Source organism: Bombina bombina, chromosome 7 (assembly GCF_027579735.1).
Source record: "Bombina bombina isolate aBomBom1 chromosome 7, aBomBom1.pri, whole genome shotgun sequence".
Lineage (NCBI taxonomy): Eukaryota > Metazoa > Chordata > Amphibia > Anura > Bombinatoridae > Bombina > Bombina bombina.
The window spans coordinates 345,434,994-345,507,082 of NC_069505.1; the positions used below are offsets into that span (position 1 = coordinate 345,434,994).

The 72,089-nt window shown below is 42.9% G+C and overlaps 10 non-coding genes across 10 annotated transcripts; all 10 read left to right on the top strand.

Moving 5' to 3' along the window:
• Nucleotides 1–26,330: 26,330 nt before the first annotated feature.
• TRNAG-UCC (transfer RNA glycine (anticodon UCC)) lies at nucleotides 26,331–26,403 on the top strand. The gene has a single exon. It is a non-coding gene; the product is annotated as a tRNA-Gly (tRNA).
• A 120-nt stretch (nucleotides 26,404–26,523) lies between these two features.
• Nucleotides 26,524–26,595, top strand: TRNAG-UCC (transfer RNA glycine (anticodon UCC)). The gene has a single exon. It is a non-coding gene; the product is annotated as a tRNA-Gly (tRNA).
• A 120-nt stretch (nucleotides 26,596–26,715) lies between these two features.
• TRNAG-UCC (transfer RNA glycine (anticodon UCC)) lies at nucleotides 26,716–26,787 on the top strand. Its single transcript has one exon. It is a non-coding gene; the product is annotated as a tRNA-Gly (tRNA).
• A 120-nt stretch (nucleotides 26,788–26,907) lies between these two features.
• TRNAG-UCC (transfer RNA glycine (anticodon UCC)) lies at nucleotides 26,908–26,979 on the top strand. Its single transcript has one exon. It is a non-coding gene; the product is annotated as a tRNA-Gly (tRNA).
• Nucleotides 26,980–27,099: 120 nt separating this feature from the next.
• TRNAG-UCC (transfer RNA glycine (anticodon UCC)) lies at nucleotides 27,100–27,171 on the top strand. Its single transcript has one exon. It is a non-coding gene; the product is annotated as a tRNA-Gly (tRNA).
• Nucleotides 27,172–27,291: 120 nt separating this feature from the next.
• Nucleotides 27,292–27,363, top strand: TRNAG-UCC (transfer RNA glycine (anticodon UCC)). The gene has a single exon. It is a non-coding gene; the product is annotated as a tRNA-Gly (tRNA).
• Nucleotides 27,364–27,483: 120 nt separating this feature from the next.
• On the top strand, nucleotides 27,484–27,555 carry TRNAG-UCC (transfer RNA glycine (anticodon UCC)). The gene has a single exon. It is a non-coding gene; the product is annotated as a tRNA-Gly (tRNA).
• Nucleotides 27,556–27,675: 120 nt separating this feature from the next.
• Nucleotides 27,676–27,747, top strand: TRNAG-UCC (transfer RNA glycine (anticodon UCC)). Its single transcript has one exon. It is a non-coding gene; the product is annotated as a tRNA-Gly (tRNA).
• A 120-nt stretch (nucleotides 27,748–27,867) lies between these two features.
• On the top strand, nucleotides 27,868–27,939 carry TRNAG-UCC (transfer RNA glycine (anticodon UCC)). The gene has a single exon. It is a non-coding gene; the product is annotated as a tRNA-Gly (tRNA).
• Nucleotides 27,940–28,059: 120 nt separating this feature from the next.
• On the top strand, nucleotides 28,060–28,131 carry TRNAG-UCC (transfer RNA glycine (anticodon UCC)). The gene has a single exon. It is a non-coding gene; the product is annotated as a tRNA-Gly (tRNA).
• The last annotated feature ends 43,958 nt before the right edge of the window (nucleotides 28,132–72,089 follow it).

Here is a 72,089-nt window from a genome sequence, read left to right on the forward strand (position 1 = left end):
AAGCCACATTCCTCCTCTGACTCCTCTTTCCTCACAATCCTCTTCCTGCGAAAACAAATGGTATGATGTCACTGATGGTGCCTTCGGTGCGACTGACAAGGTTTGTCACCTCCTCAAAAGGACGCATGAGCCTACAGGCATTGCGCATGAGCGTCCAGTAATTTGGCAAAAATATCCCCAGCTCCCCAGAGGCTGTCCTAGCACCCAGGTCATACAAATACTCATTAACAGCTTTTTCTTGTTGGAGCAGGCGGTCAAACATTAGGAGTGTTGAATTCCACCATGTCGGGCTGTCGCAAATCAAGCGCCTCACTGGCAGGTTGTTTCGCCGCAAAATATCGGACAAGTGTGCCATGGCCGTGTAGGAACGCCTGAAATGGCATCACACCTTCCTGGCCTGCTTCAGGACGTCCTGTAAGCCTGGGTACTTATGGACAAATCATTGTACAATTAGATTACACACATGTGCCATGCACGGCACATGTGTCAACTTGCCCAATTTCAATGCCGCCACCAAATTACTTCCATTGTCAGAAACAACCTTGCTTATCTCCAGTTGGTGCGGAGTCAGCCACTGATCCACCTGTGCGTTCAGGGCGGTCAGGAGTGCTGGTGCGTTGTGACTCTCCGCTTTCAGGCAAGTCAACCCCAAGACGGCGTGACACTGCCGTACCCGGGATGTAGAATAGTACCTGGGGAGCTGGGGGGGGTGCCATAGATGTGGAGCAAGACGCAGAAGTTGAAGAGGACTCAGCCGAGGAAGAGGTTATGGAAGAGGATGGAGTAGGAGGAGTAGAGGAGGTAGCAGCAGGCCTGCCTGCAAGTCGTGGCGGTGTCACCAACTCTTCTGCAGAGCCACGCATTCCATGCTTGTCAGACGTCAGCAGGTTTACCCAATGCGCAGTGTAGGTGATATACCTGCTCTGACCATGCTTTGCAGACCAGCTATCCATGGTCATATGGACCCTTGCCCCAACGCTGTGTGCCAGACATGCCATAACTTCCTTTCTCACAACAGAGTACAGGTTTGGGATTGCCTTTTGTGAAAAGAAATTTCTGCCAGGTACCTTCCACTGCGGTGTCCCAATAGATACACATTTTTTGAAAGCATCAGACTCCACCAGCTTGTATGTTAAAAGCTGGCGGGCTAAGAGTTCAGACAAGCCAGCTGTCAGACGCCGGGCAAGGGGGTGACTTTGAGAAATTGGCTTCTTACGCTCAAACATGTCCTTGACAGACAGCTGACTGTGGGCAGATGACCAGGAACTGCTACGTAAGAGAGACTCAGTGGAGGATGTTTGAGAGGGGGCAAGGAGGACAGCAGTGGTTGACGTGGCTGAAGATGCTGGAGCAGGAGGAGAAGGCCGGCTTTCAGTTTGTGTGCTGCTTCTACTCATGTGTTCTTCCCATCGGCGTTTGTGATGGGAGACCATGTGCCTTCACAAAGCAGTTGTACCTAGGTGGGTGTTGGACTTCCCATGACTCAGTTTCTTTTGGCACAGGTTGCAAATGGCATCGCTGTTGTCAGAGGCAGACACACAAAAAAAATGCCACACTGCTGAGCTCTGCGATGACGGCATTCTGGTGGTGGCAACAGCATGCGTTGATGGGCGTCGGCGTGCTGTCTGGCTGACCCCGGGTGCCAATGCATGCTGTCTGACTGTGCCACTAGCTCCTTGAGACGACCTCCCCATGCTTCCATCTCGTCTCCTCCGCCTCCTCCTCTCTGTCTCCCCATCTGAACTTTCCCCCTCTTCTACTCTTCTAGCAGGCACCCACGTGACATCCACTGACACATCATCATCAACCGCTTCACTTGTATCTGACACATCAAGAAAGGAAGCAGCAGCGGGTACAACATCATCATCATCACACCGTACCTCCATGTTGGTAATGCTGCCTGACTGAGACATATCACTGTTATCTACATCCTCTGTCAATGATGGTTGCGCATCACTCATTTCTTCCAACTGATGTGTCAATAACTCCTGTGACAGATCAAGTGAAGCGGCTGTGGTGCTAGTGTTGGTGGATGGCGACAGGAGGGGCGAGTGGCACTGGTCACTTGAGACCTGCCCCAAAGCACAGCTGGATGTAGATGATGCGTCAAGGTTAGGAGGACTAGGAGCGGAAGCTGTAGAAGATTGGGTGTCCTGTGTTAGCCATTCAACTAGGTCCTCCTCAGAACTTTTCGCGTCCCCCTTGCACCCGGCGTCTGAACAATGTGCATATTTGTAGGGTCTAAAGGAATCACAGCACCACAACCACGACCACGGCACCTGCGGGGTGGCCTGCCTCTGCCTGTCATTTTTTTTTAAATGGACACTAACAATACTATTACACAACTTATGAGTGGTGGCACTGTGCAAGTGGGCACAGTATACGCTGTGAGACTGACAACAACAAAAAAGACAGATGTTTTAAAAATCACAAATTGTAATTTTTTTTAAATATTAGAAGTACTGTGACAACAAATATGATTGTTGGCAATAGTTGGCAAATGGGCCTGTCTGGCACACACGCTGGGAGAAAGGAAACTGCAATTCAATGGCACTAGGAGACTGAAGATTCACAGTCAAAACAGTTATGATTAACAAAAATTTCAATACTGTTACAAGAAATATGATTGGTGGCACTAATTGGCTAGTTGGACCTGGCACGCAGGCAGGCAGGAGGAGAATGCAATTCAAGGGCACTAGTAGACTGCAGATTGACAGTCAAAACGGTGATGATTGACAATTTTTTCAATACTGTTAAAAGAAATATGATTGCTGGCACTAATTGGCTAGTTGGGCCTGGCACACAGGCTGGCAGGCAGGAGGAAAGTGCAATTCAATGGCATGAGCAAACTGAGGATTCAGAATAACAATCCAACATTTTTTAATTTTAATTATTAACAATACTGTGACAACTAATAAGATTGGTGTAACTAGTTGTCAAGTCGGCCTGGCACACAGGCTGGCAGGCAGGAGGAAAATGCAATTCAAGGACACTAGTAGAATGCAGATTGACAGTCAAAACAGTGATGATTGACAATTTTTGCAATACTGTTAAAAGAAATATGATTGCTGGCACTAATTGGCTAGTTGGGCCTGGCACACAGGCTGGCATGCAGGAGGAAAGTGCAATTCAATGGCACGAGCAAACTGAGGATTGAGAACAACAATCAAATTTTTTTTTTATTTTAATTATTAACAATACTGTGACAACAAATATGATTGGTGTAAATAGTTGGCAAGTCGGCCCGGCACACAGGCTGGCAGGCAGGAGGAAAGTGCAATTCAATGGCACGAGCAAACTGAGGATTGAGAACAACAATCAAAAAATGTTTGATTTTAATTATTAACAATACTGTGACAACAATATGATTGGTGTAAATAGTTGGCATGTCGGCCCGGCACACAGGCTGGCAGGCAGGAGGAAAGTGCAATTCAATGGCACAAGCAAACTGAGGATTCAGAATAACAATCAAAAATTGTTTAATTTTAATTAATAACAATACTGTGACAACAAATATGATTGCTGGCACTAATTGGCTAGTTGGGCCTGGCACACAGGCTGGCAGGCAGGAGGAAAGTGCAATTCAATGGCACAAGAAAACTGAGGATTCAGAACAACAATCAAATTTTTTTTAATTTTAATTAGTAACAATACTGTGACAACAATTTATGATTGGTGTAAATAGTTGGCAAGACGGCCTGGCACACAGGCTGGCAGGCAGGAGGAAAGTGCAATTCAATGGCACGAGCAAACTGAGGAGTCAGAACAACAATCAATTTTTTTTTAATTTTAATTAATAACAATACTGTGACAACAAATATGATTGCTGGCACTAATTGGCTAGTTGGGCCTGGCACACAGGCTGGCAAGGCAGGAGGAAAGTGCAATTCAATGTCACGAGAAAACTGAGGATTCAGAACAACAATCAAAATTTTTTTAATTTTAATTTGTAACAATACTGTGACAACAATTATGATTGGTGTAAATAGTTGGCAAGACGGCCTGGCACACAGGCTGGCAGGCAGGAGGAAAGTCCAATTCAATGGCACGAGCAAACTGAGGATTCAGAATAACAATCCAAAATTTTTGAATTATTAACAATATTGTGACAACAAATAAGATTGGTGTAACTAGTTGGCAAGTGGGCCTGGCACACAGGCTGGCAGGCAGGAGGAAAATGCAATTCAAGGACACTAGTAGACTGAATATTGACAGTCAAAACAGTGATGATTGACAATTTTTGTAATACTGTTAAAATAAATATGATTGCTGGGAATAATTGGCTAGGTGGGCCTGGCACACAGGCTGGCAGGCAGGAGGAAAGTGCAATACAATGGCACGAGCAAACTGAGGATTCAGAACAACAATTAAAAAATTTTTTAATTTTAATTATTAAGAATACTGTGACAACAAATATGATTGGTGTAAATATTTTGAAAGTCGGCCTGGCACACAGGCTGTCAGGCAGGAGGAAAGTGCAATTCAATGGCACGAGCAAACTGAGGATTCAGAACAACAATCAAAAATTTTTTGATTTTAATTATTAACAATACTGTGACAACAAATATGATTGGTGTAAATAGTTGGCAAGTCGGCCTGGCACACAGGCTGGCAGGCAGGAGGAAAGTGCAATTCAATGGCACGAGAAAACTGAGGATTCAGAACAACAATCACATTTTTTTTAATTTTAATTAGTAACAATACTGTGACAACAATTATGATTGGTGTAAATAGTTGGCAAGACGGCCTGGCACACAGGCTGGCAGGCAGGAGGAAAGTGCAATTCAATGGCACGAGCAAACTGAGGATTCAGAATAACAATCCAACATTTTTTAATTTTAATTATTAACAATACTGTGACAACTAATAAGATTGGTGTAACTAGTTGTCAAGTCGGCTGGCACACAGGCTGGCAGGCAGGAGGAAAGTGCAATTCAATGTCACGAGGAAAACTGAGGATTCAGAACAACAATCAAAATGTTTTAATTTTAATTAGTAACAATACTGTGACAACAATTATGATTGGTGTAAATAGTTGGCAAGACGGCCTGGCACACAGGCTGGCAGGCAGGAGGAAAGTCCAAGTTCAATGGCACGAGCACAACTGAGTATTCAGAATACAATCCAAAATTTTTGAATTATTAACAATATTGTGACAACAAACTAAGATTGGTTGTAACTAGTTGGCAAGTCGGCCTGGCACACAGGCTGGCAGGCAGGAGGAAAATGCAATTCAAAGGACACTAGTAGACTGAATATTGACAGTCAAAACAGTGATGATTGACAATTTTTGTAATACTGTTAAAACTAAATATGATTGCTGGGAATAATTGGCTAGGTGGGCCTGGCAACAGGCTGGCAGGCAGGAGGAAAGTGCAATACAATGGCACGAGCAAACTGAGGATTCAGAACAACAATTAAAACATTTTTTAATTTTAATTATTAAGAGATACTGTGACAACAAATATGATTGGTGTAAATATTTTGAAAGTCGGCCTGGCACACAGGCTGCAGGCAGGAGGAAAGTGCAATTCAATGGCACGAGCAAACTGAGGATTCAGAACAACAATCAAATTTTTTTGATTTTAATTATTAACAATACTGTGACAACAAATATGATTGGTGTAAATAGTTGGCAAGTCGGCCCGGCCACACAGGCTGGCAGGCAGGAGGAAAATGCAATTCGAGGACACTAGTAGACTGCAGATTGACAGTCAAAACAGTGATGATTTGACAATTTTTGCAATACTGTTAAAATAAATATGATTGCTGGCACTAATTGGCTAGTTGGGCCCTGGCACACAGGACTGGGAGGCAGGCGGAAAGTACAATTCAATGGCTACGAGCAAACTGAGGATTCAGAACAACAATCAAAATTTTTTTAATTTTAATTAATAACAATACTGTGACAACAAATATGATTGCTGGCACTAATTGGCTAGTTGGGCCTGGCACACAGGCTTGCAGGCAGGAGGAAAGTGCAATTCAATAGCACGGAGAAAACTGAGGATTCAGAACAACAATCAAAATTTTTTAATTTTAATTAGTAACAATACTGTGTCAAACATTTTGATTGGTGTAATAGTTGGCAAGACGGCCTGGCACACAGGCTGGCAGGCAGGAGGAAAGTGCAATTCAATGGCATGAGCAAACTGAGGATTCAGAATAACAATCAAAAATGTATTTATTATAAATATTAACAATACTGTGACAACAAATAAGATTGGTGTAACTAGTTGGCAAGTCGGCCTGGCACACAGGCTGGCAGGCAGGAGGAAAATGCAATTCAAGGACACTAAGTCAGGACTGCAGATTCACAGTCAAAACAGTGATTGATTGACAATTTTTGCAATAGTGTTAAAAAAAATATGATTGCTGGCACTAATTGGCTAGTTGGGCAGGCACACAGGCTGGCAGGCAGGAGGAAAGTGCAATTCAATGGACAAAGCAAACTGAGGATCAGAACAACAATCACATTTTTTTAATTTTAATTAATAACAATACTGTGACAACAAATATGATTGCTGGCACTAATTGGCTAGTTGGGCCTGGCACAACAGGCTGGCAGGCAGGAGGAAAGTGCAATTCAATGCAACAAGCCAAATGGTGAATCACAATCGAACAATGTTTAATTTTAAATATTAACAATACTGTTACAACAAAACTATGATTGGTGGCACTAATTGGCTAGTTTGGGCCTGGCACACACAGGCTGGCAGGCAGGAGGAAACTGCCATTCAATGGCCACTAGGAGACTGAATATTTGCAGTCAAAAAATTATAATTTTAAATTTTTTATATAATGTTACAAGAATTATGATTGGTGGCACTAATTGGCTAGTTGGGCCTGGAAAACACACTGGCAGGCAGGAGGAAAGTGCAATTCAATGGCACGAGCAAACTGATGAACTCACAAGCGAACCAATTTGTAATTTTAAAGATTAACATACTGTTACAACAACTATGATTGGTGGCACTAATGGCTAGTTGGGCCTGGCACACAGGCTGGCAGGCAGGAGGGAACTGCAATTCAATGGCACTACTAGACTGCAGATTCACAGTCAAAAAAGTGATGATTCACAATGTTTTCAATACTGTTACAACAACTATGATTGGTGGCACTAATTGGCTAGTTGGGCCTGGCACACAGGCTGGCAGATATATGAGTCGTGGCTGGTAGGTAGGACAAGCAATTTAACACAGTATGCTGTGTAAGTGACAAAAACACAGGCCTGATAGAAATTAAGTTAGATTACACTAGCAAATTAATTTAAAATTTTATATTTTAATATTAAAATAATGTAAGAAGTGCACTGCACATATGAGTGGTCGCACTGGCTGGCTGCTACGTTAGGGCAGCAATTAACAACAGTATGCTGTGTAAGTCAGATAGACAGTTAGACACTGGCCTGATAGAAAATAAAATTAGATTTACACTAGCATAATGATTTAAGATTTTTTTTGGGGAATTTAAAGAAAAAGGTTAAGCACATATGAAACGTGGCTGATAGCCTTGGAAGGGCAGCTATCTAAAAACAGTAGGCTCTGTAAGTCAGATACACACACGCTCCTGATAGAAAATACTATTAGATTACACTAGAAAATGATTAATTTTTTTTGGGGGGGGGGAAATTAAAAAAAGCTTAAACACATATGAGTCGTGGCTCATAGACTAGGAGAGGGCAGCAAGTAACACAGTAGGCTCTGTATGTCAGCAAAACACACAGGCCTGATAGAAAATAATAATTAGAATTACACTAACAAAAAAATGTAAACGTTTTTTTTTTTTTAAATTTAAAATAAGCTGAAGAAGATATGAGTGGTGGCTGCCTGGCACAGAGCAATTAACCAAAAGACTGAAAAAAAATGAAGTATATTAATGCTGTGTGAGCCTGACAGACACAGGCCTGATAGAAAAATGTAAATTAGATTACACTAGCAAAATGATTTAATTTTTTTTTTTTTTAAATTTAAAATAATGTTATAAACGTATATTAACACTGGTGGCTGGCACAGAGCAATGAACCAGAGATATGCTGTGTGACACAGGCCTGATAGAAAATGAAAATAAATTACACTAGCAAAATAATTAAAATTTTGGTTGGTTAATTTAAACTAATGTTGTTAGGCAGATATCAGTGGTGGCATTAATTACAGCATATGCTGGTGAGCCTACACAACAGGCTGAAAGCACAGCAAATGCTAATAAAAATACGAAAAAAACCCCCCAAAAAAACGGCTCGAATTATAGCCCTAAAAAGGCTTTTTGGGGTGCTGTCCTTGCAGCAGGAGATGAGATGAGTCCTTCTGGACTGTAGTGGACACTAAATACACTAGCTAGCTATCTATTTCCGTATAATGTCAGCAGCACAAATACAAGTCCTCTCACTAAGAAAGCAAGGTCGTTTATGAGTCCTAAAATGGCGGCTTCCAAGGAGCTAGGAGGGTCTGTGGGGGAGTGTCTGATGTTGATTGGCTCTAATGTGTCGAAGGCTGTGACATACAGGGTCAAAGTTTCCTCAATGATGACACATAGGGGGGGATCGAACATCGCATGTGTTCGCCCACAGCCCGCGAACGCGAACATACTATGTTCGCCGTGAACCGTTCGCGGGCGAACAGTTCGGGACATCACTAACTTATCACATGCCTTTTTATTTGCTTTTCACAACAGGGGAGAGCTAGTTCATGTAAAACCCAAATAGATAAGATTGTGATCACGCCCCCGTGGAATGTGGCAGACACTGCACTAATTGGCTAAAATGAAATCAATAGAGAATAAGTAAATGTAATGAGATCAGGGGGCTGTCAGAAGTGCTTAGATACAAGTAGTCACAGAGGTAAAAGTACATTAAAATGGCCATAATACCCAAATGTTTAAACACTGGAAAGTGATGCAGCTTAGCTATAAAAGCTGACTAGAAAATATCACCTGAACATCTCTATGTAAAAAAGAAAGATAGTTTACTTCAAAAAGTTTCTCGTAGCCACATCCCATTGTAATGGACTTCTAAGCAGCAAATCAGTATGTCTGTCCCGGGTAGGGTTGCCACCTGTCCCTTAAAATACAGAACACTTATAAGTTACACATGCTGCAGGGTGTGCAGGGAGGAATATGAATAGTGCTGTACAGAAACACAATACATGTTCCTCCCTGCACACCCTGCAGCATGTGTAACTCATAAGTGTCCAGGAAAACATGGGCTGAGGTGGCAACCCGACTCCCGGGACAGCGGAAGGAGCGAGCTTTCGTGCACACTCATCTTATTTCCCTATTCAGTGTAAGAAAGTTTACAAATGAAATCTCATGAGATCACAGTAAAAGAGTTCATGACCTCACGACTGTTGATGCTGATTGGCTGCTGTTCATGAATCATTTCTTCATTATTTTTTTTTTACCTGCAGCTGGGCAGCAGCTGAGTATAACTTTTTACACAGAACTTACTCTGCCTGAGCTGAGGAAATTTTGAGGTAAAATATCTTCCTTTTTTACATAGAGATGCTCAGGTGATATTTTACTGTCAGTTTTTAACAGTTATACTGCATCAGTTTCAAGTGATTTAGCATATGAGTATTATGTCCCTTTTATCTAACAGTGTTGGTTATTCAAACAGGGGAATGGTGTAATAAAGGGAATATCTATCTTTTTAAACAAACAAAATTCTGGAGTACACTGTCCCTTTAATGGGATATAAGTAAAAAAAACAAACTATATTAACACTGGTGAGTCTGATGTAAACAAATTAATAAGTCTCTGAATATAATGAAGGAAATCCAGAGAACTATAAATAGTAAATGTGTGTGTGGGTACTGGTTAGTCAGGAAGAAAACTAAGTGTAAACACTGTGGCCAGCGCTAAATAAACTAAATCAGGCCATGTAATGACTAATGGGAGGACTTTTTGACCATCATAAAGCTAAGTACAGTATAGGCATCTGGATAAAGAACTGTATAAAGTTGCACAAACTATATGTACACCTGCCCCATATTATCAATTTTAGAGCTGTAGAGTAGGGGATTGTAGGACATTATGTCTAAATATTGGCCATACTGTAACCCTCTGTACAGACAATAGTAAATTATGAAATATTGCTTCTACTAAAAACTGCTATGATATCATAAAGATGTAAGCTAAAAATTCTAATACAAAATTATAAGTTCTATGCCCACTTCATCTGACACAGCTAATTTTGGCATTTTTGCTCACTAATGGTTTCACTTTAATTATCCACCTTTTTTTTAAATGCACCAATACATATTAACACATTTTAATAGAGAAAAGGGTGTTTCTTGTGATACCCTATTAATACATAAAATAACAATAAAAAAGAATTTAATGGGACATAAAACTAATATTTTTTTCTTTCATGATTCAGATAGAGTATGCAGTTTAAAACAACTTTTTAAATTTACTTTTATTATCAAATTTGCTTTGTTCCTTTGGTAAACCTTTAGTTGAAGGAGCACCAATTCACTACAGGAAGCTATCTGAACACTTCAGGTGAGCCAATGACAAGAGGTATATAAGTGCAGCCGCAAATCAGAAGCTGGCTCCCAGTAGTGCTCTTCTACTTTTAAACTCTACGTTGGTATTCGTGTTGAAAGCATATTCAGGTAGGCTCAAGAGCAGTAATGCACTATTGCTAATTGATGGCTGCACAAATATGCCTCTTGTCATTGGCTCAACAGTGTTCAGCTAGCTCCCATTAGTGCATTGCTGCTCCTTCAACAACTGATACCAACAAAATGAAGCAAATTGGACAAATAGTAGTAATTTGAAAATAATTTACAATGATATGCTTTATTATGAATGAAAAAATGTGGGTTGTATTTCCTTTTAACATCATGCAGCTTATATGTAAAGATAATACTCAATATAATAAAAAAATGTAGCCACCAATCAGCAAACGCTTCCTGGGGTGCTGAACCAATAATGGGCTGGCTCCTAAGCTTACAAACAAAGATACCAAGGAGAACAAAGAACAGAATGATAATAGGAGCAAATTAGAAAGTTGTTTTTAAAATTGCATTCTGTATCTGAACCATGAAGGAAAAAAATTGGCTTTCATATCCCTTTAAGGACTCAAAAAATTAACAGGACACAGTCACTGCAAAAATACAAATTGGTAACAATTAAATCTATAAACTTAAAGTGAAAGTCAAATCCCTAGCATTTTTGGAAACGCTAGGATTGACTATTGAAAACAATAAATGGGACTTTCATTCATTAAGAATACATTCATTTGTTTGTTTCACGATCGCCGTTCTTAGCTGCTAACAAAGCCCACTAGCAAAAACATTTTTTTCTAAGAGGTGACGTTTTCACCTCTTAGCCAATAGCCGTGCGATAAATCGTCTCCCATGGGCGCCAAGCCAGATTTACTGCATGGCTATTGGCTAAGAGGTGAAACGTTTACCGCTCTAACAAAACAGCGATCTGCCGTGGGCTTCCTTAGCAGCTCAGAACGACGATCGCTCTTGAAACAAATAAATGAGCCTTTCTACATGAAGTATGTTTATACTTCATGAATGAAAAATCCTCTTTATTTGTTTCAAAATGTCAATCCTAGCGTTTCAAACTTCTAGAACTTCAAATAGCAGAACCTATTAAGAAATGTACTTTCAATTATACTATAGCTCCCCTGCCTGTATTTTCTTAAAATTGATGATCTTATGTTTGGATTATGTTTGTCCAAAACAAGTATTATTTGTGTAATCAGGCATTACCAAATATAATTTGGTTATTGTATTTTAATATAAGTGATGTATGAAGTAGTTTCACTTACAGAATCCTTTTGATGCCAGTAGTATATGTATGTAATGTTCTGCTAAAGAACAACCATTGCATTTTTGACATTGCATTTAATACGTTTTCTATTTCTCTTTGCAATACTATTAAAAGTGAAAGGTTCTCAAGCATAATTAACTATTTATTCTAAATTTAGCTACATTATACAATTTAAACAACAATCCAATTTTACTTCTATTATTTATTTCTCTTGTTAAGTGTATCCAGTCCACGGATCATCCCATTACCTTGTGGGATATTCTCCTTCCCAACAGGAATTTGCAAGAGGATCACCCACAGCAGAGCTGCTATATAGCTCCTCCCCTCACTGCCAATATCCAGTCATTCTCTTGCAACTCTCAACTAAGATGGAGGTCGTAAGAGGACTGTGTGTTTTATACTTAGTTTATTTCTTCAATCAAAAGTTTGTTATTTTTTAAATGGTAACCGGAGTGTACTGTTTATCTCAGGCAGTATTTAGAAGAAGAATCTGCCTGCGTTTTCTATGATCTTAGCAGAAGTAACTAAGATCCTTTGCTGTTCTCACATATTCTGAGGATTGAGGTAACTTCAGAGGGGGAATAGGTGCAGGTTTTCCTGTAATAAGGTATGTGCAGTTAAAATATTTTTTCTAGGGATGGAATTTGCTAGAAATGCTGCTGATACCGAAGTAATGTAAGTAAAGCCTTAAATGCAGTGATAGCGACTGGTATCAGGCTTATTAATAGAGATACCTACTCTTATAAAAGTGTATTTTAAAACGTTTGCTGGCATGTTTAATCGTTTTTTACATATGTATGGTGATAAAACTTATTGGGGCCTAGTTTTTTCCACATGGCTGGCTTGAATTTTGCATGGAAACAGTTCCCTGAGGCTTCCCCACTGTTGTAATATGAGTGGGAGGGGCCTATTTTAGCGTTTTTTTGCACAGCAAAAATTACAGACACAGACATCCAGCTTCTTCCTGCTGATCCTGGACTCTTCTGAAGGGCTCAAAAGGCATTTCAAATAGTCGTATTAGGGAGGTAAAAAGCCACAGTAGAGCCTGTGGCAGTTGTGTGTGACTGTTTAAAAACGTTTTTGTCATTTGTTATTCCGTTTCTTGGTATTAAAGGGTTAATCATCCATTTGCATGTGGGTGCAATGCCTCTGCTAACTTATTACATACACTGTAAAATTGTAGTTAGTGTAACTGCATTTTTTCACTGTTATTTCAAAAATTTGGGAAAATTTTTGTTTCTTAAAGGGCATTAACGTTTTTTTTATATTGCTTGTAAAATTTGTTTTAAAGTGTTTTCCAAGCTTGCTAGTCTCATTGCTAGTCTGTTTAAACATTGTCTGACACAGAGGAACCTACTTGTTCATTATGTTTGAAAGCCATGGTGGAAGCCCCCTTAAGAGAATGTGTACTAAATGTATTGATTTCACCTTAAACAGTAAGATCAGTCTTTATCTATAAAAGAATTATCACCAGAGGGTTCCTGTTGAGGGGGAAGTTATGCCGACTAACTCTCCCCACGTGTCAGACCCTTCGCCTCCCGCTCAGGGGATGACCGCTAATATGGCGCCAATTACATCAGGGACGCCCAAGCGATTACCTTGCAGGACATGGCTGCAATCATGAATAATACCCTGTCAGAGGTATATCTAGATTGCCTGAATTAAGAGGCAAGCTCGATAGCTCTTGGGTTAGGAGAGATACAGAGCGTGCAAATGCTGTTAGAGCCATGTCTGATACTGCGTCACAGTATGCAGAACATGAGGACGGAGAGCTTCAGTCTGTGGGTGACATCTCTGACTAGGGAACCTGATTCAGAGATTTCTAATTTTAAATTAAGCTTGAGAACCTCCGTGTATTGCTTGGGGAGGTATTAGCTGCTCTGAATGACTGTAACACAGTTGCAATTCCAGAGAAATTGTGTAGGCTGGAAGATACTATGTGGGTGCGTGTGTACTGACGTTTTTCCTATACCCTAAAAGGCTTACAGAAATTATTAGCAAGGAGTGGGATAGACCCGGTGTGCCCTTTTCCCCACCTCCCTATATTTAGAAAAATGTTTCCAAAGACGCACTACACGGGACCTTATGGCAGACGGTCCACTAGGTGGAGGAGAGCTGTTTCTACTTTAGCAAAGCGTACCACTATCCCGGTTGAGGACAGTTGTGCCTTTTTCAGATCCAATGGATAAAAAATTGGAGGGTTACCTTAAGAAAATGTTTATTCAACAAGGTTTTTTTTTACAGCCCCTTGCATGCATTGCGCCTGTCACTGCTGCAGCAGCATTCTGGTTTGAGGCCCTGGAAGAGGCCATCCAGACAGCTCCATTGAATGAAATTATTGACAAGCTTAGAAGCTTAAGCTAGCTAAACTCATTTGTTTCTGATGCCATTGTTCATTTGACTAAACTAACGGCTAAGAATTCCGGATTCGCCAATCAGGCGCGTAGGGCGCTCATGGCTTTAAATCCTGGTTCAGCTGACGTGACTTCAAAGTCTAAATTACTCAACATTCCTTTCAAGGGGCAGACCTTATTTGGGCCTGGCTTGAAGGAAATTATTGCTGACAATTACTGGAGGCAAGGGTCATACCCTTCCTCAGGACAGGGCCAAATCAAAGGGCCAAACAGTCTAATTTTCGTGCCTTTCGAAATTTTCAAGGCAGGAGCAGCATCAACTTCCTCCGCTTCAAAACAAAAGGGAACTGCTGCTCCATTCCAGACTAGGCCTGGAAAACTAACCAGTCCTGGAACAAGGGCAAAACAGGCCAGATAGCCTGCTGCTGCCCCCAAGACAGCATGAAGGGAACGGCCCCCTATCCGGAAACGGATCTAGTGGGGGGCAGACTTTCTCTCTTCGCCCAGGCGGTGGGCAAGAGAAGTTCAGGATCCCTGGGCGTTGGAGATCATATCTCAGGGATATCTTCTGGACTTCAAAGCTTCTCCTCCACAAGGGAGATTTCATCTTTCAAGGTTATCAGCAAACCAGATAAAGAAAGGCATTCCTAAGCTGTGTGCAAGACCTCCTAGTAATGGGATGTGATCCATCCAGTTCCGCATACGGAACAAGGACAGGGATTTTATTCAAATCTGTTTGTGGGTTCCCAAGAAAGAAGGGAACATTCAAGCCCAATCTTGGATCTAAAGATCTTAAACAAATTCCTCAGAGTTCCAACTCATTCAAAATGGAAACCTATTCGGACCATTCTACCATGATCAAAGAGGGTCAGTACATGACCACTGTGGACTTAAAGGATGCCTACCTTCACATACGATTTTACAAAGATCATCATCGGTTTCTAAGGTTGGCCTTTCTAGACAGGCATTACCAATTTGTAGCTCTTCCCCTTCGTGTTGGCCACTGCCCCGAGAATTTTTACAAGGTTCTGGGCTCACTTCTGGCGGTTCTAAGACCGCGAGGCATAGCGGTGGCTCCGTATCTAGACGACATCCTGATACAGGCTGTCAAGCTTTTCAAATTGCCATGTCTCATACAGAGATAGTTCTGGCATTTCTGAGGTCGCATGGGTGGAAAGTGAACGTGGAAAAGAGTTCTCTATCACCACTCACAAGAATCTCCTTCCTAGGGACTCTTATAGATTCTGTAGAGATGAAAATTACCTGACGGAGTCCAGGTTATCAAAACTTCTAAATGCTTGCCAATGTTCTTCTAGCTTGGCCTCAGTTAGCAACACTGAGGTTCAATCAGATTTCAGTCGGACAACATCACGACTGTGGCTTACATCAATCATCAAGGGGGGAACCAGGATGTTCCCTAGCGATGTTAGAAGTCTCAAAGATAATTCGCTGGGCAGAGTCTCACTCTTGCCCACCTGTCAGCGATCCACATCCCAGGCGTAGAGAACTGGGAGGCGGATTTTCTAAGTCGTCAGACTTTTCATCCGGGGGAGTGGGAACTCCATCCGGAGGTGTTTGCTCAACTGGTCCCATCGTTGGGGCAAACCAGAACTGGATCTCATGGTGTCTTGCCAGAACGCCAAGCTTCCTTGTTACGGATCCAGGTCCAGGGACCCGGGAGCAACGCTGATAGATGCTCTAGCAGCTCCTTGGTTCTTCAACCTGGGCCTATGTGTTTCCACCGTTTCTCCTCTGCTCCCTCGACCTGATTGCAAAATCAAGCAGGAGAGAGCATTGGTGATTCTGATAGCGCCTGCGTGGCCACACAGGACCTGGTATGCAGACCTAGTGGACATGTCATCTCTTCCACCATGGACCTCTGCCTCTGAGGCAGGACCTTCTAATACAAGGTCCTTTCAATCATCCAAATCTAATTTCTCTGAGACTGACTGCATGGAGATTGAACGCTTGATTCTATCAAGGCGTGGTTTCTCTGAGTCAGTCATTGATACCCTTAATAAAGGCTCGGAAGCTGTCACCAGGAAAATCTACCATAAGAATATGGCGTAAATATCTTTATTGGTGTGAATCCAAGAGTTACTCATGGAGTAAGGTTAGGATTCCTAGGATATTGTCCTCTTCTCCAAGAGGGTTTGGACAAAAGCTTATCAGCTAGTTCTTTAAAAGGACAGATCTCTGCTCTGTCTATTCTTTTGCACAAGCGTCTGCAGAAGTTCCAGACATCCAGGCATTTTGTCAGGCTTTGGTTAGGATTTAAACCTGTGTTTAAAACTGTTGCTCCCCCGTGGAGCTTAAACTTGGTTCTTAAAGTTCTTCAGGGAGTCCGTTTGAACCCCTTCATTCCATGATATTACACTTTTATCTTGGAAAGTTCTGTTTTTGATGGCTATTTCCTCGGCCTCGAAGAGTCTCTGAGTTATCTGCCTTACATTGTGATTCTCCTTATCTGATTTTTCATTCAGACAAGGTAGTTCTGCGTACCAAACCTGGGTTTTTTACCTAAGGTGGTTTCTAACAGGAATATCAATCAAGAGATTGTTGTTCCATCATTGTCTCCCTAATCCTTCTTCAAAGAAGGAACGTCTTTTGACATAATCTGGACGTAGTCCGTGCCTTGAAGTTTTACTTACAGGATACTAAAGATTTTCGTCAAACATCTGCCTGTTTGTCGTTTACTCTGGACAGAGGAGAGGTCAAAAAGCTTTGGCAACCTCTCATTTTGGCTTCGGAGCATAATACGCTTAGCCTTGAGACTGCTGGACAGCAGCCCCCTGAAAGGATTACAGCTCATTCTACTAGAGCTGTGGCTTCCCCTGGGCCTTTAAAAATGAGGCCTCTGTTGAACATATTTGCAAGGCTGTGACTTGGTCTTCGCTTCACACCCTTTTCAAAATTTTACAAATTTGACACTTTTGCTTCTTCGGAGGCTGTTTTTGGGAGAAAGGTTCTACAGGCAGTGGTTCCTTCGTTTAAGTTCCTGCCTTGTCCCTCCCATCATCGTGTACTTTAGCTTTGGTATCTGGTATCCCACAAGTAATGGATGATCCGTGGACTGAATACACTTAACAAGAGAAAACATAATTTATGCTTACCTGATAAATTTATTTCTCTTGTAGTGTATCCCAGTCCACGGCCCGCCCTGTCCTTTTAAGGCAGGTCTAAATTTTAATTAAACTACAGTCACCACTGCATCCTTTGGTTTCTCCTTTCTCGTCTTGTTTCGGGTCGAATGACTGGATATGGCAGTGAGGGGAGGAGCTATATAGCAGCTGTGCTGTGGGTGATCCTCTTGCAACTTCCTGTTGGAAGGAGAATATCCCACAAGTAATGGATGATCCGTGGACTGGATACACTACAAGAGAAATAAATTTTATCAGGTAAGCATAAATTATGTTTTTTCTTCATTTTTTAGATATCCTTAGTTGAAGAAAAAGCAATGCACATGGGTGAGCCAATCACATGATGCTTCTAAGTGCAGCAACCAATCAGCAACTACTAAGCCTATCTAGATATGCTTTTCAGCAAGGAATTGCAAGAGAATAAAAAAAAAATTAGATAAGAGAAGTAAATTAGAAAGTTTTTTAAAATTGCATTCTCTTTCTATATCATGAAAGAAAAAAAAATGTGTTTCATGTCCCTTTAAAGGGACATGAAACCAACAACTTTTCTTTCATGATTCAGACAAAGCATGTGATTTTAAATGACTTTCCTAATTACTTCTATTGTCTAATTTTGCTTCATTCTATTGATATCCTTAGTTGAAAAGCATATCTTGATAGGCTCAGGAGCAGCAATGCATTACTGGGAGCTAGCTGCTAATTGGTGCTGCATGTAAATGTCTCTTGTAATTGGTTTCTCAGATGTGTTCAGTTAGCTCCCAAAACTGCATTACTGCTCTTTCAACAAAGTATACGTGAAAATTAAGCAAATTTAAAAAAAAAAAAGTACATTGAAAAGTTAGTTAAAATTATATAATCTTTCTGAAATGTTACAGGAATTTTGTGGGTTTCATGTCCCTTTAAAGGAATAGTGTAGTGAAAATTAAACTTTCAGTGATTCCGATAGAGCATGCAATTTTAAGCAACTTTCTAATTTACTCTATTATCAATTTCTCCAACATTGGTGTGTCCGGTCCACGGCGTCATCCTTACTTGTGGGATATTCTCTTCCCCAACAGGAAATGGCAAAGAGTCCCAGCAAAGCTGGTCACATGATCCCTCCTAGGCTCCGCCCACCCCAGTCATTCTCTTTGCCGTTGCACAGGCAACATCTCCACGGAGATGGTTAAGAGTTTTTTGGTGTTTAAATGTAGTTTTTATTCTTCTATCAAGTGTTTGTTATTTTAAAATAGTGCTGGTATGTACTATTACTCTGAAACAGAAAAGGATGAAGATTTCTGTTTGTAAGAGGAAGATGATTTTAGCAGACAGTAACTAAAAATCGGTTGCTGTTTCCACATAGGGACTGTTGAGATGAAGTAACCTTCAGTTGGGGGAAAACAGTTAGCAGACTTTTCTGCTTAAGGTATGACTAGCCATATTTTCTAACAAGACTGTGTAATGCTGGAAGGCTGTCATTTCCCCTCATGGGGACGGTAACCCATTTTCTTAGTCCAAAAACAAACAGAATAAAGGGCATATTATGGCTAAAAAACTGGTAGACATTTTTATGGGCTAAATCGATTGCTTTATTTGTGCATATTATTCAGATTTAGACTAATAATTGGCATTTATAATCTTGGGAACGTTTATAAAACGGCAGGCACTGTATTGGACACCTTTTTCAGTCAGGGGGCCTTTCTAGTCCATAGACTGAGCCTCATTTTCACGCCATTAATGCCACAGTTGTTTTTTGAGAGCAGGGCATGCAGATGCATGTGTGTGAGGATCTAAGAATCTCTGAAAAAGCTTTTAGAAGGCGTCATTTGGTATCGTATTCCCCTCAGGGCTTGGTTGGGTCTTAGCAAAGACTATATCTGGGACTGTATAGGGGTTAAATTGAAAAACGGCTCCTGTTCCGTTATTTTAAGGGTTAAAGCTCTGAAATTTGGTGTGCAATACTTTTAAGGCTTTAAGACCCTGTGGTGAAATTTTGGTAATTTTTGAACAATTCCTTCATACTATTTCACATATTCAGTAATAAAGTGTTTTCTGTTTGAATTAAAGTGACAGTAACGGTTTTATTTTAAAACGTTTTTTTGTGCTTTGTTGACAAGTTTAAGCCTGTTTAACATGTCTGTACCTTCAGATAAGCTATGTTCTATATGTATGAAAGCCAATGTGTCTCCCCATTTAAATTTATGTGATAATTGTGCCATAGCGTCAGTACTGCCACAAATAATGATATTGCCCAAGATGATTCCTCAAATGAGGGGAGGTAAACATGATAGTACTTATCTCCTACTGTGTCTACACTGTGTCTACACCAGTTTTGGCCCATGCAGGATGCCCCCTAGTACATCTAGTGCGCCAATACTTATTACCATGCAACAATTAACGGCTGTAATGGATAACTCCATAGCAAATCTTTTATCCAAAATGCCTACTTATCAGAGAAAGCACGATTGCTCTGTTTTAAACACTGAAGAGCAAGAGGACGCTGATGATAATTGTTCTGTCATACCCTCACACCCAATCTGAAGGGGCCATGAGGGAGGTTTTGTCTGAGGGAGAAATTTCAGATTCAGGAAACATTTCTCATCAAGCTGAACTGCTGTTGTGACATTTAAATTTAAATTAGAACATCTCCGCCGTACTGCTTAAGGAGGTGTTATCTACTCTGGATGATTGTGACAATTTGCTCAATTCCAGAGAAATTATGCAAGATGGACAGGTTCCTAGAGGTTCCGGTGCCCCCCGACGCTTTTCCTATACCCAAGCGGGTGGCGGACATAGTAAATAAAGAGTGGGAAAAGCCCGGGCATACCTTTTGTTCCTCCCCCTATATTTAAGAAATTATTTCCTATGGTCGACCCCAGAAAGGACTTATGGCAGACAGTCCCCAAGGTCGAGGGGGCAGTTTCTACTCTAAACAAACGCACTACTATTCCTATCGAAGATAGTTGTGCTTTCAAAGATCCTATGGATAAAAAATTGGAAGGTTTGCTTAAAAGATTTTTTGTACAGCAAGGCTACCTTCTCTACAACCAATTTCTGCATTGTTCCTGTCACTACGGCAGCGTGGTTCTGGTTCGAGGAACTAGAAAAGTCGACGCTCAAGTAGAGAAACTCCATATGAGGAGGTTATGGACAGAGTTCACGCACTTAATTGGCTAACTCTTTTATTTTAGATGCCGCTTTGCAATTAGCAAAATTAGCGGGCGAAAAATTCAGGGTTTGCTATCGTGGCGCGCAGAGCGCTTTGGCTAAAGTCTTGGTCAGCGGATGTGTCATCCAAGACAAAATTGCTTACATTCCTTTCAAAGGTAAAACTTTATTTGGACCTGATTTGAAAGAGATTATTTCAGACATCAATGGGGGAAAGGGCCACGCCCTTCCACAGGAAAGGTCTTTTAAGGCTAAAAATAAACCTAATTTTCGTCCCCTTTCGCAGAAATGGACCAGCCTCTAATTCTGCATCTCTAAGCAAGAGGGTAATGCCTCACAACCCAAAACCAGCCTGGAAACCAATGCAAGGCTGAACAAGGGTAAGCGGCCAAGAAGCCTGCCACTGCTAACAAAACAGCATGAAGGAGTAGCCCCCGATCCGGGACCGGATCTGGTGGGGGGCAGACTTTCTCTCTTTGCTCAGGCTTGGGCAAGAGATGTTCAGGATCCTTGGGCGCTAGAAATAGTTTCTCAAGGTTATCTCTGGAATTCAAGGAACTACCCCCAAGGGGAAGGTTCCACAAGTCTCACTTATCCTCAAACCAAATAAGAGACAGGCATTCTTACATTGTGTAGAAGACCTGTTAAAGATGGGAGTGATACACCCAGTTCAATAAAGGAACAAGGAATGGAGATTTTATTCCAATCTGTTCGTAGTTCCCAAAAAAGAGGGAACGTTCAGACCAATTTTGGATTTGAGATCCTAACAATTTTCTCAGGGTACCAGTCGTTCAAATGGAAACCATTCGAACGCATTCTACCCACCATCCAGGAAAGTCAATTTATGACTACCGTGGGATCTAAAGGATGCGTACCTACATATCCCTATCCACAAGGAACATCATCAGTTCCTAAGGTTCGCTTTTCTGGACAAACATTACCAGTTTGTGGCTCTTCATTCGGATTAGCCACTGCTCCAAGGATTTTCACAAAGGGTCCCTTCTAGCGGTTCTAAGACCAAGGGGCATTGCAGTAGTACCTTACTTGGACGACATTCTAATACAAGCGTCGTCCCCTGTCAAAGGCAAAGGCTCATACGGACATCGTTCTAGCCTTTCTCACATCTCACGGATGGAAGGTGAACAAAGAAAAGAGTTCTCTGTCCCTGTCAACAAGAGTTCCCTTCTGGGAACAATAATAGATTCCTTAGAAATGAGGATTTTTCTGACAGAGGTCAGAAAATCAAACTTCTAAGCTCTTGTCAAAGTGCTCTCATTCTGTTCCTCGTCATTCCATAGCGCCTGTGCATGGAAGTAATAGGATTGATGGTTGCAACAATGGACATAGTTCCTTTTGCACGAATTCATCTAAGACCATTACAACTGTGCATGCTCAAACAGTGGAATGGGGATTATACAGACTTGTCTCCATAATTCAAGTAGATCAAAAAGACCAGAGATTCACTCCGTTGGTGGCTGGACCCTGGACCATCTGTCTCAGGGAATGAGCTTCCGCAGGCCAGAGTGGGTCATTGTCACGGGGACCCGACGCCAGTTTAGTGGGCTGGGGTGCGGTCTGGGAATCCCTGAAAGCTCAGGGTCTATGGTCTACGGGAGGAGTCTGTTCTCCCGATAAACATTCTGGAACTGAGAGCGATATTCAATGCTCTCAGAGCTTGGCCTCAACTAGCAAAGGCCAAATTCATAAGGTTCCAATCAGACAACATGACGGACTGTTGCTTATACATCATCATCAAGGGGGAACAAGGTTCCCTGGCGATGAAAGAAGTGACCAAAATATTCAATGGGCGGAGGATCACTCCTGCCACTTGTCTGCGATCCACATCCCAGGAGTGGAAAATTGGGAAAGCGGATTTTCTGAGTCGTTCAGACATTTCCAATCCGGGGGAGTGGAAACTCCATCGGGAAATCTTTGCCCAAATAACTCAATTATGGGGCATTCCAGACATGGATCTGATGGGGTCTCGTCAGAACTTCAAGGTTCCTTGCTATGGTCCAGATCAGGGAACCCAAGGCGACTCTAGTAGATAGCACTAGTAGCACCTTGGAACTTTCAACCTAGCTTACGTATTCCCACCGTTTCCTCTCATTCCCAGGCTGATAGCCAGGATCAATCAGGAGAGGGCCTCGGTGATCTTGATAGCTCCTGCGTGGCCACGCAGGACTTGGTATGCAGACCTGGTGAATATGTCATCGGCTCCACCATGGAAGCTACCTTTGAGACAGGACTTCTTGTTCAAGGTCCATTCGAACACCCCAAATCTGGTCTCCCTCCAACTGACGGCTTGGAGATTGAACGCTTGATTCTATCAAAGCGTGGGTTTTCAGATTCGGTGATAGATAATCTGGTTCAGGCCAGAAACCTGTAACTAAGAAAAATTTACCCATAAAATATGGAAAAAATATTATCTGTTGGTATGAATTCAAAGGATTCCCATGGAATAAGATAAAAAATTCTAAGATTCCTCTCCTTTCTTCAAGAAGGTTTGGTGAAAGGATTATCTGCAAGTTCTCTAAAGGGACGATCTCTGCTTTATCGGTCTTACTACACAAAAGACTGGCAGCTGTGCCAGATGTTCAAGCTCTTTGTTCAGGCTCTGGTTAGGATCAAGCCTGTTTACAGACTTTGACTCCTCCCTGGAGTCTAAATCTAGTTCTTTCGTTCTTCAAGGGGTTCGTTTGTACCCTTACATTCCATAGATATTAAGTTTACTATCTTGGAAAGTTTTGTTTTGGTTGCAATTTCTTCTGCTAGAAGAGTTTCAGAGTTATCTGCTCTGCAGTGTTCTCCTCCCTTATCTGGTGTTCCATGCAGATAAGGTGGTTTTGCGTACTAAGCCTGGTTTTCTTCCTAAAGTTGTTTCTAACAAAAATATTAACCAGGAGATAGTTGTACCTTCTTTGTGTCCGATAATCCAGATTTCAAAGAAGGACGTTTGTTACAACAATTTGGACGTTGGTCCGATGCTCTAAAGTTCTATTTAGAGGCTACTAAAGATTTCAGACAAACATCTTCCTTGTTTTGTTGTTTATTCTGGTAAAAGAGAGGGTCTAAAAGCGACTTCTACCTCTCTTTTCTTTTGGCCTTAAAAGCATTATCCGATTGGCTTATGAGACTGCGGACGGCAGCCTCCTGAAAGAATCCACAGCTCACTCCACTAGGGCTGTGGCTTCCACATGGGCCTTCAAGAACGAGGCTTCTGATTGACCAGATATGTAAGGCAGCGAACTTGGTCTTCACTGCCACACTTTTGCAAATTTTACTAATTTGATACTTTTGCTTCTTCGGAGGCTATTTTTGAGGAGAAAGGTTTTTGCAAGCTGTGGTGCCTTCCGTTTAGGTGACCTGAATTTGCTCCCTCCCTTCATCCGTGTCTAAAGCTTTGGTATTGGTTCCCACAAGTAAGGATGACGCCGTGGACCGGACACACCAATGTTGGAGAAAACAGAATTTATGCTTACCTGATAAATTACTTTCTCCAACGGTGTGTCCGGTCCACGGCCCCTCCCTGGTTTTTTAATCAGGTCTGATGAATTATTTTCTCTAACTACAGTCACCACGGTACATATGGATTTCTCACTATATATATTTCCTCATGTCCGTCGGTCGAATGGACTGGGGTGGGCGGAGCCTAGGAGGGATCATGTGACCCAGCTTTGCTGGGACTCTTTGCCATTTCCTGTTGGGGAGGAAGAATATCCCACAAGTAAGGATGACGCCGTGGACCGGACCACCCGTTGGAGAAAGTAATTTATCAGGTAAGCATAATTCTGTTTTTTCTTCATTGTCTTTATTTGAGAACGAATAAAAATTGATAATAAAAGTAAATTAGAAAAGTTGACTAAAATTGCTTGCTCTATCTGAAATCATGAAAGTAGTATCCCTTTAAAAGGATATGAAACTCAACATTTTTCTTTCATGATTCAAATAAGAGCATTGCAATTTTAAACAACTTTCTAATTTACTTCTACTATTATTTTTTCCTTGTTCTCTTGGTATCTTTTGTTAAAAAATCAGGGGACATAAGATCAGGGTCCTGCTTACTTTCTGGAGCACTATAGGACAGCAGTTTTGCCCAAGAATGTTATCCATTTGCAAGAGCACTAGAGGGCAGCACTATTTCCTGGTCATGTAGTGCTCCAATATACCCTACCTAGGTATCACTTCAACTAAGAATATCATAGGAATGAAGCAAATTTAATAATAGTAATTTGGAAACTTTTTAAAATGGTATGCTCGGTCTGAATCAACTAAAGAAAATGTTTGGGTTTCATATCCCTTTAAAGGGACATACAAGTCAAAATTAAAGTTCCATTATTCATATATAACTCACAATTTTAATAAACAATTTTATTTTAAGGGACATGATACCCAAATGTTGAAGCACTCGAAAGTGATGCAGCATAGCTTTAAAAAATTGACTAGAAAATATCACCTGAACATCTCATAGTAAAAATGAAAAGATATTTTACCTCAAAATGTCCTAAGTATTCACACCCCATTGTAAAGGACTATTAAGCAGCTAATCAGTATCCCTGTCCCGGGACCTGCAAGAAGCGTGCCTCATGCACACTCATGTTATTTCCATATTCAGTTTAAGGAAGTTTACTATGGAAAATCTATGAGATCACAGTAAAATAGATTATGATCTCATACTGCTGATGCTGATTGGCTACTGTTCATTTCTTCTCTTTTTGTTTACCTGCAGTTGGACACCAGCTGAAGTATAACTGTTTATACAGCACTTTGTGAGATGAGGAAATTGTGACATAAAAATATCTTCCTTTTTTTTACATAGAAATGTTCAGGTGATATTTTCCTGGCAGCTTTTTTACAGTTATACTGCATCACTTAGCATATGAGTATTATGTCCCTTTAAGTTTGTTTTCATATTGCTCATTTATTAACACATTGCTATAGGTATCAATATGCCTGACGAAATGGCATGTTATGCCGAGAAATGCGTTTGCAGTGTTAAGGGATACTAGAATGCCCCTATTCCACTTTTTTATATTTTTGTTTTTTAATTGGTTTTTAATAAATCACTACATTTTTATGAAAAACTATTTCGAGTGGATATATCTTACCTACTATTTACCTGCATTCACTGTTAGCATCATTCTAATACCTCTGCATTTGAACATTGCTTATTGGGAGATCCCTCTTTGGGGTGAGCTGACACACCCTATCCTCAAATCTGCCAGCCTGCTTCTACTAGCACATGAGTGTGCGTTGGTTAACATGGTGAGTACCCATTTGGCTTTTTACAAAGTTGATGCAACTGTACTCTGAGTGACCTGCACATATAGTGCCTTCTTTGTCTATACTTTATCCCTTTACTGCACAAGCATAGGGAAATCCTAGTTGTGGGTGAGCTGTTACACCTACAGCCTGCACCTACCAGACATTGGTGTGCTCCACGAATATGTACCCACTTGGCTCTTATCATATTGTGTTTTTACACACACCTGATGATATTACACATGAGGCGCCCCTCTATTTTCTCTCAATCTTGACTATAGGTATCAGTGCTTTATCCCTTTGACAACCGACTTGGCCCTTTTACAGTGACCAGAGCAATTAAACCTTATGAATGCAGATTTCATCATACTAGAAACCCATGACTAGAGGGAGGTGGGAAATACCTAAATTCTATGATTATGAAATGTATTTAGTATTTAAAATAAAAGAAAACCAATTTTTTTCTTCCTGATTCTACGCATTAATATTTTAAACAACTTTATATTATCTAATTTATTATGTTCTCTTTGTATCTTTTGTTGAAAAGTATAACTAAATAGACTCAGAAGCAACAGGTTGGGTTGGATACCCCCTGATCATTGAAAGGTGGAATGCATAAGCAAGCCGCATCGCTTGCATTGCGTTGGTGGTATAGTGGTGAGCATAGCTGCCTTCCAAGCAGTTGACCCGGGTTTCGATTCCCGGCCAACGCATCTCAGTCTGTTTTTATATAATAGTTTAAACTGTTAGTTCAAAAAGCGTTGTCTCTCCCTCCAGATACCACCCGGTCATTTGAACGGTGCAACACATAAGCAAGCCGCATCGCTTGCATTGCGTTGGTGGTATAGTGGTGAGCATAGCTGCCTTCCAAGCAGTTGACCCGGGTTCGATTCCCGGCCAACGCATCTCAGTCTGTTTTTATATAATAGTTTAAACTGTTAGTTCAAAAAGCGTTGTCTCTCCCTCCAGATACCACCCGGTCATTTGAACGGTGCAACACATAAGCAAGCCGCATCGCTTGCATTGCGTTGGTGGTATAGTGGTGAGCATAGCTGCCTTCCAAGCAGTTGACCCGGGTTCGATTCCCGGCCAACGCATCTCAGTCTGTTTTTATATAATAGTTTAAACTGTTAGTTCAAAAAGCGTTGTCTCTCCCTCCAGATACCACCCGGTCATTTGAACGGTGCAACACATAAGCAAGCCGCATCGTTTGCATTGCGTTGGTGGTATAGTGGTGAGCATAGCTGCCTTCCAAGCAGTTGACCCGGGTTCGATTCCCGGCCAACGCATCTCAGTCTGTTTTTATATAATAGTTTAAACTGTTAGTTCAAAAAGCGTTGTCTCTCCCTCCAGATACCACCCGGTCATTTGAACGGTGCAACACATAAGCAAGCCGCATCGTTTGCATTGCGTTGGTGGTATAGTGGTGAGCATAGCTGCCTTCCAAGCAGTTGACCCGGGTTCGATTCCCGGCCAACGCATCTCAGTCTGTTTTTATATAATAGTTTAAACTGTTAGTTCAAAAAGCGTTGTCTCTCCCTCCAGATACCACCCGGTCATTTGAACGGTGCAACACATAAGCAAGCCGCATCGTTTGCATTGCGTTGGTGGTATAGTGGTGAGCATAGCTGCCTTCCAAGCAGTTGACCCGGGTTCGATTCCCGGCCAACGCATCTCAGTCTGTTTTTATATAATAGTTTAAACTGTTAGTTCAAAAAGCGTTGTCTCTCCCTCCAGATACCACCCGGTCATTTGAACGGTGCAACACATAAGCAAGCCGCATCGTTTGCATTGCGTTGGTGGTATAGTGGTGAGCATAGCTGCCTTCCAAGCAGTTGACCCGGGTTCGATTCCCGGCCAACGCATCTCAGTCTGTTTTTATATAATAGTTTAAACTGTTAGTTCAAAAAGCGTTGTCTCTCCCTCCAAATACCACCCGGTCATTTGAACGGTGCAACACATAAGCAAGCCGCATCGTTTGCATTGCGTTGGTGGTATAGTGGTGAGCATAGCTGCCTTCCAAGCAGTTGACCCGGGTTCGATTCCCGGCCAACGCATCTCAGTCTGTTTTTATATAATAGTTTAAACTGTTAGTTCAAAAAGCGTTGTCTCTCCCTCCAGATACCACCCGGTCATTTGAACGGTGCAACACATAAGCAAGCCGCATCGTTTGCATTGCGTTGGTGGTATAGTGGTGAGCATAGCTGCCTTCCAAGCAGTTGACCCGGGTTCGATTCCCGGCCAACGCATCTCAGTCTGTTTTTATATAATAGTTTAAACTGTTAGTTCAAAAAGCGTTGTCTCTCCCTCCAAATACCACCCGGTCATTTGAACGGTGCAACACATAAGCAAGCCGCATCGTTTGCATTGCGTTGGTGGTATAGTGGTGAGCATAGCTGCCTTCCAAGCAGTTGACCCGGGTTCGATTCCCGGCCAACGCATCTCAGTCTGTTTTTATATAATAGTTTAAACTGTTAGTTCAAAAAGCGTTGTCTCTAGTGATGTCCTCGAACATTAGCTTGTTCACGTCTCGCAACAACGGGGTGAACAATATGCGATGTTCGATCCGCCCCCTATTCGTCATATTGAGTAAAATTTGACCCTGTATCTCACAGTCTGCAGACACATTCCAGCCAATCAGCAGCAGACCCTCCCTCCCAAGACCCTCCCAGCTCCTGGACAGCAGCCATTTTAGATTCATTTGGAAGCTGCTTTCTTAGGGAGAGGAGGGGACAGCGTAGCTGCTGCTTATTTATTAAGGAAATTGATAGCTAGGCTAGTGTATTCAGTGTGCACTACAGACCCTGAAGGACTCATCTGATCTCTGCTGTAAGGGACCAGCACCCCAAAAAGCCCTTTTCTTCTGTTAAGTGTGATCAGTCCACGGGTCATCATTACTTCTGGGATATTACTCCTCCCCAAACAGGAAGTGCAAGAGGATTCACCCAGCAGAGCTTGCATATAGCTCCTCCCCCTCTACGTCACTCCAGTCATTCTCTTGCACCCAACGACTAGATAGGATGTGTGAGAGGACTATGGTGATTATACTTAGTTTTAATCTTCAATCAAAAGTTTGTTATTTTAAAAATAGCACCGGAGTGTGTTATTATCTCTCTGGCAGGAGTTTGAAGAAGAATCTACCAGAGTTTTTGTTATGATTTTAGCCGGGAGTAGTTAAGAATCATAATGCTGTTTCTCGGGCCATCTGAGGAGAGGTAAACTTCAGACAGGGACAGCGGGCAGATGAATCTGCATAGAGGTATGTAGCAGTTTTTTATTTTCTGACCAATGGAATTGATGAGAAAATCCTGCCATACCGATATAATGTCAATGTATGTATACTTTACACTTCAGTATTCTGGGGAATGGTAACTTCACTAGAATTACACTGTAAGAAATACATAAAGCTGTTTAATAACTAGAGATTATGTTTAACGTTTTTGCTGGAATGTAAAATCGTTTTCATTTACTGAGGTACTGATGTGAATAAATGTTTGGCACTATTTTTCCACCTTGGCAGTTGCTTAAATCTGTTTTCTGACAGTTTCTGTTCTCCCTCACTGCTGTGTGTGAGGGGGAGGGGCCGTTTTTTGCGGCTTTTACTACGCATCAAATATTTCAGTCAGCAACTCATTGTCTTTCCTGCATGATCCGGTTCATCTCTACAGAGCTCAGGGGTCTTCAAAAACTTATTTTGAGGGAGGTAATTTCTCTCAGCAGAGCTGTGAGAATTATAGTTTGACTGAGATAAAAAACGTTTATTCTGTAATTTGTTTCCTGCTTTCAGAATTTGTTATCCTTTGCTAATGGGATTAAACCCTTTTGCTAAAGTTGTGTTATTTACAAGGATTGAGGCTATAACTGTTTCATTTTATTAATTTTCAACTGTCATAGATCTTCTGTGCTTCTTAAAGCCAACAGTACGTTTTAATATTATTCTAATTGAATTGTATTTCCAAGTTACAAGTTTATTTGCTAGTGTGTTAAACATGTCTGACTTCAGAGGATGATACCTGTGTTCATTTGTTGCAATGCCAAAGTGGAGCCAATAGAAATTTATGTACTAACTGTATTGATGCCTACTTTAAATAAAAGTCATCTGTACAAATTGAAACAATTTCACCAAACAACGAGGGTGAGAGTTATGCCGACTAACTCGCCTCACGTATCAGTACCTACATCTCCCGCTCAGAGGGAGGTGCGTGATATTGTAGCGCCGAGTACATCTGGGCGGCCATTACAAATCACATTACAGGATATGGCTACTGTTATGGTCTGAGGTTTTGGCCTAAATTACCAGAACTAAGAGGTAAGCGTGATCACTCTGGGGTAGAGAACAGAGTGCGCTGATAATATTAGGGCCATGTTCAGACACTGGTCACAGGTGGCAGAACATGAGGACGGAGAACTTCATTCTGTGTGGTGAGGTTCTGATCCAAACAGACTGGAATTCAGATATTTCAAATTTTAAATTTAAACTGGAAAACCTCCGTGTATTACTAGGAGAGGGTGTTAGCGGCTCTGAATGATTGTAACACAGTTGCAATACCAGAGAAAATGTGTAGGTTGATAAAATATTTTGCGGTGGGGGGTCGGGGGGGGTACCGACGAGTACTGAGGTTTTTCCTATACCCTAAGAGACTTACTGAAAATGTTACTAAGGAGTGGGATAGGACCCGGTGTGCCGTTCTCACCCCCTCCGATATTTAGAAAAATGTTTCCAATAGACGCCACCCACAAGGGACTTATGGCAAACGGTCCCTAAGGTGGAGGGAGCAGTTTCTTCCTTAGCTAAGCGTACACTATCCCGGTGGAGGATAGCTGTGCTTTTTCAGATCCAAATGGATAAAAAATTAGAGGGTTACCTTAGAAAATGTTTGTTCAACAAGGTTTTATATTGCAACCCCTTGCATGCATTGCGCCGATCACGGCTTGCAGCGGCCATTCTGGATTGTGTCTCTGGAAGAGAACATTGGTTCAGCTACTCTGGACGACATTTACGGACAGGCTTAGAGTCCTTAAACTAGCTACATCATTCATTTCGGAGGCCGTAGTACATCTTACTAAACTTACGGCGAAGAATTCAGGATTCGCCATTCAGGCACGCAGGGCGCTGTGGCTAAAATCCTGGTCAGCTGATGTTACTTCTAAGTCTAAAATTGCTTAATATACCTTTCAAAGGCAGACCTTATTCGGGCCCGGGTTGAAAGAGATTATCGCTGACACTACAGGAGGTAAAGGCCATGCCCTGCCTCAGGACCTAAAGCCAAAGCCAAGACTAGACAGTCTAATTTTCGTTCCTTTCGTAATTTCAAAGCAGGAGCAGCAATCTAACTTCTCTGCACCAAAACAGGAAGGAGCTGTTGCTCGCTACAGACAAGGCTGGAAACCTAACCAGTCCTGGAACAAGGGCAAGCAGACTAGGAAACCTGCTGCTGCCCCTAAAACAGCATGAATTGAGGGGCCCCCCCGATCCGGGATCGGATCTAGTGGGGGCAGACTTTCTCTCTTCGCCCAGGCTTGGGCAAGAGATGTTCTGGATCCCTGGGCGCTAGAGATAATATCTCAGGGATACCTTCTGGACTTCAAATACTCTCCTCCAAGAGAGGAATTTCATCTGTCAAGGTTGTCAACAATCCAGACAAAGAAAGAGGCGTTTCTACGCTGCGTACAAGAGCTCTTGTTAATGGGAGTAATCCATCCAGTACCAACGATGCGGAACAGGGACAGGGTTTTTTCTCAAATCTGTTTGTGGTTCCCAAAAAAGAGGGAACTTTCAGACCCAATCCTGGACTTAAGATCCTAAACAAATTCCTAAGAGTTCCATCGTTCAGATGGAGGACTATTCGGACAATTTTACCTATGATCCAAGAGGGTCAGTACATGACCAATGTAGATTTTAAAAGATGCTTACCTTCACATACCGATTCACAAAGATCATTATCGGTACCTAAGGTTTTGCCTTCCTAGACAGGCACTTACCAGTTTGTGGCTCTTCCATTCGGATTGGCTACAGCTCCAAGAATCTTCACAAAGGTTCTGGGTGCTCTTCTGGCGGTACTAAGGACCGCGGGGAATCTCGGTAGCTCCATACCTAGACGACATTCTGATACAAGCTTCAAGCTTTCAAACTGCCAAGTCTCATACAGAGTTAGTGCTGGCATTTCTAAGGTACATGGATGGAAGGTGAACGAAAAGAAAAGTTCACTCGTTCCACTCACAAGAGTTCCCTTCCTGGGGACTCTTATAGATTCTGTAGAAATGAAGATTTACCTGACAGAGGACAGGCTAACAAGACTTCAAAGTGCTTGCCGCACCCTTCATTCCATTCAACACCCGTCAGTGGCTCAATGCATGGAGGTAATCGGCTTAATGGTAGCGGCAATGGACATAGTACCCTTTGCACGCTTACACCTCAGACCACTGCAACTGTGCATGCTAAGTCAGTGGAATGGGGATTACTCAGACTTATCCCCTTCTCTGAATCTGGATCAAGAGACCAGAAATTCTCTTCTATGGTGGCTTTCTCGGCCACATCTGTCCAGGGGGATGCCATTCAGCAGACCAGACTGGACAATTGTAACAACAGACGCCAGCCTTCTAGGTTGGGGTGCCGTCTGGAATTCTCTGAAGGCTCAGGGACAATGGAGTCAGGAGGAGAGTCTCCTGCCAATAAACATTCTGGAATTGAGAGCAGTTCTCAATGCCCTCCTGGCTTGGCCCCAGTTGACAACTCGGGGGTTCATCAGGTTTCAGTCGGACAACATCACGACTGTAGCTTACATCAACCATCAGGGAGGGACAAGAAGCTCCCTAGCTATGATGGAAGTATCAAAGATAATTTGCTGGGCAGAGTCTCACTCTTGCCACCTGTCAGCAATCCACATCCCGGGAGTGGAGAACTGGGAGGCGGATTTCTTAAGTCGTCAGACTTTTCATCCGGGGGAGTGGGAACTTCATCCGGAGGTCTTTGCCCAAATACTTCGACGTTGGGGCAAACCAGAGATAGATCTCATGGCGTCTCGACAGAACGCCAAGCTTCCTCGTTACGGGTCCAGATCCAGGGATCCAGGAGCAGTCCTGATAGATGCTCTGACAGCACCTTGGGACTTCAGGATGGCTTACGTGTTTCCACCCTTCCCGTTGCTTCCTCGATTGATTGCCAGAATCAAACAAGAGAGAGCATCAGTGATTCTAATAGCACCTGCGTGGCCACGCAGGACTTGGTATGCAGACCTGGTGGACATGTCATCCTGTCCACCTTGGTCTCTACCTCTGAAACAGGACCTTCTGATACAGGGTCCCTTCAAACATCAAAATCTAACTTCTCTGAAGCTGACTGCTTGGAAATTGAACGCTTGATTTTATCAAGACGTGGGTTTTCTGAGTCAGTTATTGATACCTTAATACAGGCTAGGAAACCTGTTACCAGAAAGATTTACCATAAGATATGGCGTAAATACCTATATTGGTGTGAATCCAAAGGTTACTCTTGGAGTAAGGTTAGGATTCCTAGGATATTGTCTTTTCTACAAGAAGGTTTAGAAAAGGGTTTATCTGCTAGTTCATTAAAGGGACAGATCTCAGCTCTGTCCATTCTGTTACACAAACGTCTGTCAGAAGTTCCTGACGTCCAGGCTTTTTGTCAGGCTTTGGCCAGGATTAAGCCTGTGTTTAAAACTGTTGCTCCACCATGGAGTTTAAACCTTGTTCTTAATGTTTTACAGGGCGTTCCGTTTGAACCCCTTCATTCCATTGATATAAAGTTGTTATCTTGGAAAGTTCTATTTTTAATGGCTATTTCCTCGGCTCGAAGAGTCTCTGAATTATCAGCCTTACATTGTGATTCTCCTTATTTGATTTTTCATTCGGATAAGGTAGTCCTGCGTACTAAACCTGGGTTCTTACCTAAGGTAGTTACTAACAGGAATATCAATCAAGAGATTGTTGTTCCTTCTTTATGCCCAAATCCTTCTTCAAAGAAGGAACGTCTACTGCACAACCTGGATGTAGTCCGTGCTCTAAAATTTTACTTACAGGCAACTAAGGAATTTCGACAAACGTCTTCTCTGTTTGTCATTTACTCTGGGCAGAGGAGAGGTCAAAAAGCTTCCGCTACCTCTTTTTCTTTTTGGCTTCGTAGCATAATTCGTTTAGCTTATGAGACTGCTGGACAGCAGCCTCCTGAAAGAATTACAGCTCATTCTACTAGAGCTGTGGCTTCCACTTGGGCCTTCAAGAATGAGGCCTCTGTTGAACAGATTTGCAAGGCTGCAACTTGGTCTTCGCTTCATACTTTTTCCAAATTTTACAAATTTGACACTTTTGCTTCATTGGAGGCTATTTTTGGGAGAAAGGTTCTTCAGGCAGTGGTTCCTTCTGTATAAAGAGCCTGCCTATCCCTCCCGTCATCCGTGTACTTTTGCTTTGGTATTGGTATCCCAGAAGTAATGATGACCCGTGGACTGATCACACTTAACAGAAGAAAACATAATTTATGCTTACCTTATAAATTCCTTTCTTCTGTAGTGTGATCAGTCCACGGCCCGCCCTGTTTTTAAGGCAGGTAAATATTTTTTAATTTATACTCCAGTCACCACTTCACCCTTGGCTTTTCCTTTCTCGTTGGTCCTTGGTCGAATGACTGGGAGTGACGTAGAGGGGAGGAGCTATATGCAGCTCTGCTGGGTGAATCCTCTTGCACTTCCTGTTGGGGAGGAGTAATATCCCAGAAGTAATGATGACCCGTGGACTGATCACACTACAGAAGAAAGGAATTTATCAGGTAAGCATAAATTATGTTTTTAGGGCTAGAATATCAGTCTGTTTTTTTTTTCCCTGTGTAATCTAATTGCAGTTGCCTGCCTGCCAGCATGTGTGTCAGGCTCACAGCGTATACTGTGCCCACTTGCCCAGTGCCACCACTCATATCTGTTGTAACAGTAGTGTAAATTAAAAAAAAAAAAACATTTTTGACTGTGAAACATCAGTCTGCTAGTGTAATCTAATTGCAGTTGCCTGCCTGCCAGCGTGTGTGTCAGGCCCACTTGCCCAGTGCCACCACTCATATCTGTTGTAACAGTAGTGTAAATTAAAAAAAAAAACTTTTTTGATTGTGAAACATCAGTCTGCTAGTGTAATCTAATTGCAGTTGCCTGCCTGCCAGCGTGTGTGCCAGGCTCACAGCGTATACTGTGCCCACTTGCCCAGTGCCACCACTCATATCTGTTGTAACAGTAGTGTAAATTTAAAAAAAAAACTTTTTTGATTGTGAAACATCAGTCTGCTAGTGAAATCTAATTGCAGTTGCCTGCCTGCCAGCATGTGTGCCAGGCCCACTTGCCCAGTACCACCACTCATATCTGGTGTAACAGTAGTGTAAATTAAAAAAAAAAACTTTTTTGACTGTGAAACATCAGTCTGCTTGTGTAATCTAATTGCAGTTGCCTGCCTGCCAGCGTGTGTTCCAGCCCCACTTGCCCAGTGCCACCACTCATATCTGTTGTAACAGTAGTGTAAATTTAAAAAAAAACAACTTTTTTGAATGTGAAACATCAGTCTGCTAGTGTAATCTAATTGCAGTTGCCTGCCTGCCAGCGTGTGTGCCAGGCCCACTTGCCCAGTGCCACCACTCATATCTGGTGTAACAGTAGTGTAAATTTAAAAAAAAAACTTTTTTGACTGTGAAACATCAGTCTGCTTGTGTAATCTAATTGCAGTTGCCTGTCTGCCAGCGTGTGTGCCAGGCTCACAGCGTATACTGTGCCCACTTGCCCAGTGCCACCACTCATATCTGTTGTAACAGTAGTGTAAATTTAAATAAAAAAACTTTTTTGACTGTGAAACATAAGTCTGCTAGTGTAATCTAATTGCAGTTGCCTGCCTGCCAGCGCGTGTGCCAGGCTCACAGCGTATACTGTGCCCACTTGCCCAGTGCCACCACTCATATCTGGTGTAACAGTAGTGTACATTTAAAAAAACAAAACTTTTTTGACTGTGAAACATCAGTCTGCTAGTGTAATCTAATTGCAGTTGCCTGCCTGCCAGCGTGTGTGCCAGGCTCACAGCGTATACTGTGCCCACTTGCCCAGTGCCACCACTCATATCTGTTGTAACAGTAGTGTAAATTTAAAAAAAAAAAACTTTTTTGACTGTGAAACATCAGTCTGCTAGTGTAATCTAATTGCAGTTGCCTGTCTAACAGCATGTGTGCCAGGCCCACTTGCCCAGTGCCACCACTCATATCTGTGGTAACAGTAGTGTAAATTTAAAAAAAAAACTTTTTTTTTTTTTAAATATTTTTTTTTATTGAGGTATTAAATAATAACAATAATACAATAATACAAAGAATATGTCCAGGCACGGATCAGTCATAATAAAGACACATACATTTAAGCATTGGTATACTGGTATATCAAAAGTTTTTGTGATCTCCGACCAGTAGAGGTGTCACACACACATATATATATATATATATATATATATATATATATATATATATACATAAGAGCCAATGCTATGGAATATAATTCAATAATAATAAAATAACAGTTGACATGCACTATAGCACCATCTCTGGTACCATAAACATTGCGTGTAAAGCAATATATAGGGATCATGAATGACTGGAACATATAACTATAAAACCTCAGTTTTTATATCGTATGACTAATGAACTCTACCCCGAGATAAAAGGTATTCAATAAGCTAAAAATGGTGAGAGGTAGGGAGTTGGCTTTTTGTCTGGCCTCCCGTAGGCCAGAATATATGGGGGGGGGGATGCAGCGGGCAAGAGCCGCTCGAAGTGGGGAGGGGCAAGGGAGAGGGGGGCAGAGCTGGTTAGAATACTGAAAAGGTAAAAACTACTACAAGGTCATTAGACTTAATAGATGAAAAAGGTCTAATATGTAAATAAAATATCAACAGTGCTGTGGTCAGTTACAACAAGAGGCACTTTGTTATCCTGGTTACTATACTCAAGCTGTATCTCTGTGTTGGAAGGTACTGTAATAAACCTAATATCATACACATGCTATATCCTAGAACTAGAGGCTCTTTATTAGACTTGTTACTATACACACTTTGTGGTCATGTACTAGTGGCACTGCATTATATTTGTTACTATGTCCTAACTGTGCCTATATACTAAATACACCGTATTAGACCAGGTATACTACACAAACCATTTCTATACGCCAGAGGGCACTATATTAGACCTTTTACTATACATAAGCTGTATCTGCAAACGAAAGGTACTATATTGGATTTGTAACTACACACAAGCTATATCTGCAAACTAGAGGCTCTGAAGGGTACCCGCTACCATATATAAGCTGTATCTATATACTAATAGTATTGTATTATACTAGTTACTACTCTATCTGAAACATTTCTTATTAATTACAGACACTATATTAGACTTGTTACTAGACACACCGTTATTGTCCCTCATAGGTTCTCAGGGAGTGCAAAGAGTAAGAGTGGGCAAGGGATCTCATAACAGAGAACAAAACTAACGAAGCCCATGTAATAATAAAAGACCTAGGTGAAAGGGTATAACTTTGTGGCGAAGAAAGAAAACTTTGCCCGCTATTCTACGCTGTGCATCAGGGGAAATCAGGGCTTGGGACTGATATTATATTGCTATATCTCTTATTGGCAAATCCAATCAAGCTGGTATGGCTAAGGAGATGTCTATATTATCACAACCTCAGCTGGGGTCTAATGAAGCTGTAAACTTATACTTGTACTGTCCTTTTATCTTTGTTACCTATGAACAGCGCTGCGGAATCTGTTGGCGCTTTATAAATAAAGAATAATAATAATAATACTATGTGTGAGTATGACATGGCGGGCTTTTGAGTGTAGTATATTTCTTAATAGGATAAATAATCAAGCAAGTAGAGGCCAAGCAATACACATTTCTGGGTTGAGCATGACCAAGGCTTAAAAAAAAAACAAAAAAAACTTTTCTCCAACATTGGTGTGTCCGGTCCACGGCGTCATCCATTACTTGTGGGAAATGTTCTCCCCCACAGGGAAAGGCAAGGAGAGCACACAGCAAGAGCTGTCCATATAGCTCCCCCTCTGGCTCCGCCCCCCAGTCATTCTCCTTGCCGCTCTGAACAAGTAGCATCTACCACGGGGATGGCGAGGAGTTTGTGGTGTTAGTTGTAGTTTTTTATTCTTCTATCAAGAGTTTGTTATATTAAAATAGTGCTGGCTTGTACTATTTACTCTATAACAGAAAAGTGATGAAGATTTCTGTTTAAGAGGGCTATGATTTTAACACAAGTAACTAAAATCCATTACTGTTACCACACAGGAGTGTTGAAACAAGAGAACTTCAGTTGGGGGTAACAGTTTGCAGACTCATCTGCTTCAGGTATGACTAGTCTCCTTCTAACAACACAGGCTAATGCTAGATGACAGTCATTTTTCCCCTCAGGGGAAACGGTAAGCCATTTTTCTTTCACCCCAGCAAAAAAGATAACAGGCTTCCCCTTTTTGTTTTTTATGCTGGTAGACACTGTTAGGGGCTAAATCGATTGGTTTTTATTACAATATTATACCATTTGAAATATTTTATAAGCTCACATACACTTGGGAACGTTTTTTATTGATCTGGCTTGTTTTAGACACCTAAATCTAGTCAGGAAGGCCCCTTCACTCTAGTGTGCTGAGGGAGGAAGCCTCATTTTGGCACTTCAGCTGTGCAGTTGAATTTCAAGGCAGTGCATGCAGATTCATGTGAGAGGGTCCTGTGGTTCAGAAAGTGACTCCAAAAGGCTTTTTTCTGTGAATGGTGACCACTAAGGAAGGTAAAAAGCTGCAGCAAGGCTGTAGCTGGGATTGTGGTGTGTAAAAACGGTTAAATCCAACAATTAGCTCCGGTTTGCTTGTTTTAAGAGCTAGAGTCTCCATATTTGCTGTGCAATACTTTCTAAGCATTAAGTCACTGGGGTCCAAATTTCAGAAAAATCGGATATTGCCTTCATAGTTTTTTGAACATTCAGAAATAAATGTGTCATTTTATTATTTAAAGAGACAGTAACGTTTTTGTTTAAAATCGTTTTTATTGCATTGTTTGCCTGCCTAAATCTGTTTAACATGTCTGTTCCATCAGATAACCTATGTTCTGTGTGTATAGAGACAAATGTGGTTCCCCCTTCGAGTGTTTGTGATAATTGCGCCATAGCGTCCAAACAAAATCAGGACAGCTCTGTTATTTTTCATAATGTTGCCCAAGATGATTTATCTAATGAAGGTAGTGGGGATAGCTCTACATCCTCTCCTTCTGTGTCTACACCAGCTTTGCCCGCGCAGGCGACACCTAGCGCGCCAGTGCTTTTTTCTATGCAACAATTATCAGCAGTAGTGGATAATTCTATAGCAAATCTTTTATCCAAACTGCCAGTTTTTCAGAGAAAGCGTGATTGTTCAGTTTTAAATACAGATAAAAAGGATGAACAATCAGACGCTGACGATGCCTTATCTATTTTACCCTCACATCAATCGGAATTGGCTGTGAGGGAAGGGCTGTCTGAGGGTGAAATTTCAGACTCAGGAAAAATTTCTCAACAGGCAGAACCTGATCTAGTGGCATTTAAGTTTAAGCTAGAACATCTCCGCGCTTTGCTTAAGGAGGTATTAGCTACTCTGGATGACTGTGATTCCATGGTAGTACCAGAGAAGTTGTGCTAATTGGACAAATTTTTAGAGGTCCCAGTGCACGACGACGCTTTTCCAATACCTAAGAGGGTAGCGAACATAGTGGAAAAGGAGTGGGAGAAGCCAGGTGTACCCTTTGCCCCACCTCCTATATTTAAGAAAATGTTTCCCATAGTAGACCCTAGAAGGGACGCATGGCAAACGGTCCCGAAGGTTGAGGGAGCTGTTTCAACACTAGCGAAGCGCACAACTATTCCTATAGAGGACAGCTGCGCTTTCAAAGATCCTATGGATAAAAAATTGGAAGGATTGCTTAAAAAGATTTTTGTTCAGCAAGGGTTCATCCTTCAACCAGCTACGTGTGTTATTACTGTCACTTCAGCGGCGTCCTTTTGGTTCAAAGAACTAGAAAGGTCGCTCCAGAAAGAGACTTCCTATGAAGAAGTCATGGACAGAATTCACGCATTAAAGTTAGCTAATTCCTTTATATTGGATGCCGCCTTTCAAATAACAAAATTGGCGGCGAAAAACTCAGGTTTTGCTATAATAGCGCGGAGGGCGCTTTGGCTAAAATCCTGGTCGGCAAACGTGTCGTCCAAGACTAAGTTACTGAATATTCCTTTCAAGGGTAAGACCCTTTTTGGGCCGGAATTGAAGGAAATTATTTCAGACATCACTGGGGGTAAGGGCCATGCCCTCCCACAGGATAGGCCTTTTAAGGCTAAGAACAAGTCTAATTTTTGTTCCTTTCGCAATTTCAGGAACGGACCGGCTAATAACTCCACTGCCGCTAGACAAGAAGGTAACGCGGCCCAGCCCAAACCCGCTTGGAAGCCCATGCAAGGCTGGAACAAGGGTAAACAAACCAAGAAACCTGCTGCTGCTACCAAGACAGCATGAAGGGGTAGCCCCCGATCCGGGACCGGATCTGGTAGGGGGCAGACTATCTCTCTTCGCTCAGGCTTGGGCAAGAGATGTTCTGGATCCCTGGGCACTAGAGATAGTTTCCAAGGGATACCTGTTAGAATTCAAGGGACTTCCTCCAAAGGGAAGGTTCCACCTGTCTCGCTTATCTTCAGACCAGATAAAGAAACAGGCATTCTTACATTGTGTAAGAGACCTATCAAAGATGGGAGTGATAAACCCAGTCCCCTCCGGGGAACAAGGTCTAGGGTTTTACTCAAACCTGTTTGTGGTTCCCAAAAAAGAGGGAACTTTCAGGCCAATTCTGGATTTAAAGATATTAAACAAGTTCCTCAGAGTTCCATCCTTCAAGATGGAAACCATTCGGACAATCTTACCAACAATCCAGCAGGGTCAATTTTTGACTACCGTGGATCTGAAGGATGCGTATCTGCATATCCCAATCCACAAATCTCATCATCAGTTCCTGAGGTTCGCCTTTCTGGACAAACATTACCAGTTTGTGGCTCTTCCATTCGGTTTAGCCACCACTCCCAGAATTTTCACAAAGGTTCTAGGGTCCCTTCTAGCGATCCTAAGACCGAGGGGCATCGCTGTAGCACCTTATCTAGACGACATCCTAATCCAAGCGTCGTCTCTTTCCAAAGCGAGGGCTCATACAGACATTGTGTTGGCTTTTCTCAGATCTCACGGGTGGAAAGTGAACATAGAAAAAAGTTCACTGTCACCGTCCACAAGAGTTCCTTTTCTGGGAACAATAATAGATTCTGTGGAAATGAAGATCTTTCTCACAGATGTCAGAAAGACAAAGCTTCTAAAAGCTTGTCGAGTTCTTCACTCTATTCCTCAACCCTCCATAGCTCAATGCATGGAAGTAATAGGACTAATGGTCGCAGCAATGGATGTGGTTCCTTTTGCTCGAATTCATCTAAGACCATTACAGCTGTGCATGCTAAATCAGTGGAATGGGGACTATACAGACTTGTCTCCCCAAATTCAAGTAGACCAGGTAACCAGGGACTCACTTCTCTGGTGGTTGACCCAGGATCACCTGTCTCAGGGAATGAGTTTCCTGCAGACCGGAGTGGGTCATCGTCACGACCGACGCCAGCCTCTTGGGGTGGGGCGCGGTCTGGGACTCTCTGAAAGCTCAGGGCCTATCGTCGCGGGAAGAGTCGCTTCTCCCGATAAACATTTTGGAACTAAGAGCTATATTCAATGCGCTCCTGGCTTGGCCTCAGCTAGCGGAAGCCAGGTTCATAAGATTTCAGTCGGACAACATAACGACTGTTGCGTACATCAATCATCAGGGGGGAACAAAGAGTTCCCTAGCGATGAAGGAAGTAACCAAGATAATCCAATGGGCAGAGAATCACTCCTGCCATCTATCTGCTATTCACATCCCAGGAGTAGACAACTGGGAGGCGGACTATTTGAGTCGTCAGACTTTCCATCCGGGGGAGTGGGAACTCCATCCAGAGGTCTTTGCTCAGTTAACCCAATTATGGGGCATTCCAGACATGGATCTAATGGCGTCCCGTCAGAACTTCAAGATTCCTTGCTACGGGTCCAGATCCAGGGATCCCAAGGCGACTCTAGTGGATGCATTAGTGGCGCCTTGGTCGTTCAACCTAGCATATGTGTTTCCACCGTTTCCTCTCCTCCCCAGGCTCATAGCCAGGATCAAACAGGAGAAGGCCTCGGTGATTCTGATAGCTCCTGTGTGGCCACGCAGGACTTGGTATGCAGGCCTGGTGAATATGTCATCGGCTCCACCATGGAAGCTACCTTTGAGACAGGACCTTCTAGTACAAGGTCCATTCGAACATCCCAATCTAGTTTCTCTGCAGCTGACTGCTTGGAAATTGAACGCTTGATTTTATCCAAGCGTGGGTTTTCAAATTATCCGTCTTGTTGCACAAATGACTGGCAGCTTTGCCAGATGTACAAGCTTTTGTTCAGGCTTTGGTTAGAATCAAGCCTGTTTACAGACCCATGACTCCTCCTTGGAGTCTAAATTTAGTTCTTTCAGTTCTTCAAGGGGTTCCGTTTGAACCTTTACATTCCATAGATATTAAGTTACTATCTTGGAAAGTTCTGTTTTTGGTTGCTATTTCTTCTGCTAGAAGAGTTTCTGAATTATCTGCTTTGCAGTGTGATCCACCCTATCTGGTGTTCCATTCAGATAAGGTTGTTTTGCGTACTAAGCCTGGTTTTCTTCCAAAAGTTGTTTCCAACGAGAACATCAACCAGGAAATAGTTGTTCCTTCTTTGTGTCCGAATCCAGTTTCAAAGAAGGAACGTTTATTACACAATTTAGATGTTGTTCGTGCTTTAAAGTTCTATTTAGAAGCAACAAAAGATTTTAGACAAACCTCATCCTTGTTTGTCGTTTACTCTGGTAAGAGGAGAGGTCAAAAAGCTACTTCTACCTCTCTCTCTTTCTGGCTGAAAAGCATTATCCGCTTGGCTTATGAGACTGCCGGACGGCAGCCTCCTGACCGTATCACAGCTCACTCTACTAGGGCTGTGGCTTCCACATGGGCCTATAAGAACGAGGCTTCTGTTGACCAGATATGTAAGGCAGCGACTTGGTCTTCTCTGCACACTTTTGCCAAATTCTACAAATTTGATATTTTTGCTTCTTCGGAGGCTGTTTTTGGGAGAAAGGTTTTGCAAGCCGTGGTGCCTTCTGTTTAGGTAACCTGATTTGCTCCCTCCCTTCATCCGTGTCCTAAAGCTTTGGTATTGGTTCCCACAAGTAATGGATGACGCCGTGGACCGGACACACCAATGTTGGAGAAGACAGAATTTATGCTTACCTAATAAATTTCTTTCTCCAACGGTGTGTCCGGTCCATGGCCCACCCTGGTTTTTTTAATCAGGTTGAATTTTTTTTTCTTTATACACTACAGTCACCACGGCACCCTATAGTTTCTCCTTTTTCTCCTAACCGTCGGTCGAATGACTGGGGGGCGGAGCCAGAGGGGGAGCTATATTGACAGCTCTTGCTGTGTGCTCTCCTTGCCTTTCCCTGTGGGGGAGAACATTTCCCACAAGTAATGATGACGCCGTGGACCGGACACACCGTTGGAGAAAGAAATTTATCAGGTAAGCATAAATTCTGTTTTTTGACTGTGAAACATCAGTCTGCTAGTGTAATCTAATTGCAGTTGCCTGCCTGCCAGCGTGTGTGCCAGGCTCACAGCGTATACTGTGCCCACTGCCCCAGTTGCCACCACTCATATCTGTTGTAACAGTAGTGTAAATTTTAAAAAAAATAAACTTTTTTGACTGTGAAACATCAGTCTGCTTGTGTATTCTAATTGCAGTTGCCTGCCTGTCAGCGTTGTGTGACAGGCTCACAGCGTATACTGTGCCCACTTGCCCCAGTGCCACCACTCATATCTGGGTGTAACAGTAGTGTAATTTAAAAAAAAAAAAAAAACTTTTTTGACTGTGAACCATCAGTCTGCTTGTGTAATCTAATTGCAGTTGCCCGCCTGCCAGCGTGTGTGCCAGGCTCACAGCGTTTACTGTGCCCACTTGCCCAGCTGCCACCACTCATATCTGGTGTAAAAGTAGTGTAAATTTAAAAAAAAAAACTTTTTTGACTGTGAAACATCAGTCTGCTTGTGTAATCTAATTGCAATTGCCTGCCTGCCAGCGTTGTGTGCCAGGCTCACAGCGTATTACTGTGCCCACTTGCCCAGTGGGCACACTCATATCTTGTTTAATAGTAGTGTAAATGTACATTTAAAAAAAATGACAGGCAGAGGCAGGCCACCCCGCAGGTGCCATCGTGGTCGTGGTGCTGTGATTCCCTTTGGCCCTAGGAATAATGCCCCAGTGTTCAGAGGCCACGTACCATGAACTCCGAAAAAGTTATGAGGACATTGTTGACTTTTTTAACACAGGACACTACCCCAATCTTCTATAGCTTCAAACCTCCGAACCTTGACGCACCATCCTCATCTGCTTATCTTCGGGCACCTCTCAAGTTACCACTCACCTGACTGCGCCACCCACCAACACTAGCACCACAGCCGCTTCACTTGATCTGTCAGAGGAGTTATTTACATATCATTTGGAAGAAATGAGTGATGCGCAACCTTCATTGACAGAGGATGTAGATAACAGTGATTTGTCTCAGTCAGGCAGCATTACAGACATGGACGATACGGTGTGATGATGATGTTGTACCCCGCTGCTGCTTCCTTTGTTGATTTTTCAGATACAAGTGAAGTGGTTGATGATGACGATGCGTCCGTGGATGTCACGTGGGTGCTCACTAGAAAGAGAAGAAGAACAGGGGGAAAGTTCAGATGGGGACCGACCAGAGAGGAGGAGGAGGAGACGAGTTGGAAGCTGGGGAGGGTTGTCACAAGGAGCTAGTGGCACAGCCAGACAGCATGAATCGCACCCGGGGTCAGCCAGACAGCACGCCAAATCAACGCATGCTGTTGCACCAACCAAGAATGCTGTCATCGCAGAGCTCAGCAGTGTGGCATTTTTTGTGTGTGTCTGCCTCTGTCAACAGTGATGCCATTTGCAACCTGTGCCAAAAGAAAACTGAGTCGTGGGAAGTCCAACACCCACCTTGGTACAACTGCTTTGCGAAGGCACATGATCGCACATCACAAACGGCCTATGGGATCAACACATGAGTACAAAGCAGCACACAAACTCAAAGCCGCCATCCCTCCTCATGTCCAGCTTCTTCAGCTTACGTCAACCATGCTGTCCTCCTTGCCCCCCTCTCAACCATCTGCCCACTCCGGTGTCTCGCCCTTGAGCAGTTCCTGCTCATCTGCCCACAGTCAGGTGTCTGTCAAGGACATGTTTGAGCATAAGAAGCCAATCGTCACAAAGTCACCCCCTTGCCCGGCGTCTGACAGCTGCTTGTCTGAACTCTTAGCCCGCCAGCCTTTTACCATACAAGCTGGTGGAGTCTGAGGCGTTCCAAAAATTTTGTCAGCTATGGGACACCGCAGTGGAAGGTACCCGGACGAAATTTCTTTTCACAAAAGGCAAGCCCCAACCTGTTCTCGATTGTGCGAAAGGAAGTAATGGCATGTCTTGGCACATGGACACAGTGTTGGGGCACAGGGTCCATTTGACCACTGATAGCTGGTCTGCAAAGCATGGTCAGGGCAGGTATATCCCCTACACTGCGCATTGGGTAAAACCTGCTGACGGCCTGACAAACCATGGAATGCGTGGCTCTGCAGAGTTGGTGACACCCGCCACGACTTGCAGGCAGGCCTGCTGCCACCTCCTCTACTCCTCCCTACTCCATTCCTCTTCCATAAACCTCCTCGACTGAGTCCTTTTCTGCTGCTGCTCTTGTTCCACATCAACGGCACCCCCCAGCTCCCCCAGGTACTATTCCACTTTCCCGGATACGGCAGTGTCAATGCCGTCTTGGGGTTGACTTGCCTGAAAGCAGAGAGTCACACCGGACCAGCACTCCTGTCCGCCCTGAACGCACCAGGTGGATCAGTGGCTAACTCCCGCACCAACTGGCTATCAGCAAAGTGGTTTCTGACAACGGAAGTAATTTGGTGGCGACATTGAAATTGGGCAAGTTGACCCATGTGCCCGTGCATGGCGCATGTGTGTAATCTGATCTACAACGCTTTGTGCATAAGTACCCAGGCTTACAGGACGTCCTGAAGCAGGCCAGGGAAGGGTTGTGTGGCCCATTTTCAGGCATTCCTACACGGCCATCGGCGCACTTTTCAGATATCCAGCGGTTGAAACAACATGCCAGTGAGGCGCCTTGGTTTGCGACAGCCCGACACGTTGGAATTCAACACTCCTAATGTTCGACCCCCTGCTCCAACTAAGAAAAAGCCGTGTAACCGAGTATTTGTATGAACGGGGTGCTAGGAGACAGCCTCTGGGGAGCTGGGAATTTTTTTGCCACGTTACTCGGACGCTCAATGCGCAATGCCTGTAGGCTCATGCGTCCTTTTGAGGAGGTGACAAACCTAGTCAGTTGCACCGAAGGCACCATCCAGCGACATCATACCATTTGTTTTCTTCCTGAGCATGCCCCTACGAAGAGTGCTGGATCAGGCCATAGATGAGGCGTGAAGAGGAAGAGTTGTGGTCACCATCACCACCAGAAACAGCCTTATCAGCATCGCTTGCTGGACCAGCAAGCAACGCTGGGAAGAGGATTGTGAGGAAGAAAAGTCAGAGGAGGAATGTGGCTTTGAGGAGGAGGACGACCAACCACAACAGGCATCCCAGGGTGCTCATTGTCCCCTATCTGGTACCCGTGGTGTTGTACATGGTGGGGGGGAAGAAGATACCTTCAGTGAGATCACTGAGGGACCGACGGAACGGGACATGAGTAGCTCGGCATCCAACCTTGTGCAAATGGGGTTCTTTCATGCTGTCGTGCCTGTTGAGGGACCCCTTGTATAAAAAAGCTGAAGGAGAACGACCTGTACTGGTTGTCCACGCTACTAGACCCCCGGTATAAGCATAAAGTGCCTGAAATGTTACAGAATTACCGCAAGTCGGAAAGGATGCAGCAGTTCCAAAAATAAATTAAAAAGTATGCTTTACACAGCGTATATGGCGTGATGTCACAGCACAATTGGAATCTAACAGGGGAAGAGGTGAAAGTAATCCTCCGACTCCCACGACCATGCCGGCAAGGACAGGACGCTTTACAGATGTGTTGTTGATGGAGGACATGCGGAGCTTTTTAAGTCCTATGCATCGCCACAGCCCTTCGGGGTCCACCCTCAGAGAATGACTCGACCGACAGGTAGCAGACTACCTCGCCTTAACTGCAGATCTCAACACTCTGAGGAGCGATGAACCCCTCTGACTACTGGGTGTGCAGGCTTGACCTGTGGCTCTGAGTTATCCCAATTTGCGATAGAACTTCTGGTCTGCCCCGTTTCAAGTGTCCTGTCAGTAAGGACCTTCAGTGCAGCAGGAGGTATTGTCACTGAGAAGAGAAGTCGCCTAGGTCAAAAAAGTCTAGATTACCTCACCTTTATTAAGATGATTGAGGGATGGATCCTGAAGGGACTGACATTGGGCGATACATTTGACTAAAAAAGTCTGATGAGATGAGCTGCCTTGGGCTAAAAATGGTCCACATGCTGCTTGTATTTTATCTTCGAATGCCGGATGACTTGCTATGACTTATCCGCCACCAACTAGGGTTCAAGACGCAATGTTTTAGGGCACTTTCTGCCTGGGAAACAAACATCAATTTTTCTCTGCCACTGCTACAGCAGTGGCTGCAACAAAACCTAATTTTTCAGGCATGTGTACATGCCAAATTTTTCTAGCCTCTGGTGCTGCACTGTGGCTTCAAAAACCACACCCACTCATATCTGGTGGTACAGTAGATTGCACGCGCTGTGCCCCAAATTTGAAGTAGGAGGACCGACAAGCATCTATTTCCATCTCCCGGTTCCTAAAATCCATGCCATATACATGTCCCCTGATAGGGATGTAACAGGGATTAAACTGATCAGAATAGTACTACTTAACACACCACTCATATCTGGTGGCACAGTAGATTGCACGCGGTGCTCTGACAAAATGCAGAAGGACATTTGGCAGACGGACATTTAGCAGACGGACATTTGGCAAACGGACATTTGGCCAACAGACAGAAAGCTAAAGAATGTTCCGATTTCGGCCGAGGGCAGATACGTTCCAGAGTGCTCTGTTCTAATCAGAGCCTCGGGCACCGCAACTGCCTCTGGGAACCTTACCATGGGTCCCAACCCGCATGTCTTGTAATTCTCTGTCTGGGAAATTATCTATCTATCAAATCTATCTATTTATCTATCAAATCTATCTATCTATCTATCTATCTATCGTATCTATCAAATGTATCTGTTGCATCTATTGATCTATCTATCTAATCTATGTATCTATCTATCTATCTATCAAATCTATCTATCTCGTGGCCGGACTGTTATCTGACAGCCACTTGTGTTTCGGTCATGCCATATACATATCCATGCCATATACACGTCCCCTGATAGGGGACGTAACAAGGATTAAACTGATCAGAATAGTACTACTTAACACACCACTCATATCTGGTGGCACAGTAGATTGCATGCGCAGTGCCACAAATTTGAAGTAGGAGGACCGACCAAGCATCTTTTTCCATCTCCCGGTTCCTAAAATCCATGCCATATACACGTACCCTGATAGGGGACCTAACAGGGATTACACTGATAGGAATAGTACTACTTAACACACCTTATAATAACGCAGAGAGAGGCAACGCAGAGAGAGGAGTCTGAAGAAGAGGAGTCAGAGGAGGAAGGTGGCTTTGAGGAGGTGGAAGACCAAAACACAGCAGGCGTCCCAGGGGGCTTGTTGTCACCTTTCGGGGACCCTTGGTGTTGTACGTGGCTGGGTGGAGGAAGAGACCTTCAATGACATCAGTGAGGACAAGGAACGGGACATGGCTAGTTTGGTATCCAACCTTGTGCAAATGGGGAGTTTGCGGTTGTGCAAATGTAATGTTTACGGTTGTTTGCGGTGCGTTAAACGGACAGTCTAGGCCAAAATAAACTTTCATGATTCAGATAGAGCATGTAATTTTAAACAATTTTCCAATTTACTTTTATCACCAATTTTGCTTTGTTCTCTTGGTATTCTTAGTTGAAAGCTTAACCTAGGAGGTTCATATGCTAATTTCTTAGACCTTGAAGCCCACCTCTTTCAGATTGCATTTTAACAGTTTTTCACCACTAGAGGGTGTTAGTTCACGTATTTCATATAGATAACACTGTGCTCGTGCACGAGAAGTTATCTGGGAGCAGGCATTGATTGGCTAGACTGCAAGTCTGTCAAAAGAACTGAAAAAAGGGGCAGTTTGCAGAGGCTTAGATACAAGATAATCACAGAGGTTAAAAGTATATTATTATAAATGTGTTAGTTATGAAAAACTGGGAAATGGGTAATAAAGGGATTATCTATCTTTTAAAACAATAAAAAATTCTGGTGTAGACTGTCCCTTTAAACGGGGAGTTTGGTCTGTCACTGTGAAGCGGGCGTAACCCTTACACTACCTGATTAATACAACATCATACCTGATGTTTTAAAGCACGTTATTCCAAACAATTTAGCAATGTTAGGTGATTTATGCCCTTTATGGCTTAAAAACAGACTCTGCATCAACTATGTAATTTTCCATGGGAGTTTTGCCATGAATCCCCCTCCGGCATGCCACAGTCCAGGTGTTAGTACCCTTGAAACAACTTTTCCATCACTATTGTGGCCAGAAAGAGTCCCTGTGGGTTTTAAAATTCGCCTGCCTATTGAAGTCTATGGCGGTTTCGCCCGGTTCGACCGTTCGCGAACAGTTGCGGAAGTTCGTGTCCGCCGTTCGCAAACGCAAATTTTTAGGTTCGCCGACATCACTATTCCTGGGCTTTGCTCCCTGGTTCCTCACCCTACCTTCCCCTGAGCCTTAAGCTCCCTCCCAGCCACCCAGCCAGCCTGCGTGGGCTGTGCCCCATGGCTCTCGCACTACCTCTCCTAGAGCCTTAATCTTCCATCCCTTCCTGCATGCTTGGGCTGTGCCCCCTAGTATCTCTTTCTACCTTTCCCTGTGCCTTAAGCTCCCCTCTCTGTCTCCCTTCCCCCATGCTCCTTGTTCCTAACCCTACCTTCCCCGAAGCCTTAAGCTCCCCACCCTCAATAACTGACTTCCCTAGGCTTTGCTCAATGGTTCCTCACAGTACCTTCCGATGGGCTCCCCTTCCAGCCAGCCCGCGTGGGCTGGGCCCCCTGGTTCCTCGCACTACCTCCTAGAGCCTTAATCTTCCCTCCTTGCCTGCATGCCCGGGTTGTGCCCCCTAGTATCTCTTCCTACCTTTCCCTGAGGCTTAAGCTCCCCTCTCTGCATCCCTTCCCCCATGCCCGGGCTGTTACCCCGGCTTCCTCACCCTATATTCCCTTGAGCCTTAAGCTCCCCTCCCTTCCTCCCTGCACTCCTGACTGGGCTTTACCCCCTGATTGTTAGCCCTAACTTCCACTGAACCTTAAATTCCCCTCCCTCTCTGTCTGCCTGGGCTGTGCCCCCTGCTTCCTTGCCCTATCTTCCTTTGAGCTTAAGCTCCCCTCCCTTCTTCCCTGCCCTCCTGACTGGGCTTTACCCCTGGTTCCATGCCCTAACTTCCATGGAGCCTTAAGCTTTCCTCCCTGCCTGCTCAGGCTGTGGCCTCTTGTTTCATACCCTACTTTCCTCAGGGGGCCTTAAGCTCCTCTCCCTGCCTGCATGCCCAGGCTGTGCCCCCTGGTTTCTCGCTCTATCTTCCCTTGAGCCTTATGCTCCCCTCCCTTCCTCCCTGCCCTCCTGATGGGGTTTTGCACCCTGATTCCTTGCCCTAACTAACATGGAGCTGTAAGCTCCCCTCCCTGTTTGCCTGCCTGCCCAGGCTGTGGCCCCTGATTACTTGCCTTACCTTACCCAGAGCTTTATGATCCCCTCCCTGGCTGCATGCCTGGGCTGTGCCCCACTGGTTCCTCACCCTACCTTACCCTGAGCCTTAAACTCTCTTCTCTGCTTCCCTACCCTTGTGCCTGGGCTTTGCCCCCCTGGTTCCTTACCCCTAACATTCTCAGGTCCTTAATCTCCCTGTTTGCCCAGGCTGTGCCCCCTGCCTCCTTGCCCTGTCTTCCCTTGAGCCTTAAGCTCCCCTCCCTTCCCCCCTGACTGGGCTTTGCCCCCTGATTCCTCACCCTAACTTCCACAGAATCTTATACTCCCCTCCCTGTCTGCCTGCTTGGGCTGTGCCCCCTGGTTACTCACACTATCTTCCCTAAAATTTTAAGCTCCCATCCCTGCCTGCCTACCTGGGAGAAGTACCCTGGTTCCAAGCCCTATCTTCCATGGAGCCTTAAGCTCCCCTCTCTGCCTTCTCAGGCTGGGGCCCCTGGTTCCATACCCTACCTTTCCCTGGGCCTTAAGCTCCCTTCTCTGTACCCCTGCCCTCCTGCCTAGGCTTTGCCCCCCTGGTCCCTCAGCCTAAATTCTCAATAGCCTTGAGCTATCCTCCCTGCCTGCCTTCCTGTCTGCCATGCCTGTGTCACCTGGTTCTTTGCCCTATCTTCCTTTGAGCCATAAGCTACCCTACCTTCCTCCCTGCTCTCCTGACTGGACTTTGCCCCCTGTTTCCTCACCCTAACCTCCACAGAATGTTAAGCTCCCCTCCCTGCCTGCATGCTTGGGCTGTGCCCCCTATTTCCATGCCCCACCTTCCCCAGAGTCTTAAACTCCCCTCCCTACCAAGGCTGTGGCACCCTGGTTATTTGCCCTACCTTACCAGAAGCCTTAACATCCCCTCCCTGCCTGCATTCCTGGGCTTTGCCCCCTGGTTCCTCACCCTACCTTTCTCTGAGCCTTATACTCTCCTCTCTGCTTCCCTGCCCTCGTGACTGGGCTTCGCCCCCTGGTTCCTCAACCTAACTTCCCCAGAGCCTTAATCTCACTGCCTGCCTGCCTGGGCTGTGCCCCCTGCTTCCTTCCCCTATCTTCCCTTGAGCCTTAAGCTCCCCTCCCTTCCTCCCTGCCCGTGCTGTGCCCCCTGCTTCCTTGCCCTATCTTCCTTTGAGCCTTAAGCTACCCTCCCTCCTGACTGGGCTTAACCCCTGATTCCTAGCCCTAACTTCCACGGAACCTTAAGCTCCCCTCACTGCCTGCCTGCTCGGACTGTGCCCGCTGTTTCCATGCCCCACCTTTCCTTGAGCCTTAAGCTCCCTTCTCTGCCTGCTTGCCCTCCTGCCTGGGCTTTGCCCCCTTGTTCCTCGCCCTAACATCCCCTGAGCATTAAGCTTCCCTCTCTGCCTGCCTTGGCTGTGCCCCTTGGTTCCTCACCCTGCCTTCCCTGAAACCTTAAGCTCTCTCTCTGCCTCCCTGGGCTGTGCCCCCTGGTTCCTCGCCCTACCTTCACCAGAGCCGTAAGCTCCCCTCCTTGACTGACTGCACGGACTTTGCCCCCTTGTTCAGCACCCTACCTTCACCAGTGCCTTCAGTTCCCCCACTGCCTCCCACCCTACCACCCCTGAGCCTTAACCTTCCCTTCCTGCTTGCCTGCCTTCCCGGGCTGTACCCTCTGGTTCCTGACTTCACTTGAGCCTTAAGCTTCCCTCACTGAATGATTGCCCACCTGTCTGGGCTGTGCCCCCTAGTTCCTTATAGGTGGTGCATAAACTGCTGATCCTAAATATAACCAATGTTAAAAAACATAAAAATTCAAATGCGTAATCCAAATAAGTAAACAGTGATTATAACCTTAAATAACAAACGGATATATATAGTTATATCAAATTAAAGTTTATTGCTAAATATTTGATAAGGTACCCAATGGTATTTATCAATACGAACATATAAAATCAGAAAAAAGGGGATGAAGTATCTATATACTGAATAAACAAAACAAATTAAATGGTAAAAAACAGACACCAGTGTCTTACCTTATACTTTTAAAATAAAATAGCGAATAAAATCCTAATAATCACTTATAAAATAGTGTATCACTTTATACATTATTGCCTAGATTACGGGTTTTGTCGGTAAAAAACTTGCGGTGCTAACGAGCCTTTTTTTTTCCAGCGCTTACTTTAAACAACGCTGGTATTACAAGTTTTCTGAATGGCTGCGTTAGCCTCAGAAAAGTGAGCGTTGAGCAAAATTTAGCTCCACTTCTCACTTCAATACCAGCGTTAATTATAAAAGTGAACAGTGCGCCAACAAATACAGTGCTAAAATGTTACTATACCATGTGATATATATAAAAAAATAATAATACATATAAATTAAAATAAAATTATATGACCCAAAAAAATGTCAATGGTTTGGATTGGTAGTAAACCAAAATGTGAATGTTCAAATGACTTAGCTTGTATAGCTACGTCAGTGTAACTTGGTAAACCCTAAGGGGGTCAGAGTACTCCCTCAGGTTTGATCAAATGATGGCTCGCGGATTCTTCAATACTTTTGCTGGTGTCCCAAAAGAACAAAATCTGTAGAAATATAGAATGAGAAAGAAGGCGCCACCATAGTGTACGATCAATGGATACAGACAAGCTTCAGAAGCGCATGAAAAACTGGTACTTACAAGCTCCCTGACACTTGAGAAGTGTCACAAACGCCTTCTGGAACTTTATGAGTCGTCCAGCTAACTCCCACTGCCGTCCGTATTGACCCGTTCTTTGGGGTATTCAAATGAATGCCGGATAACTTGCTCTCCCGGTTCCAGTCTGCTTTATCAGGCTTCAATCTTTAGTTGGAAGTAGCCTAACCCGGTAGGCTCTTGTGTGCAGTGGAGACCGTATGGCACCGTGAGCAGCACACACAAAAATGTATATAGCTAAACTGTTGGAATATGATAAAATAATATAAAGTTCGTGGATCCAACGTCTTTATAAAACTTCACTTTATTTTATAACACAACGTTTCTCGGTCTTAGGTGACCGTTTCATCAGGTGTATATTGACATTAGTAAAACCACGAACTTATATAGCCGATTTTTCGGCGTCTACTACTGCCCATTGCGCATGTGTGGAGGTGTGTCTGGACCTTGCCCTTCCCATTGGAGGAACCAATATAGGTGTGTGATTAATAACGGCGTTTCATTGCTTTCAATGTTTATATGTCACGCCTCAAGTTAAACAAGATTTCTGTAATAGACTAGTGCTTTATTCTTGGTCTTAATGGGCAATTTTGCAATGGGTCTAAGTCCGGACATACATTCGCACATGGAACGTATTGTTTACATTGCATATGTAACCTCAGCGTATGGGCTCTATAATAATTAACGATTAAAAACAAAAACAAAATATAATATAATACATACTAGATAACATATATCAAACTGAAACAGTAAAAATAATATTAGCTCCATTATCTGAATGGAACTAAATACAGACCAAAATTATGATTTGGATGTAAGATCAAATAATTACTAAAATATAAATAATAATTTAAAATGTTAAAAATTCACCAATATAATAAACAGAAATTTGATAAAAAACCTGAATATGGCTAAAAAAAGTGTGTAACAATCAGTTGCAATTGCGCACCGATATAATGCCTAACTGGTGCGAAGGTGTGAGTGTAGAAAGGAGATACTCTCCTCTTATACAACTGTTTGTATCTATAGAGGTACGGATATCATATGGACCTCAAGTCCATATATAATATATATACACATGCCCATCAGATTCCATTAGTGGGACTAGTTTAACAATATGAAAATATATATATATATGATGTATAAAAACACATATACAAGATATAGGATTTATAAAAAATATATATTGAAAATGACATGTTTCTACCTAGGGTTGATAGGTAAATGACCTATAAGTTGTAATAACTGTTAAGCTGGTAACCTAATGTGCCGCAAGCTTGACTAGCAGAAAGGGCCCCGCTCTTATCCTGTATATAGTGAGGTGGTGTAAAATATGGATCCAACCTATGGATCAAGAATACTAAATGTTATACTCGATTCTACTGTGCTAGGTTTCAAAAACTCAATATTGTTATTATTATCAATTAAATGCAGCTATATCGATATTTGCATTTAAGCCACCGGGAGACAAGGTCTTGAGTTTCCAGATCCAAAAGGTCTCCCTCTGTCTTAAATGCAAAAATCTATTTCTACCCCACTTGGGAACAATAAGCTCTAAGGGAAAAATACTAAAAGTATTGGTATCTCCTCTATGGCATTCTGCAACATGCCTGGGGACACTATGGTTTTTAACCCCTTAAGGACCAGCGACGTACCCTGTATGTCACTGGCCTTTTTTGGGACTTGATTGTTTTATAGTGTGGTCTTGCCACCAGCGTTGAGACTGCTCTATTCCACAAAGCCTGCTGGTGGGAGGGCATTGATAGCGTGTTCTTGCTAGACTTGTGCTATTATGTCCTGAAAAAACCCCTTAACGACCAGTGACATACAGGGTACATTGTGGTCATTAAGGGGTTAATACTTTTATCTATATTTCTCTTATGTTCGCCCCATCTTTTTTTGAGGGGTCTGGAGGTCCTTCCTACATACTGGACCCCACAAATGCATTCCAGCATGTACACCACAAATGAGGAGTCACAGGTAAAATGGTTGGTAATGTGGAATTTTTCTTTAGTTACAAAAGATGTATATTCAACTCTTTTGTCATTGGTAAATGCACAAAGTCCACAATTAGGACGACTACATTTGAAAAAACCTGGTTTACCTATCTGCTTATTTAAGGTTGTATTCCTAGTAATGTTCTGTCTATTTTCCTTTGGGTAGTATTTCTTCATTACAATTTTGCTAGGTGCAAGTTTACTTTTCAGAGTTGGCGCTCTTCTAAAAGTACAGTTAGGAGAAAAACCTATGTTCTCTTTCAATAGGGGATCCCCTGTTAAAATATGCCAATATTTGCTAAGAATGTTTCTAATTTTGTGATGGTTATTGTTGTATTGTGTGATGAAACGTACTTCCTGAGATGGTCTTTTGTTTTTCTTTACTAATTCAGCCCCTGTTTTTAAATCCTGTGGGGTCATTTCTTTGTTTGTATACTTAACAAAGAAATCTTCTCTGCACTTCTGTCTAGCTTTCAAATAGCTTTCTTCCACTAAGGTGTTAGGGTACTTCTTATCCAGAAATCTGTTTTTAAGTATTTTAGCTTGACTATCAAATGTACCTAAATTGGTGCAATTTCTTCGTATCCTGCAAAACTGATTGTAGGGAATATTTTTCTTCCAGGGCTTGTGATGGTTGCTCCTATAGTTGAGATAACTGTTAGCATCGACTGACTTAAAGAAGGTTTTGGTTGTTATTTTTCCTTCTCCATCCCATTCTAATACTAGATCTAAAAATTCTATACTCACAGGGTCCATTTTGGCAGTGAAACTAATGCCCATGTCATTGTCATTTAGACTGTTGACAAAGCGTTGCGCCTCTGATTTTGTGCCCTCCCATATGAACAACAGGTCATCTATAAAACGGCCATAGAAAACCAGATTCGCCCTAAATTCTGATGGATACAAAAGGAAAATAGACAGAACATTACTAGGAATACAACCTTAAATAAGCAGATAGGTAAACCAGGTTTTTTCAAATGTAGTCGTCCTAATTGTGGACTTTGTGCATTTACCAATGACAAAAGAGTTGAATATACATCTTTTGTAACTCAAGAAAAATTCCACATTACCAACCATTTTACCTGTGACTCCTCATTTGTGGTGTACATGCTGGAATGCATTTATGGGGTCCAGTATGTAGGAAGGACCTCCAGACCCCTCAAAAAAAGATGGGGCGAACATAAGAGAAATATAGATAAAAGTATTAAAAACCATAGTGTCCCCAGGCATGTTGCAGAATGCCATAGAGGAGATACCAATACTTTTAGTATTTTTCCCTTAGAGCTTATTGTTCCCAAGTGGGGTAGAAATAGATTTTTGCATTTAAGACAGAGGGAGACCTTTTGGATCTGGAAACTCAAGACCTTGTCTCCCGGTGGCTTAAATGCAAATATCGATATGGCTGCATTTAATTGATAATAATAACAATATTGAGTTTATGAAACCTAGCACAGTAGAATCGAGTATAACATTTAGTATTCTTGATCCATAGGTTGGATCCATATTTTACACCACCTCACTATATACAGGATAAGAGCGGGGCCCTTTCTGCTAGTCAAGCTTGCGGCACATTAGGTTACCAGCTTAACAGTTATTACAACTTATAGGTCATTTACCTATCAACCCTAGGTAGAAACATGTCATTTTCAATATATATTTTTTATAAATCCTATATCTTGTATATGTGTTTTTATACATCATATATATATATATTTTCATATTGTTAAACTAGTCCCACTAATGGAATCTGATGGGCATGTGTATATATATTATATATGGACTTGAGGTCCATATGATATCCGTACCTCTATAGATACAAACAGTTGTATAAGAGGAGAGTATCTCCTTTCTACACTCACACCTTCGCATCCAGTTAGGCATTATATCGGTGCGCAATTGCAACTGATTGTTACACACTTTTTTTAGCCATATTCAGGTTTTTTATCAAATTTCTGTTTATTATATTGGTGAATTTTTAACATTTTAAATTATTATTTATATTTTAGTAATTATTTGATCTTACATCCAAATCATAATTTTGGTCTGTATTTAGTTCCATTCAGATAATGGAGCTAATATTATTTTTACTATTTCAGTTTGATATATGTTATCTAGTATGTATTATATTATATTTTGTTTTTGTTTTTAATCGTTAATTATTATAGAGCCCATACACTGAGGTTACATATGCAATGTAAACAATACGTTCCATGTGCGAATGTATGTCCGGACTTAGACCCATTGCAAAATTGCCCATTAATACCAAGAATAAAGCACTAGTCTATTACAGAAATCTTGTTTAACTTGAGGCGTGACATATAAACATTGAAAGCAATGAAACGCCGTTATTAATCACACACCTATATTGGTTCCTCCAATGGGAAGGGCAAGGTCCAGACACACCTCCACACATGCGCAATGGGCAGTAGTAGACGCCGAAAAATCGGCTATATAAGTTTGTGGTTTTACTAATGTCAATATACACCTGATGAAACGGTCACCTAAGACCGAGAAACGTTGTGTTATAAAATAAAGTGAAGTTTTATAAAGACGTTGGATCCACGAACTTTATATTATTTTATCATATTCCAACAGTTAGCTATATACATTTTTGTGTGTGCTGCTCACGGTGCCATACGGTCTCCACTGCACACAAGAGCCTACCGGGTTAGGCTACTTCCAACTAAAGATTGAAGCCTGATAAAGCAGACTGGAACCGGGAGAGCAAGTTATCCGGCATTCATTTGAATACCCCAAAGAACGGGTCAATACGGACGGCAGTGGGAGTTAGCTGGACGACTCATAAAGTTCCAGAAGGCGTTTGTGACACTTCTCAAGTGTCAGGGAGCTTGTAAGTACCAGTTTCTTCTGTTAAGTGTGATCAGTCCACGGGTCATCATTACTTCTGGGATATTACTCCTCCCCAACAGGAAGTGCAAGAGGATTCACCCAGCAGAGCTGCATATAGCTCCTCCCCTCTACGTCACTCCCAGTCATTCTCTTGCACCCAACGACTAGATAGGATGTGTGAGAGGACTATGGTGATTATACTTAGTTTTATATCTTCAATCAAAAGTTTGTTATTTTAAAATAGCACCGGAGTGTGTTATTACCTCTCTGGCAGAGTTTGAAGAAGAATCTACCAGAGTTTTGCTATGATTTTAGCCGGAGTAGTTAAGATCATATTGCTGTTCTCGGCCATCTGAGGAGTGAGGTAAACTTCAGATCAGGGGACAGCGGGCAGATGAATCTGCATAGAGGTATGTAGCAGTTTTTATTTTCTGACAATGGAATTGATGAGAAAATCCTGCCATACCGATATAATGTCATGTATGTATACTTTACACTTCAGTATTCTGGGGAATGGTACTTCACTAGAATTACACTGTAAGAAATACATAAAGCTGTTTAATAACTAGAGATTATGTTTAACGTTTTTGCTGGAATGTAAAATCGTTTTCATTTGCTGAGGTACTGTGTGAATATATGTTTGGGCACTATTTTTCCACTTGGCAGTTGCTTAATCTGTTTTTCTGACAGTTTCTGTTCTCCCTCACTGCTGTGTGTGAGGGGGAGGGGGCCGTTTTTTGGCGCTTTTTCTATGCATCAAATATTTCAGTCAGCAACTCATTGTATTCCCTGCATGATCCGGTTCATCTCTACAGAGCTCAGGGGTCTTCAAACTTATTTTGAGGGAGGTAATTTCTCTCAGCAGAGCTGTGAGAATTATAGTTTGACTGAGATAAAAAACGTTTATTCTGTAATTTGTTTCCTGCTTTCAGAATTTGTTATCTTTGCTAATGGGATTAAACCTTTGCTAAAGTTATGTTGTTTACAAGGATTGAGGCTATAACTGTTTCAATTTATTAATTTTCAACTGTCATAGATCTTCTGTGCTTCTTAAAGGCACAGTACATTTTAATATTATTCTAATTGAATTGTATTTCCAAGTTGCAAGTTTATTTGCTAGTGTGTTAAACATGTCTGATTCAGAGGATGATACCTGTGTCATTTGTTGCAATGCCAAAGTGGAGCCCAATAGAAATTTATGTACTAACTGTATTGATGCTACTTTAAATAAAAGTCAATCTGTACAAATTGAACAAATTTCACCAAACAACGAGGGGAGAGTTATGCCGACTAACTCGCCTCACGTGTCAGTACCTACATCTCCCACTCAGAGGGAGGTGCGTGATATTGTAGCGCTGAGTACATCTGGGCGGCCATTACAAATCACATTACAGGATATGGCTACTGTTATGACTGAGGTTTTGGGCTAAATTACCAGAACTAAGAGGTAAGCGTGATCACTCTGGGGTGAGAACAGAGTGCGCTGATAATATTAGGGCCATGTCAGACACTGCGTCACAGGTGGCAGAACATGAGGACGGAGAACTTCATTCTGTGGGTGACGGTTCTGATCCAAACAGACTGGATTCAGATATTTCAAATTTTAAATTTAAACTGGAAAACCTCCGTGTATTACTAGGGGAGGTGTTAGCGGCTCTGAATGATTGTAACACAGTTGCAATACCAGAGAAAATGTGTAGGTTGGATAAATATTTTGCGGTACCAGACGAGTACTGAGGTTTTTCCTATACCTAAGAGACTTACTGAAATTGTTACTAAGGAGTGGGATAGACCCGGTGTGCCGTTCTCACCCCCTCCGATATTTAGAAAAATGTTTCCAATAGACGCCACCACAAGGGACTTATGGCAAACGGTCCCTAAGGTGGAGGAGCAGTTTCTACCTTAGCTAAGCGTACCACTATCCCGGTGGAGGATAGCTGTGCTTTTTCAGATCCAATGGATAAAAAGTTAGAGGGTTACCTTAAGAAAATGTTTGTTCAACAAGGTTTTATATTGCAACCCCTTGCATGCATTGCGCCGATCACGGCTGCAGCGGCATTCTGGATTGAGTCTCTGGAAGAGAACATAGGTTCAGCTACTCTGGACGACATTACGGACAGGCTTAGAGTCCTTAAACTAGCTAATTCATTCATTTCGGAGGCCGTAGTACATCTTACTAAACTTACGGCGAAGAATTCAGGATTCGCAATTCAGGCACGCAGGGCGCTGTGGCTAAAATCCTGGTCAGCTGATGTTACTTCTAAGTCTAAATTGCTTAATATACCTTTCAAAGGGCAGACCTTATTCGGGCCCGGGTTGAAAGAGATTATCGCTGACATTACAGGAGGTAAAGGCCATGCCCTGCCTCAGGACAAAGCCAAAGCCAAGACTAGACAGTCTAATTTTCGTTCCTTTCGTAATTTCAAAGCAGGAGCAGCATCAACTTCCTCTGCACCAAAACAGGAAGGAGCTGTTGCTCGCTACAGACAAGGCTGGAAACCTAACCAGTCCTGGAACAAGGGCAAGCAGACTAGGAAACCTGCTGCTGCCCCTAAAACAGCATGAATTGAGGGCCCCCGATCCGGGATCGGATCTAGTGGGGGGCAGACTTTCTCTCTTCGCCCAGGCTTGGGCAAGAGATGTTCAGGATCCCTGGGCGCTAGAGATAATATCTCAGGGATACCTTCTGGACTTCAAATACTCTCCTCCAAGAGAGAGATTTCATCTGTCAACAATCCAGACAAAGAAAGAGGCGTTTCTACGCTGCGTACAAGAGCTCTTGTTAATGGGAGTAATCCATCCAGTTCCACAATCGGAACAGGGACAGGGGTTTTACTCAAATCTGTTTGTGGTTCCCAAAAAAGAGGGAACTTTCAGACCAATCCTGGACTTAAAGATCCTAAACAAATTCCTAAGAGTTCCATCGTTCAAGATGGAGACTATTCGGACAATTTTACCTATGATCCAAGAGGGTCAATACATGACCACTGTAGATTTAAAAGATGCTTACCTTCACATACCGATTCACAAAGATCATTATCGGTACCTAAGGTTTGCCTTCCTAGACAGGCATTACCAGTTTGTGGCTCTTCCATTCGGATTGGCTACAGCTCCAAGAATCTTCACAAAGGTTCTGGGTGCTCTTCTGGCGGTTCTAAGACCGCGGGGAATCTCGGTAGCTCCATACCTAGACGACATTCTGATACAAGCTTCAAGCTTTCAAACTGCCAAGTCTCATACAGAGTTAGTGCTGGCATTTCTAAGGTCACATGGATGGAAGGTGAACGAAAAGAAAAGTTCACTCGTTCCACTCACAAGAGTTCCCTTCCTGGGGACTCTTATAGATTCTGTAGAAATTAAGATTTACCTGACAGAGGACAGGCTAACAAGACTTCAAAGTGCTTGCCGCACCCTTCATTCCATTCAACACCCGTCAGTGGCTCAATGCATGGAGGTAATCGGCTTAATGGTAGCGGCAATGGACATAGTACCCTTTGCACGCTTACACCTCAGACCACTGCAACTGTGCATGCTAAGTCAGTGGAATGGGGATTACTCAGACTTATCCCCTTCTCTGAATCTGGATCAAGAGACCAGAAATTCTCTTCTATGGTGGCTTTCTCGGCCACATCTGTCCAGGGGGATGCCATTCAGCAGACCAGACTGGACAATTGTAACAACAGACGCCAGCCTTCTAGGTTGGGGTGCCGTCTGGAATTCTCTGAAGGCTCAGGGACAATGGAGTCAGGAGGAGAGTCTCCTGCCAATTAAACATTCTGGAATTGAGAGCAGTTCTCAATGCCCTCCTGGCTTGGCCCCAGTTGACAACTCGGGGGTTCATCAGGTTTCAGTCGGACAACATCACGACTGTAGCTTACATCAACCATCAGGGAGGGACAAGAAGCTCCCTAGCTATGATGGAAGTATCAAAGATAATTTGCTGGGCAGAGTCTCACTCTTGCCACCTGTCAGCAATCCACATCCCGGGAGTGGAGAACTGGGAGGCGGATTTCTTAAGTCGTCAGACTTTTCATCCGGGGGAGTGGGAACTTCATCCGGAGGTCTTTGCCCAAATACTTCGACGTTGGGGCAAACCAGAGATAGATCTCATGGCGTCTCGACAGAACGCCAAGCTTCCTCGTTACGGGTCCCAGATCCAGGGATCCAGGAGCAGTCCTGATAGATGCTCTGACAGCACCTTGGGACTTCAGGATGGCTTACGTGTTTCCACCCTTCCCGTTGCTTCCTCGATTGATTGCCAGAATCAAACAAGAGAGAGCATCAGTGATTCTAATAGCACCTGCGTGGCCACGCAGGACTTGGTATGCAGACCTGGTGGACATGTCATCCTGTCCACCTTGGTCTCTACCTCTGAAACAGGACCTTCTGATACAGGGTCCCTTCAAACATCAAAATCTAACTTCTCTGAAGCTGACTGCTTGGAAATTGAACGCTTGATTTTATCAAGACGTGGATTTTCTGAGTCAGTTATTGATACCTTAATACAGGCTAGGAAACCTGTTACCAGAAAGATTTACCATAAGATATGGCGTAAATACCTATATTGGTGTGAATCCAAAGGTTACTCTTGGAGTAAGGTTAGGATTCCTAGGATATTGTCTTTTCTACAAGAAGGTTTAGAAAAGGGTTTATCTGCTAGTTCATTAAAGGGACAGATCTCAGCTCTGTCCATTCTGTTACACAAACGTCTGTCAGAAGTTCCTGACGTCCAGGCTTTTTGTCAGGCTTTGGCCAGAATTAAGCCTGTGTTTAAAACTGTTGCTCCACCATGGAGTTTAAACCTTGTTCTTAATGTTTTACAGGGCGTTCCGTTTGAACCCCTTCATTCCATTGATATAAAGTTGTTATCTTGGAAAGTTCTATTTTTAATGGCTATTTCCTCGGCTCGAAGAGTCTCTGAATTATCAGCCTTACATTGTGATTCTCCTTATTTGATTTTTCATTCGGATAAGGTAGTCCTGCGTACTAAACCTGGGTTCTTACCTAAGGTAGTTACTAACAGGAATATCAATCAAGAGATTGTTGTTCCTTCTTTATGCCCAAATCCTTCTTCAAAGAAGGAACGTCTACTGCACAACCTGGATGTAGTCCGTGCTCTAAAATTTTACTTACAGGCAACTAAGGAATTTCGACAAACGTCTTCTCTGTTTGTCATTTACTCTGGGCAGAGGAGAGGTCAAAAAGCTTCCGCTACCTCTCTTTCTTTTTGGCTTCGTAGCATAATTCGTTTAGCTTATGAGACTGCTGGACAGCAGCCTCCTGAAAGAATTACAGCTCATTCTACTAGAGCTGTGGCTTCCACTTGGGCCTTCAAGAATGAGGCCTCTGTTGAACAGATTTGCAAGGCTGCAACTTGGTCTTCGCTTCATACTTTTTCCAAATTTTACAAATTTGACACTTTTGCTTCTTCGGAGGCTATTTTTGGGAGAAAGGTTCTTCAGGCAGTGGTTCCTTCTGTATAAAGAGCCTGCCTATCCCTCCCGTCATCCGTGTACTTTTGCTTTGGTATTGGTATCCCAGAAGTAATGATGACCCGTGGACTGATCACACTTAACAGAAGAAAACATAATTTATGCTTACCTGATAAATTCCTTTCTTCTGTAGTGTGATCAGTCCACGGCCCGCCCTGTTTTTAAGGCAGGTAAATATTTTTTAATTTATACTCCAGTCACCACTTCACCCTTGGCTTTTCCTTTCTCGTTGGTCCTTGGTCGAATGACTGGGAGTGACGTAGAGGGGAGGAGCTATATGCAGCTCTGCTGGGTGAATCCTCTTGCACTTCCTGTTGGGGAGGAGTAATATCCCAGAAGTAATGATGACCCGTGGACTGATCACACTACAGAAGAAAGGAATTTATCAGGTAAGCATAAATTATGTTTTTTCATGCGCTTCTGAAGCTTGTCTGTATCCATTGATCGTACACTATGGTGGCGCCTTCTTTCTCATTCTATATCAATACCAGCGTTGCTTCCGGTAGCGGTAAGCTGGAAAAACGTAGGATACGATGGGGCTGAGCTGGCTGAAAAAAAAACTAACACCTGCAAAAAAGCAGCGTTCAGCTCTTAACGCAGCCCCATTGTTTCCTATGGGGAAACACTTTCTAACACCCTAACATGAACCCCGAGTCTAAACACCCCTAACCTTACACTTATTAACCCCTAATCTGCCGCCCCCGCTATCGCTGACACCTACATTATATTATTAACCCCTAACCTGCCACTCCGGACACCGTCGCCACCTACATTATCCCTATGAACCTCTAATCTGCTGCCCCCAACATCGCCAACACCTATATTATATTTATTAACCCCTAATCTGCCGCCCCCAATGTCGCCGCCACCTACCTACACTTATTAACCCCTAATCGGCCGGCCGGACATCGCCGCCACTATAATAAATGTATTGACCCCTAAAACGCCGCACTCCTGCCTCGCAAACACTAGAATAAATTTTATTAACCCCTAATCTGTCCTCCCTAACATCGCCGCCACCTACCTACAATTATTAACCTCAGATCTGCCACCCCCAACGTCGCCGCTACTATAATAAAGTTATTAACCCCTAAACCTAAGTCTAACCCTAAGTCTAGCACCCCCTAACTTAAATATAATTTAAATAAATCTAAATAAAATTACTATAATTAAATAAATTATTCCTATTTAAAACTAAATACTTACCTATAAAATAAACCATAAGATAGCTACAATATAACTAATAATTACATTGTAGCTATTTTAGGATTTATATTTATTTTACAGGCAACTTTGCAATTTAATTTAACTAGGTAGAATAGCTATTAAATAGTTAATAACTATTTAATAGCTACCTAGTTAAAATAATTACAAAATGACCTGTAAAATAAATCCTAACCTAAGTTACAAATACACCTAACACTACACTATCAATAAATTAATTAAATAAATTACCTGCAATTATCTAAACTAAAATACAATTAAATAAACTAAGCTAAAGTACAAAAAAAACAAACACTAAATTACAAAAAATAAAAAAATATTACAAGAATTTTAATCTAATTACACCTAATCTAACCCCCCTAATAAAATAAAAAATCCCCCCAAAATAATAAAATTCCCTACCCTATACTAAATTACAAAAGTAATCACCTCTTTTACCAGCCCTTAAAAGGGCTTTTTGCAGGGCATTGCCCCAAAGTAATCAGCTCTTCTACCTGTACAAAAAAAATACAAGACCCCCCCAACATTTACAACCCACCACCCACACACCCCTACTCTAAAACCCACCCAATCCCCCCTTAAAAAAACCTAACAATACCTCATTGAAGATCATCCTACCTTTAGCCGTGTTCACCCAGCCGGGCACCACTGGTCATCCGATCCGTCCAGAAGTGTTCATCCGATGGGGCAGAAGAGGACATCCAGACTGGCAGAAGCCTTCATTCGATCGGGGCAGAAGAGGTCCTCCATCCAGCAGAAGTCTTCATCCAAGCGGCATCTTCTATCTTCATCCATCCGGCGTGGAGCAGGTCCATCTTCAAGACATCCGAAGCGGAGCATCCTCTTCTTCCCGACGACTAATGACCAATGAAGGTTCCTTTAAATGACGTCATCCAAGATGGCGTCCCTCGAATTCCGATTGGCTGGTAGGATTCTATCAGCCAATCGGAATTAAGGTAGGAAAAATCCGATTTGTTGATTTAATCAACCAATCGGATTGAAGTTCAATCCGATTGGCTGATTGGATCAGCCAATAGAATTGACCTTGCATTCTATTGGCTGATCCAATCAGCCAATAGGATTGAACTTCATTCGGAATTAGAGGGACGCCATCTTGGATGACGTCATTTAAAGGAACCTTCATTCGTCTTTAGTCGTTCTGAAGAAGAGGATGCTCCGCGTTGGATGTCTTGAAGATGGACCCGCTTCGGTCGGCAGATTAGGGGTTAATAAGTGTAGGTAGGTGGCGGCAACGTTGGGGGGGCAGATTAGAGGTTAATAAATATAATATAGGTGTCGGCGATGTTAGGGACAGCAGATTAGGGGTTAATAATTGTAGTTAGGTGGCGGCGACATGGGGGGGGGCAGATTAGGGGTCAATAAATATAATATAGGTGTCGGAGATGCTAGGGACAGCAGATTAGGGTTTAATAATTGTAGTTAGGTGGTGGCGACGTTGGGGGCGGCAGATTAGGGGTTAATAAATATAATATAGGTGTCGGCGATGTTAGGGACAGCAGATTAGGGGTTCATAGGTATAATGTAGGTGGCGACGATGTCCGGTCGGCAGATTTTATTATAGTGTTTGCGATGTGGGGGGGCCTCGGTTTAGGGGTTAATAGGTAGTTTATGGGTGTTAGTGTACTTTGTAGCACTGTAGTTAAGAGCTTTATGTTCCAGCGTTAGCCCATAAAACTCTTAACTACTGACTTTTTTATGCGGTAGGAGTCTTGGAGGTAGAGGCTGTACCGCTCACTTCTTCCAAGACTTGTAATACCGGCGTTAGGCAAATCCCATTAAAAAGATAGGATATGCAATTGATGTAAGGGGATTTGCGGTAGCCAAAAGTCGCGGAAGAAAAGTGAGCGGCACACCTGTACCTGCCATACTCGTAATACCAGTGGGCGTTAAAAAGCAGCGTTAGGACCCCTTAACGCTGCTTTTTAAAGCTAACGCAGAACTTGTAATCTAGGCGATTGTATCTTAATATACATATTGATTCTTCTATATCACTTAATATACAATGTATCTTGTTTGTAATCAGGCTTAGTGGGTGAGGTAACCGCCAATAATGTCCAATCTGATGGGCTGATGAATGTATCTGATGTCAGTCTTATTCCTATTCGCTATTTTATTTTAAAAGTATAAGGTAAGACACCGGTGTCTGTTTTTTACCATTTAATTTGTTTAGTTTATTCAGTATATAGATACGTCATCCCCTTTTTTCTGATTTTATTTGTTCTTATTAATAAATACCATTAGGTACATTTTCAAATATTTAGCAATAAACTTTAATTTGATATAACTATATATAACCATTTGTTATTTAAGGTTATAATCACTGTTGACTTATTTGGATTACGCATTTGAATTATTATGTTTTTTTAACATTGGTTATATTTAGGAACAGCAGTTTATGCGCCATCTATTATTCTTTTAAACTTTTTTCGGGGAAATTTGTTTTAAGGTGTGCTAGTTACCTACATCTGATTTGAACAGTTATATATTTTTAACCCCCTAGTTCCTTGCCTTAGCTTCCATTAAACCATAAACTCCCCTCCCTTTCTCCCTACTCTCCTGACTGGGCTTTGCCCCCTGTTTCCTCACCCTAACTTCCACAGAACACAGAGTCTTATGGTGGGTCTTGGTATAAGTCTACCAAGGCTGTGGCCCCTGGTTACTTGTCCTACCTTACCAGAAGCCTTAAGTTCCCCTCCCTGCCTGCATTCCTGGGCGTTGCCCCATGGTTCCTCACCCTTCCTTTCTCTGAGCCTTAAAGTACCAGTCAACACAGTAGATTTGCATAATCAACAAATGTAAGATAACAAAACAATGCAATAACACTTAGTCTGAACTTCAAATAAATAGTAGATTTTTTTTGTCTATTTCCACTCCCCCTGTACCATGTGACAGCCATCAGCCAATCACACATGCATACACGTACCATGTGAAAGATATCAGCCAATCGCAAATGCATATATGCTTATTCTGTGAATTCTTTCACATGCTCAGTAGGAGCTGGTGACTCAAAAAGTTTAAATATAAAAAGACTGTGTACTTTTCTTCTGTTAAGTGTGATCAGTCCACGGGTCATCATTACTTCTGGGATATTACTCCTCCCCAACAGGAAGTGCAAGAGGATTCACCCAGCAGAGCTGCATATAGCTCCTCCCCTCTACGTCACTCCCAGTCATTCTCTTGCACCCAACGACTAGATAGGATGTGTGAGAGGACTATGGTGATTATACTTAGTTTTATATCTTCAATCAAAAGTTTGTTATTTTAAAATAGCACCGGAGTGTGTTATTACCTCTCTGGCAGAGTTTGAAGAAGAATCTACCAGAGTTTTTGCTATGATTTTAGCCGGAGTAGTTAAGATCATATTGCTGTTTCTCGGCCATCTGAGGAGAGGTAAACTTCAGATCAGGGGACAGCGGGCAGATGAATCTGCATAGAGGTATGTAGCAGCTTTTATTTTCTGACAATGGAATTGATGAGAAAATCCTGCCATACCGATATAATGTCATGTATGTATACTTTACACTTCAGTATTCTGGGGAATGGTACTTCACTAGAATTACACTGTAAGAAGTACATAAAGCTGTTTAATAACTAGAAATTATGTTTAACGTTTTTGCTGGAATGTAAAATCGTTTTCATTTGCTGAGGTACTGAGTGAATAAATGTTTTGGGCACTATTTTTCCACTTGGCAGTTGCTTAATCTTTTTTCTGACAGTTTCTGTTCTCTCTCACTGCTGTGTGTGAGGGGGAGGGGCCGTTTTTTGGCGCTTTTGCTACGCATCAGATATTTCAGTCAGCAGCTCATTGTATTTCCTGCATGATCCGGTTCATCTCTACAGAGCTCAGGGGTCTTCAAAACTTATTTTGAGGGAGGTAATTTCTCTCAGCAGAGCTGTGAGAATTATAGTTGACTGAGACAAAAAACGTTTATTCTGTAATTTGTTTCCTGCTTTCAGAATTTGTTATCTTTGCTAATGGGATTAAACCTTTGCTAAAGTTGTGTTGTTTATAAGGATTGAGGCTATAACTGTTTCAATTTATTAATTTTCAACTGTCATAGATCTTCTGTGCTTCTTAAAGGCACAGTACGTTTTTAATATTATTCTAATTGAATTGTATTCCAAGTTGCAAGTTTATTTGCTAGTGTGTTAAACATGTCTGATTCAGAGGAAGATACCTGTGTCATTTGTTGCAATGCCAAAGTGGAGCCCAATAGAAATTTATGTACTAACTGTATTGATGCTACTTTAAATAAAAGTCAATCTGTACAAATTGAACAAATTTCACCAAACAACGAGGGGAGAGTTATGCCGACTAACTCGCCTCACGTGTCAGTACCTGCATCTCCCGCTCGGGAGGTGCGTGATATTGTAGCGCCGAGTACATCTGGGCGGCCATTACAAATCACATTACAGGATATGGCTACTGTTATGACTGAAGTTTTGGCTAAATTACCAGAACTAAGAGGTAAGCGTGATCACTCTGGGGTGAGAACAGAGTGCGCTGATAATATTAGGGCCATGTCAGACACTGCGTCACAGGTGGCAGAACATGAGGACGGAGAACTTCATTCTGTGGGTGACGGTTCTGATCCAAACAGACTGGATTCAGATATCTCAAATTTTAAATTTAAACTGGAAAACCTCCGTGTATTACTAAGGGAGGTGTTAGCGGCTCTGAATGATTGTAACACAGTTGCAATACCAGAGAAAATGTGTAGGTTGGATAAATATTTTGCGGTACCGGCGAGTACTGAGGTTTTTCCTATACCTAAGAGACTTACTGAAATTGTTACTAAGGAGTGGGATAGACCCGGTGTGCCGTTCTCACCCCCTCCGATATTTAGAAAAATGTTCCCAATAGACGCCACCACACGGGACTTATGGCAAACGGTCCCTAAGGTGGAGGGAGCAGTTTCTACTTTAGCTAAGCGTACCACTATCCCGGTGGAGGATAGCTGTGCTTTTTCAGATCCAATGGATAAAAAATTAGAGGGTTACCTTAAGAAAATGTTTGTTCAACAAGGTTTTATATTGCAACCCCTTGCATGCATTGCGCCGATCACGGCTGCAGCGGCATTCTGGATTGAGTCTCTGGAAGAGAACATTAGTTCAGCTACTCTGGACGACATTACGGACAGGCTTAGAGTCCTTAAACTAGCTAATTCATTCATTTCAGAGGCCGTAGTACATCTTACTAAACTTACGGCGAAGAATTCAGGATTCGCCATTCAGGCACGCAGGGCGCTGTGGCTAAAATCCTGGTCAGCTGATGTTACTTCTAAGTCTAAATTGCTTAATATACCTTTCAAAGGGCAGACCTTATTCGGGCCCGGGTTGAAAGAGATTATCGCTGACATTACAGGAGGTAAAGGCCATGCCCTGCCTCAGGACAAAGCCAAAGCTAAGGCTAGACAGTCTAATTTTCGTTCCTTTCGTAATTTCAAAGCAGGAGCAGCATCAACTTCCTCTGCACCAAAACAGGAAGGAGCTGTTGCTCGCTACAGACAAGGCTGGAAACCTAACCAGTCCTGGAACAAGGGCAAGCAGACCAGGAAACCTGCTGCTGCCCCTAAAACAGCATGAATTGAGGGCCCCCGATCCGGGATCGGATCTAGTGGGGGGCAGACTTTCTCTCTTCGCCCAGGCTTGGGCAAGAGATGTCCAGGATCCCTGGGCGCTAGAGATAATATCTCAGGGATACCTTCTTGACTTCAAATACTCTCCTCCAAGAGAGAGATTTCATCTGTCAAGGTTGTCAACAATCCAGACAAAGAAAGAGGCGTTTCTATGCTGCGTACAAGAGCTCTTGTTAATGGGAGTAATCCATCCAGTTCCACGATCGGAACAGGGACAGGGGTTTTACTCAAATCTGTTTGTGGTTCCCAAAAAAGAGGGAACTTTCAGACCAATCCTGGACTTAAAGATCCTAAACAAATTCCTAAGAGTTCCATCGTTCAAGATGGAGACTATTCGGACAATTTTACCTATGATCCAAGAGGGTCAGTACATGACCACTGTAGATTTAAAAGATGCTTACCTTCACATACCGATTCACAAAGATCATTACCGGTACCTAAGGTTTGCCTTCCTAGACAGGCATTACCAGTTTGTGGCTCTTCCATTCGGATTGGCTACAGCTCCAAGAATCTTCACAAAGGTTCTGGGTGCTCTTCTGGCAGTACTAAGACCGCAGGGAATCTCGGTAGCTCCATACCTAGACGACATTCTGATACAAGCTTCAAGCTTTCAAACTGCCAAGTCTCATACAGAGTTAGTACTGGCATTTCTAAGGTCACATGGATGGAAGGTGAACGAAAAGAAAAGTTCACTCGTTCCACTCACAAGAGTTCCCTTCCTGGGGACTCTTATAGATTCTGTAGAAATGAAGATTTACCTGACAGAGGACAGGCTAACAAGACTTCAAAGTGCTTGCCGCACCCTTCATTCCATTCAACACCCGTCAGTGGCTCAATGCATGGAGGTAATCGGCTTAATGGTAGCGGCAATGGACATAGTACCCTTTGCACGCTCACACCTCAGACCACTGCAACTGTGCATGCTAAGTCAGTGGAATGGGGATTACTCAGACTTATCCCCTTCTCTGAATCTGGATCAAGAGACCAGAAATTCTCTTCTATGGTGGCTTTCTCGGCCACATCTGTCCAGGGGGATGCCATTCAGCAGACCAGACTGGACAATTGTAACAACAGACGCCAGCCTTCTAGGTTGGGGTGCCGTCTGGAATTCTCTGAAGGCTCAGGGACAATGGAGTCAGGAGGAGAGTCTCCTGCCAATAAACATTCTGGAATTGAGAGCAATTCTCAATGCCCTCCTGGCTTGGCCCCAGTTGACAACTCGGGGGTTCATCAGGTTTCAGTCGGACAACATCACGACTGTAGCTTACATCAACCATCAGGGAGGGACAAGAAGCTCCCTAGCTATGATGGAAGTATCAAAGATAATTCGCTGGGCAGAGTCTCACTCTTGCCACCTGTCAGCAATCCACATCCCGGGAGTGGAGAACTGGGAGGCGGATTTCTTAAGTCGTCAGACTTTTCATCCGGGGGAGTGGGAACTCCAT